The 72,089-nt window shown below is 36.9% G+C and overlaps 2 protein-coding genes, 1 long non-coding RNA gene and 1 pseudogene across 3 annotated transcripts; 3 read left to right on the forward strand and 1 right to left on the reverse strand.

The window, feature by feature from the left end:
• Nucleotides 1-4,755: 4,755 nt before the first annotated feature.
• Nucleotides 4,756-33,465, forward strand: LOC123664421 (paired box pox-neuro protein). Its single transcript, XM_045598965.1, has 4 exons — nt 4,756-4,797; nt 5,855-6,088; nt 27,865-28,066; nt 32,795-33,465. The coding sequence occupies exons 1-4, from the start codon at nt 4,756-4,758 to the stop codon at nt 33,463-33,465; spliced, it is 1,149 nt and encodes a 382-aa protein (XP_045454921.1).
• On the forward strand, nt 8,830-19,624 carry LOC123664734. Its single transcript, XR_006744881.1, has 3 exons — nt 8,830-8,840; nt 12,071-12,077; nt 19,539-19,624. It is a non-coding gene; the product is annotated as an uncharacterized LOC123664734 (long non-coding RNA).
• A 6,386-nt stretch (nt 33,466-39,851) lies between the features above and the next one.
• On the reverse strand, nt 39,852-47,147 carry LOC123664422 (annotated as a pseudogene).
• A 7,721-nt stretch (nt 47,148-54,868) lies between these two features.
• LOC123664423 lies at nt 54,869-56,854 on the forward strand. The gene has a single exon (XM_045598966.1). It carries the CDS (start codon nt 54,869-54,871, stop codon nt 56,852-56,854), a length of 1,986 nt encoding a protein of 661 aa, XP_045454922.1.
• The last annotated feature ends 15,235 nt before the right edge of the window (nt 56,855-72,089 follow it).

Below are 72,089 nucleotides of genomic sequence, written 5' to 3' on the forward strand. Positions count from 1 at the left end.
ATTAACAAAATAATGAATGAACTTATGATGACAGTTCGTCAAATTGTACCTACTGAATCAATAACACTCAACCAAAAATAAAATTAAACATTGCAAATAATGTTTAAAACATGTTATTAACATGTTATTATTGTTTATGTCAACTTGAGGTTTCAAATACAGATAGAGTTTCGTAGATTTTTTTTCTATATTAATATTGTTAAAAATTATTTATAAAACTATTTTCTTTTAAAAGATTACTTTTTCTCCGACTTTTTTTTGAGTAATGAAATAATATTATTTATAGTTTCACTCGTCAAAAATGAATACCATGTACAGATAAAAAAAATCTTCTACGTTACAGTGTTTTATAAAAACTCTAATCTAATTTACTTTTGATTAAAACGGTTTTTTGTTTCTCTGTAGTTGTACATTTTAAAATAAAATTACATATTAATTAATGCATAAAAAACTTTTAAGCTTTCACGCTCTACGTGATAAAACTCAATTCATTTGAGTCAATGCCATAAATAATTTTGTCACTGAACTTAAATATTGGCGCGATAACGCATAAATAATTTTATTTATTTATACATACAAATCTATTTTATTTCCATAAATTAAATACGAATTGGTCAATGAAAGGGGGACGCATCTGTCCATAAATTAATTAAAAATGCCAATGTGTAAAACTAAAAAGAAAACACATTTTTTATTAATAATGCTGCTCTATTGTTCTTTAAAGCCAGTTTTTTTTGACAAGTAAGAGTTACAATACATCCATTAAATTTTTATCTATTTAAACTATAAAGTCCGCCCGACAATATTACGGTCACTCGTTCAATAAAAATAAAGCACCGTTTCGATTATGAAAACCGACAATTATAATACCAATGTATCTACATTAACGAATATTTTAATCGATAGATTTTTATATCTATAATCGGTATCGATCAATCGATTTAATGATTGTTAAATCGACCTTAAATTCTTGGAATCCAAAAATCACCGCTCCCGTTCCCTAACACCGTAGCAATTGACGGAGCTATAAAATTAGTCACAAGTTGTAAAGATCGCAATAACTTGCGCGATATACGAGCGATATTCGTTCGCAAAAAAATAACGTTTAAATAACCTTTTACGACACGATTGTAAAACGGGAAGCGTATTAGCGATGATCGCACGCAATTCGCTTCTTTAAGACCTTTCCTTGAAAGTTATATCGTAAAATCTGAAACTATATCCAAATAGTTCTTATTTATGTATCTGTTAAGATTGTTACGCGCTGAGATGCATGGGATGCAGTCGACAGAAGAGGATAGCTTATACTTTTTACATGTACATGTACTTTTACATGTTACATGCACCTTTTTTTTAAACACTAGCATACAACCTTCTAAGATAAGTTTGAGTAACATTGTTGATAATCGCAGTCTATTGCAGGTTATCTTATATTTTTAAAATATCTCTCGCATTGTAAGTTCATAAACATGATGATAATACCCAATAAACAATGATTGAATTTTATTTTAATATTTACCTACTTACATGTAATGAGTTTCTCGTTTATTGGCTGTTTGTATGTAAGCTATATACATTTTTTATTTAAAATTTATGTTATATAAAAAAAAACTTTTTCAGCAAAAAATTTCAAGATTCATCTCAGTATATATTTTCAGTTTTTTATTTTTTTAATATAAATAATAATGTTGTATAGTATTGTAATTACAAAGTAACTGGAAGCATTTTGAAATTCCGCAATTAACGAATTAAAACGTTACAAAATAAATCGAATACGTATCGTCAGTGGTAATTGGATTTTCTTAAATTCCAATTTTACATCCACCGTGACCTTTTCTCAATCACACAAAAATATACTCTCTTTAATATGCGTTAAAGTATACTTTAGTGTGAACTATTAATGCAAATTCTGTACGAAGAATCGTAATGCGAAGAAAGCAATTTGCAACCGTCAGAAACGCGGCGTATTTGTATGACAATAGCCGTGAAATGCTTTGGTTGCGTTGAAGGACCAATAAACACGAATCGCTTCGAACAAATTTAAACTCTAAATCTTTTGAGTTACAGTCGTAAATCTAGTTCGCGTGTTTTATTACGACAGCAACGGTAGCCGTTAAGAGAATCTTGTCCTAGAGTATCGGTTCGGAAATCGAATTGCTATGAAGTTTAATCGTCCTCTTAATTAAACTTGTTTTATGATCGACGGTAAGATGTCTCATTACATTGACACGGAGAATTTTGGTCTTTCCAAATCATAATTATGTTTGTTAATATGAAGGCTAAATTAATATGGTAGTGAAAGTTGAGTTAGTTCATAATCAAAATCAAAATCAAAAATTACTTCAATCGAATAAGCTTCAAAAACAATTTTAAATCGTTATTTTTACCAATATAGTTAATTTTAACTATATTCAAAAATAAAGCCACCACCGATTCAGAATATAGATTTTGCAGAAAAGAAGCGGCAAGAAACTTTAGTTACACGCTTAAAGTTCCGTTCAGGTGAGAATGAGTAACGAGCATATACCCAAATTTTAAGATTAATATCCCATTTAGATTTTATCAAGATATAACAAGTTATTTTTTAACTATCCCTAACAATGTATATTGTTTGAGTGACTACACTTCTACTGGCTTTCTGCTCCGCATGTTTTGGTTTCGATTCCCGCCCGAGTCTGGGTGTAATATTTGTATTAATATATGTATTATTTCCATGAATAGACAACCGTGTATAAGGTATAGATATTATTAGTTACAATTTAAAAATCGTGTATACAATGCTTTACATCGGTCAACAGATAATAATGTCGTCCAGGTAGGCGCATCGCGTTCGCATTTGGCAATCAAATAAATATTAGTACAAATGAGACAGGTGAACCGCAAAATAACTCAATGGAACCTCCGTTTCCGATTGACAGATAAAATAACGTCTTGATAATGAATCTAAATTATCATTGTTGAGTTTTTATTTCGTTTTTGTATGAATTTGAGTTTGTTTCTTTTTGTGACATTTATTTTTTTCAAGATAGTCCAGTATTATGATTAGGTCAAATAGTTTTTTTGTTTTATTATTTTTTATTTTAGGTTATGTACAGAAGTGTAGATGATAATCTATATCAGGGCTGTCAAAATTTCATACCTTCGCGGGCTAATTTAATTTACTACAAAAGCTGGAGGGCCAGGAAGGGAAATAATACCAAATATTGATTATACGTTTTGACAAAGAATTATATTTTCCAAACTACCTATTTATATTCAAAACTATTTTCTGATTAATTTACACTTAAAAATATGCGTCGCGGGCCGCAAGAAAACAAGCCGCGAGTCGTTGTTTGGATAGCCCTGATCTATACATCATCATCATCATCATCATCATCATCATTACAGCCATACAGTCCACTGCTGGACATAGGTCTCCACAAGTTTACGCCAAAAATAACGTGAACTCATGTGTTTTGCCCATAGTTAACACGCTGGGCAGGTGGGTTGGTGACCGCAGTACTGGCTTTGTTGCACCGAAGACGCTGCCCGTCTTCGTTAGATGGTTATTCCGCCACCGGTCGACTTTTTAAGTTCCAAGGTGGTAGCGGAACTGGTTATCCCTCAGTCGCCTCTTACGACACCCATGGGAAGAGAGGGGGTGGCTATATTCTTTAGTTCCGTAGCCACACAGTACAGTATCTATATATAGCACAAAGTATTACCTAGCTTTATATATAACTAGTACTAGCATTTCTTTTTAAGTAGTAACATAGAATATACTAAAATAATATTAAGTACTTTTATAGTAATAGTAAAGAAAAAATAAATATTTATTATAAATTTATTTTGTTCAAAAATATTTAATAAAGAATACAGTATCCTTCTTACTAAAGTTGGTTAATATAAAGGCATGTCTCTTGAGATTATCTTATGATATTCTATTTAAATAAAGCATTTTGGACAGTATTACTTACTCCCTCTATGAGCCTAAAAAGGTTGAGTAACTTTACCGTGAAAAAGTAAACATCAATCAACCCACCCTCAGGGTATTTAGACAGCTATTATTACTGCATCCGTCGTGGTCAAGAGCTGACCACGGAATGAACATACAATTATACCTACTATTGGTCGCCCAGTAGTCGAAATAATTTATCCACAGACTTTAACAATAACAAAAGAGTATATATGCGTGTGTGTGTTTGTCATATAAATGGTAGTGTGCAATGTTTTTTTAAACCGATTTAATGTATTTTTTATGCATATTAAAATTTTTAGTATTCTGCACTCCTCTATATAAACTATGTGTGCGACATACCCGAGTAGAAATTTTTTCGTCTTCCTTAGAAGGACCGGACCAGGCATGCCAAGACCGGATCAGGACTAGATAAGACATGTAACGCAGTTGGTCTGGACCTGATCAGGATGAGATGAGATTTCCTGAGCGGGTCCAGATTATGAAATCTCATCTTATCCTGATCAAGCGGTTCGGTCCGGTCCTTTTAAAAAACACGAATGTATATTCTTGAAAAAATTGTTTAACAAAAAAAAAAGCGAATTGATAAATATAATAAATATCATAATTATTATGATATTTATTTTAGTTTATTTTTTTCAATGTATTATTAATGTTTTTACTTTAAATATAGATTATTTTTATTTATTTTTATGTTATTAATTAATTATTATTATAAATTAAATTTTATTTATTAACTTCTAATAATTAACTATTAATTAACTATTTCCTATTACTTACGACTGCTCCACCGTGTAGAAATGGATTCCCTGCTAGACTGTCCTGATAACTATCCTGATCCCGTATGTCTTCCGTATGATCCGGTCCCGATACATGATCTAGTTGAGCCTGACCTTTTTTTCTAGTCAGGTACTACTCCGTCCGCGCATTTTTTTGTATAAAGGGGTACAAAGTTTTTGCTTCACATATTAATCTTCTCATTATAGATAGAAGTATATACCTACATAATATGAACGTGATTATAAAATAGGAAAAATAAACAAAAAATCTTTTTAAACTTAGATGAAAGGTTATACTATCTTTTTGTATAGGTACCTAACTTTACGTTTAAGAATGTTTTAGTTAATTCGACGAAATAATTTTAATTTTTTTTTTTTATTTGTAACAGACAACAAATCGTCGCCAGACAGAAGATGGAATAAAAAATATTTTATTATTTATTCAAATAGAAATACTCTACGTGTAGATTTGTTTTATAATTTATTAATGATTTTTTCTTGAAACATTCGGCTGCTATTTAAATTAATATACTTTTTTATTAATTTCGTACCCTGGCGATAAGTTGAATGAATTAATATTTAATTATACAAAGTCAAGTTATATAATATAGAAAAAAAAAAAAAACATTTTATTAAGAATATATTCAACGCTCACATTATTATAACTCAACGCTCACAACTTACAACTGGAACCAACAAATCAAATCAATAACCTTATAGACATATAAGTTAAATATTATTAAAACATATACATACAAATTCCGACCATAATTCCTATAGTAAACTCAAATTAGAGTGATAAGTAATGAAAATCTTTAGATGAATCCTTAGATTTTTTTATATGTAGGTACTTATACATACGTGTCTTACTAACTAACCCGGCGAACTTCGCTGATGTATGATGCGGTATGTATTGGCGTTTCATTTTTAAAGATATACTAGCGCATTCGGCAGACAGCAGCGTGATCTATCAGACCTAAATTGTATTTTCAAACCATCGATGAACCTTTTTAAATTACACACAAAATTTCAACCAAATCAGTCAAGCCGTGTAGGCGAAGTTAGGTGATAAATATACGTACGCAAGAATTATATATATTAAAATTCATTTATTAATAAGATATCCTTTCCAGGGCAGGCAGGCGTTAACCAGCTGGGAGGCGTGTTCGTAAACGGTCGGCCCCTGCCCGACGTTGTTCGAAAGAGGATAGTGGAGCTCGCCATATTGGGAGTACGGCCTTGCGATATCAGTAGGCAGTTACTCGTCTCGCACGGCTGCGTCTCGAAGATTCTAACCAGATTCTACGAGACCGGGTCGATTAGACCCGGGTCTATCGGCGGTAGCAAGACTAAGGTTAGTTTGAAATTAATATAGCGCAGTTAGTAGGTGTATAATAATAACACACAGTATTATACATAACGAAAAATAAGACAAACAAAATAAGATAAGATATACAATATTCGAAATAAAATTCCGTTCTCGATGTCGTAAGTAAGGAGGTTAAGGTAAAATTAAAAACAAACTCGATTTTCATAAAGATATTTAATGCACCAAAAATACTACGTAAAATACTCTAAGTATGAATTTAAAATAAAAAAATTTCAAAAGAAGAATATTGCTAGCCAGTGGACTCATTTCACACTAAATATAATAATATATCTACTATTACAAATAATATGCTATTTAGAAATGATTACTTTTTACCTAATAAATAGTGAATTGACAATCTATAAAAACAAATATTAATATTCTAACACTAAGGATACGTGAAAATTATGATGCAGTCATTTCTTAAAATTAGTCTGTTTATTTTACGGTAAAGAGTTTCCTCTAATACCTAATACAAACAAGAAACAGAAAATCAAAGGTGAGATAACAATAATTATTTCTTAAACAAGATAAAATATCGATTAAAAAGTGAATTTAAAGCCTATTTGAATAAAGCAATTTTTGATTTGATTTAAAAATAACCTAAACTAAAAAAACGCAAAAACGGTTTATAACTGTTAGTATCGCCAAAACGTATCAAAACTAAAAAGCATCAATAACAAAACAATTCTAATCCGTGTTATTACTATTTTAAATTTAAATAAAAATAAATAAAATAAATTTCTTGCGAATTTTAGACGCAAATACCATTTTTAAATTTAAGTATTAAAAAATCCCACAAATATAACATTAAAAACAAGGATAAAAACAAAATAAACATTGCAACCGTGGGGATCGAAACGCGCCGGCGAATCGTTCGGGTCACGGCGGCAATCACATGTAATTATAAACTATAAAATGACCTGCCTTCGGCTTCTTATGGTGGCCTTTCGACACGCTGAGCGGTGAGGCGAGTGTTCCGTAACAATTATCATCATATATAAGTAATAAACGTTATAAAGTAACGCGCTTTAACTTGTAGTAAAAATACTTGATTATCTTCGAACTAATTTATGCATTTGTACTTTTATGTAATGTTTGATGAATAAATATTTAATATATATATATTTAAGTTAAATTTTGTGTCGCTCTATTTGATTACAATCAATGCTGATTAATAATGAAATCGTACATACTATTGTATATTTATCGAAAGTCATACATTTATTTTTATTAAATGTTACCGTGTAACCGAACCCTGGTGTTAACCGGATTAACTTTATTTTTGATTTTGACGCTATGCTAAAGTACTTCGACCGAGTATTTGTAAAAATTAAAATAAAGATTTTCAAAACTAAATAGGCAATTTAAATAATACTACGTTACCGATTCGAACCGGAATTAACCGGATTAAAATGGATAATTTTTCGATACTGTATAAAGTACACTCAAAGCATGTAGATGTAAAAATCGCTCACCGTCCTACCATCGCATCTATCGACCTCACTAAATTCGGTACGCCAATAAAATCTCCATTTTAGTTGTATCACAAACGAACGCCGACGTCAGAAATTGATTACAACAAAATACTTTTGAATCACCGAATACTTTTATTGACGCTGTTATGGGAATGCTTAATTGACTACTAATCAACTATATATTGCATGTATCGAATGATTTCTGAACTCGACAGCACAAAATAGTATTCAGAAACTCCACACATCGGGTTAATTGCTGGCTTCGAATTATTTTTTACGAATATTGTGATGAAAGACTTTAAGAGTCATACAGATAAATATGCTGCCTTACCTAAGTCATAATAAAGACGAGTAATGCTATTAATTGTAATTATGAGCACTTCAAGAGTTTGGTGAATTTTTGTAGTGTTTAATATCATTCAGTCTGCTTTTTTGATGAAAGTCTTTAAGAGTCATACAGATAAATATACTGCCTTACCTAAGTCATAATAAAGACGAGTAATGCTATTAATTGTAATTATGAGCACTTCAAGAGTTTGGTGAATTTTTGTAGTGTTTAATATCATTCAGTCTGCTTTTTATTATTTTTATAACGATTTATTCAATATCTGGCACAAAAAAACATTTTTGTTAAAAAGTAAAAATAAAAAAGTATCTAGTAGTAGTCTATCTCTTACCCTGTTAGAGATTATTTACGAAAAAAAAAACTTAAACTTCTATTTCTATGTGAATTTAATTGAGGATTTAACTGAGGCACAGCAGAAAATTTCCTGCTCAAAATATGGAGCAAATTTTTTTTTAATCGAAAGGTAGTGTGTGCCAATTGGTCCCATTTAAATTTATTTGAGATCTAACAACTACTTTTCGAGCTATATCAAATAATGCGTTTTACTTGACGCTTTTTTCGTCGACCTACGTTGTATTATACCGCATAACTTTCTACTGGATGTACCGATTTTGATAATTCTTTTTTTGTTGGAAAGGGGATATCCTTAGTTTGGTACCATGATAAGGAAACCAAGATCGGATGATGGAATCCCAGAGAAATCGAGGGAAACTCTCGAAAATCCGCAATAACTTTTTACTGGGTGTACCGATTTTGATAATTTTTAATTTAATAAAAACCGGAGTTTATCATGTGATCACATTTAAATTTTATCGAGATCTGATAACTACTTTTTGAGTAATCTTTGATAGCGCGTAGTTGCTTGACGATTTTTTCGTCGATCTGCGTTGTATTACTCGTCGATGTAATTGAAGTCGGTTTTTTTTTCGTTTGCGAGCAAACACAATTATTTAGACTAGTAAGCTTTTTTGTACCATTTAGACAGTCGATTTGAAGGAGTAAACTCCAGTCGTGCGTCGGAGCTGACACACACACTTTTTTATTACTTAATACTACATGGTCCGGCAAATTTTCACTGCCGTATATTTTCGTGAATATGGCGTTTTTTATTAAACTTTTTCTTTATAAAAGCCTTGTCAACCAAAAAAAAAAAATAGTTATAATATGGTACAATAATTTGGAAGTTATTTACATACATACGTTTAAGCAATTCGTTTTTATTTATAAACATATATTTGAAAAAGCTATAAAACAAATCGTAAACGTTTATTATAAACAATTATATAATTGTTAATCGAACCTTTGTTTAATACCTAAGGTTATGATTGAATGCACCTTGAATTAGGAACAGTGATTTCAATGTTTTTAATTACATTTTATTTATTCAAAATATTTGTATTTGGAGAAATAAAATATTTGAAATAATTACGCGTTTATTTTTATCGGTCTTCAAAAAAAACCCTTTTTTTTTCTTTGGTTCTTAATTCTACTGTATTTTATTTATGCATTCCTTTTTATTTTGTTCGAGAACATAGTTACTATATAAATATATATATTAAGTAATCATATTTCTACGAAATAGAAAATTATAAATTTTTTTTTTAATTATATTCTTAACAACTTAAAAACAACAACAACAACTGAACAACTTAAGTCAACAATAACAACAGACATACTAAAGTCGGTAGATACAAATGAACCATGTCAAATATTTTTTCACTATAACATTTCAGGTACTGGCTGGTTATAAATTTATGATATATTTTTTTATTAAGAAAAGAAATCCAAAACGTTACACAACATGATTTATAGTTACACATATTATTTAACACGTTAACAATCTCTCTAAAGCGCAGCAATTATCCGGTAGAAATAATACGCGTTTCAACTAACCCGACCGCGACGAATCCGCACTGTGGGAAAACACGCGATTTACTATATTGTAACAAATATTTACCGTTATGAACATGTGTTACGAATAGCGAAAAACACGTGAAAATACAACTATCCGTTAAGTTATATCGAACACGCTATTTAACTTTAATTGCTTTTAGGAAACTTTAAATTTGAAAACGGTTTAAGGCTTGCTTGGCTTAAACTGTGCGTTTAATTAGCGCAATTTTTGATAGGTTGGACAAATGTAGATAAAAAGTTATATATATGTTTATTTATCTGTGTATGTATTTAGATATATAGCTGAGCCCGTAAACGTTGCTTTGCCATATATGTTATTAACCCGCTTAATCCCCCCCTTATAACTTAGGGGTATGAAAAATAGATGTTGGCCGATTTTCAGGCCTACCCGACATGCCCACAAAATTTTATTAAAATCGGTCGAGCCGTTTCGGAGGAGTTCAATGTTTAACACCATGACACGAGAATTTTATATATTACAAGATGCAATATTACTGTAATATTTGTTTCTTAATTTACTATCGTCTCTTTTTGTTTTTTAATATGCTTTCGTTCAATTTTCTCTTTTCCCACAACTACAAACGTCTTATAACTCTTGTACGTCCTAAGATTAGCTGTTAGAAAATGTTATATAAATACTAGCTGACCCCGCAAAAGTTGTTTTGCCATATATTTTATTAACTTTCTCAACCCCCCTCCCCTCTTATAATTTAGGGGAATGAAAAATAGATGTTGGCCGATTCTCAGACCTACCCGATATGCACACAAAATTTCTTAATATTTTATTAACCCTCTTACCCCCCCCCCCATCTACAACTTAGGGGTATAAAAAAATATGTGTTGTTCGCTTCTCAGACCTACCCAATATGCACACAAAATTTCATGAGAATCGGTCAAGCCGCTTTGGAGGAATTTAACTACAAACACCGCGACTCGAGAATTTTATATGTTAGATTAAGCCTGCACTATATGCAACACTATTTCAATGCTATAAAAATCAAAATAAATGGCATATATTAAACATATAATACAGGAAAGAACAGCGCATTTTAACCTACACATCTGTCCATAGTATCATGCTACATCACCTCCTACACTGTTTTGTTTCTTCACAGCCTACACGTTAGATCTGAAGCCGTAACGATTAGAGCAATATGACACGCTTTTTCTTTAATAATCCGAAGTAATTACAGAAGCGTTTAAGCTCTATATCGGTCGAGCTTCCATTTGTTATAATTCGTAATTGCGCGCGGCCATCAATCGATTACGAATCTCCAATATACTCAAGAGCGTTAATCTCACGAGAACGGTTAATTTTTCGACTTTTATTTTATGATGTTTCCACTTTTTGTTGTTTTGATTGGTATCGCTTTGATGTTCAGAGTTGAGTACAGCATGAAATATATTTTAATTATTTTGAATCGAATCGTTATTAATGTCGAAATGTTATAGATTTCCATGCGCGTAAGGTTAAATTGCATTTGTATTTAGTACATTTATACTGAATGTATTTACGTACACACAATGGAATGCTTAAATTAAAAATTTTGTTTTTATTTTTATTAATCTTAAAATAATCAGTTACCAGAATCTTCAACTTGAAGACTCTGGTAACTTTGTGTCAAGTATCCTCTTAGGAAAATAAACTACAATGTTAAAAATCAGACTGGTAAATAATTACAATGATTAGTTACTTTATTTAAACATACAAGAAAACCTTTTATTCTACAAACATATTCAACTACCCTTGTTGAGACTTTACTTAAATAATACAGTTAAATAATTTTGAGTAAAATTTTAACGGTAGGATTTGTGGTCCGTAGGTGCTACATTTTGCGCATTCAAATCTTGTATTCCGTGTTTTACGACCACGAGTTATGGTCTTTATGATCGATGACCACCATTTATGGTCAAATGACCGTAATTAGAGCCGGCACCGCTTTATGGTCATAAGGGCGGTTCGCTATTGACCACTTTCACACTGAATTTGTGTGCTCATCGAATAGCCGCTGTATAAAGCTGCCGTGTCATTTATCATTATTTTTAACCGATGCGAAACAAAGAAAGTGTATGTGTTTAGGGTGAAATGTTGTTTGTTTGCGCTTGCAAATTTATTTTATCACTTACCTGAAAAACAGTTAGACCTATTTTGACACTTTTGAATTTATGGGACTTATTGTTATTGTTGTCGATTAATTTGAAGCTCCCGATATTTCAGCGACGTTTCAGACGCAAAGTTGTGTGTGACTAAAATAACGGAAGTTTCACAATAACAATTGCATTAATTTTTCATAGTGACCATTAAAGTTTAATAACTACTATGGTACGATTTTTGATTTTGAATCTAATGTGCTAGGCGTCTATTATTAGGGATTTTTTAATAAGTATACTTTTAAATTCGCGTACATTTATCTACTTTTATAAATAAATATAAATCGCTTAATGTGTTGCCAAGCTCTAAACACAAGAACGTATAGTCTCGAAAATGGATCTTATGGAATGAAAAACTAAGACAACTATTTTAAATAAAAACAGCAGTGTTACATATGTCGGTATATCACATAAAGAATTGTGTTATAAATCATGTCTGCGCGGAATAGTGGCAAGAATGCTGGCAGCGTTTCCCTGTTGAATTGCAGTTCTGGACAAAAAATGAGCCAACCTTGTCATTATAAGTTATTATTGATTTAAAAATATATATTATAATCGCCACCATACAATTATTTACATGAATTATTAAGTCATAATTGAATTAATATTATTAATTGTATATATTTATTTATTTTTAATGCTAAACACAATTGATTTTTGCAATGTATCGTCTTATTGATTAATAGTTATGTGTACGATTTTTATTTTTGTGTTACCCACACATTAGGAATTCTAAACATTTTTGAATATCATATCAAAAATTGACCGCTCCAGCGGGATTCGAACCCGCGTCTCCGACTGACCGTGTCGGAATAGTTATGTCTTCCAGACAACCTTACTTATGGTTTGAAAATAAAGTTAATTATACAATAAAATGTGACATTGTATATATTTTAAAATTAAACATAAATGAAATAAACTACCTGACATTTTTTTATACGACCTACTTTAATCCAATTTGATACAGTCGTTTGGAACTTACGTACGTACATGTATTTAATAAATAAATATCTTATAACATTCACACACAGTCGTATGTTCCTAATGTAAGCAACTTAATATGTGTTATAGGTAACAGCCGGCTGATATAGCTAAATAATTTTTTTTTTAAATATATATGGAAATAATTCACATATAAATACAAATATTACACCCAGACTTAGGCAGGAATCGAACCCACAGCTCGCGGATCAGAAAGCACACAACACCCACCACTACAAACACCACTACAAACTGCGCTAACGAGCTAGTCAACGTAGCTAAGCAAAGTAGTTTGACAATTAATTTTTATTTACGAGTGTAAAGGTGAGTGCAACAGAACTTCATTCAGAATTTCATACTTCTAAGCGGCGATAGCGAAGGGATATTTGGGTTTCTTATTTCTCCAATTACAAAATGACATAATACATGAAGCACGCGTGTTTTAATCAAAAAGTTGCGCAGGTCATCCGCCACTACGCTGTGGAGCTGCGTGACTGATTTCATGCCAATCATTCTCCGTAGCGGAATGCTTTTATCCATTTGTGGTCATATTAACTTACTATAACAGTTTAAATCTCTTATAGTTCTTAGAAATCACCACATATTTCGATAAAAATGGAAATAATTCGCGTCTTTCAAATGCTCTACATAGTTAACGAAGAAGCACCAAAGGAGAAGAGACCATTGCTCGCTTCTAGGACATTTATAGACTAATTCAGATACATGTTCAAATCGATAAAAGGATCGATTAAAATTAGATATATATGAAGAAACAATAAAAACATCCCATTCTATAATTAATAGGACGACCAACAGTGAAGACTGTGATGGCACGGACTGTACCACAGCGCCATCTATGTCAATCTTTCCACAAACGTTTAGCTATGCATGTAATAGAATAAACAAGAAGTATATTACGAGCAGTTCTGGAACTAATAATGATGTCACAATGTACAGCAACAATGAGAAACAAATTATTTTTCAACACATTGTATTAACTTTTACGATAAAACACGTAAAACAACACATAAATATCGATAATAGGTAAAATTATTTCCTTTACGGCGGACCGTTACGACCAATTAGCGTGTTGGCGGGTACTCGCGAAATTTATTCGCCATGACATTTACTAAGGTTGGGATTTAATGTTAGATGTTATGTGATATTGTGTATTAAGTATGGTATCTTTATAAATTGTAAGATATTTTATTCTAATAGATCCAGTACCATTCTAGTCGATACCAGAATATTCCTTTATAGCTACTTAGAAATTCAGAAACGTGGTCATATGAAGTCCAAATATAAACCGAATACAGAGGTTTTGTCAAGTTTATTTACTTGGTCCTCATTTAGATTAACAAAACACGTATCGGCGTAATCAAGAATAGGAAGAAGAAGAGATTGCGCTATCATTTTTTTAGTGGAAATGGGAGAAAGTTACTTAGCCTTTTTAGCGATTTCATCGAGGCAAAAAATTTCTTACTTACTTCATTAACATGAGGAATCCAAGAAAGATATTTATCAAAAGTAACTCCCAAATTTTTAACCTTATCACTTATCGGTAAACAAATCCCATCAATTATTAATGGCGGCATTTGCGTCCAGTTGATACGGGTAATTAACTTCTGACTGCCGACGACAATAATTTGCGTTTTTGTAGGAAATATTTGTTTGTTTTGGTATATCTTTATTCAGATGGTAGTTCTCTACCGTCCCTTAGAGAGTACGTAGAGCCGAGTTCAGTTGTTATCATAAAGGCATAGACACCTGATGAAGATCTTTACTCATGTTAGAGAAGTGATCCGATAACCTGCAGTGGATCAAACCTAGTTAATTTCCAACCGTTCTCCCTTATGGAGAGGAAATTTTCACCAAGAGATGCTTAGAGACTATTTCAGGTTAATTCAGTTCACACACACACACACACACACACTTCAGCCTATCGCAGTCCACTGCTGGACATAGGCCTCCCCAAGTTCGCACCAGACAATTAAATTCATTAATTCAGTTCAGATAAAGCCAATCCCGGTTGTTATTATGCACACCTGATGGCGATCTTTACTCATGTAGAGAGCTATCTGTTGCCCCGTGATGGACCAGCAACGGCTAATAATCCTTCCCTGTAGAGGATATATAAGGTATCTTCGCCTAGCAGTTAGATGTTTATAGACTGTATCTTTTTAATTTTAACGTTACTCAAGTGATTTCTATTTCATTTTTTCGGTGATAAATGTTTCTAAGTCTCTAGTTCATGTTCCAGATCAAAAACATCATCTAAAATTAATTCAATACAACTTCATATAAATAAGCATATAATTGATTACAAATAATTCACATTTCATTCACCAAACTAACCGTTCAAACACATATTAACCCTGCCCTCGACAATTATGTACTAATTCAACCTTATTTCCGGACGGACATTATCTAAATAACATGTTGATACATCGTGGCGGGGTTAAGCTTTTACATGTCGAAAATCATTTATCATTTTATCTTCATTTGATCGTTTCTGTTGATAATGATTATATTATATTTAGAAATAATACTAAATTATCTGTATTTTTGAATAGAATGTGGTGGATTAATATCGGATAAATAATTCATTTGCATAATGTTGCGTAATTTTTGTTTTGGAAAATATTGCAGGTGCAGCTTTTGGAACTATTTAAATTGTAGATATGAATCTAAGAATGTAGTAAAATAAATATTTTGTCTCAGCTACTTATAGATTTCATTTGATTTGAGTTATTTGATTATTTTGAGATGTTTAAGCCAGCTTAAGTAATTGACAGTACAAGAGAGTTCTTATTGTTTTACTATATAAAGAAAATATTGTATAGATTTTTTCTGAAACTTATTGAAACTATATATAGCTGAAAATAACAAATATATACATTTTAACAAATATATATCTGTTGTTTTCTAATGTTTACGCGAATTTTACTTATTTAATGAAACACTTTTTTCGGATTTTATCGCGGTTTATTATTAACTTTTGAGACGTCGGGAATCAAAAGTTAATAATAAACCGCGATAAAATCCGAAAAATTGTTTCATTAAATATATATCTGAATAAATTAGTAGAATGTAAATAATAATACAACACAAAATTATAAAATACAATTCCTTCTTCTTCTTCTTCTTCTTTAGGTTAAAATGGCTTTCAATATCAAACACAATTCCTATTTCAAATAGTAAGCTACACGCTACAACGCTACAGATAAACAATCACAACCAACACACCACATTATCTGTTGAATATTTGAACGGCTATTAATCCAACAAAACTCAATTACAACAAAACAAAACTGTCCGCGAATGAAAAATAATACGATTCACGTGAATTTAAAAAATATATCGTATATTATTGAAAACGGCGATAAACATCGACGCAATGACATGCCAAAGTGACATTAACAGTAATGTCAAACAACGTGAAATATTGAACGCTAGTTTTAATTGCACGAGCAACGCCAGGGCGGGGCGCTTGTTTATTTTAACGCTAGTAATACCCATGACTCCTCGCAATCCGTGTTTTATAGGTATATTTTTTTTACTATAAAAATATATTTTTCAGTAGTATACGTATTACGTGGTTATGAGTCCCGCTTGAGGCTAAGCGGATACCGTAGCTTATAGTCGCTGGCAACACCAGAAGCATCGCAAGCGCGTTGCCGACCTTACCCCTCCCCGGGAGCTAGAATAGATTACATATAACCTACAATAGAACAAGGTAGCTTGACATCCCAGAAAATTTATAATCCCCCTGATATAAAGACACAGGCAGAAGCTAGGGCGATTATAATTGAGATAAATAAACACAGCGTAAAACACAATCGCAGTAAACAATAGTTTAAAAATAAATTACACATACAAGTCATGCGTGGCTAATTGTAAAACGTATTGTAATAACGTTTTAATATAATTCCGATTATTTTATTTTTTTAAATGTAGGTATGTAATGTATGCACATTGCTTCAATCACATTTCAAATTGTTAGTACATAAAAACTATTCATAGACGTAATTTATTCTTGACTAGCAGCGCTGTTTTTCCTAAGTTGGCTACTCCTACAATATAAGAGCTTATTCTCTTCCTTATTGAACAGGCTTTTAAATATAACCAATATTTTAAAATTATAAGACAAGGATTAAGAGAGCTTGTTTTATTATCGTGTTAAAACAAACTTCAACTTACAATATAAAACATTATTTGCCATTTACAATTCTAGAGTATGGTTAGTTTTCAAAATTATACTAGTTTTTAATAGATTTTTATAGTTTAAGTTAAGCTACCATTGATTAGAAATGTAAGCTAGTCTTTAGATAAAGACCCGTCGAATTCATTTTGCAACGAAATAATGCCGTTGAATGGTAAAATTTTAAGCTTAGATAGGTTGGGCTAAATTTTTTTTATTCGACGGGTCTTAATCTAGAGACTTACCGAAATGTAGATTCTGCAGAGAAGAATCGGCAAGAAACTCCGGACTTACTCTTTTAAAAAATATAAGTTTATCTCTCGCCGTCTGTATTTTAAAGAACAGATTAAAGTATGATTCAATCTTTAATTAACAAAATCCATATTGCGAATCCCACATAATCACGAAATTTTTAAATGTTATTAAAACATTCAGACATATACAGCTCCATTAGCATTGATAAGTCAATTTATTATACGTTGACATTTTCGGTTTTGATTCTCGAAACTCAAAGTAGTCAGTCTCGTTGGAATGTGACTGCGAATTTTAGCCTTTTGACCCCTTTTAGTCTTGCGAAACCTGTCGACCTTTTCAATGATAAATCAACCCTGTATTATTCTATCCCGAAGTCACGTTATTAATCAAATGATTCAATGGTAATCAAATGATAAGCACGCTTTTATTCGTCCTACAAGAAAAAAAATGGCTTGTAATAGTGCTACCTACGCATATAAACTATAAAAAAGTAATCAGTAAAAAACTGATAAAAAAAATTCAAACGGTCAACCATTGAAAAGGCAAAGATTAGTAACAAATTAAAAAAAAGAGTAATCATCCACACTACTGAAGTAAGACTTTTTTGCAAAAGGCCTGCAGTGTTTTAGATATACAAAACGTAACTGGTTATGAGAGAAAGAGAGAAAGAAAATGTGTGCGTCCACCTTTCTCTTGCTCCGTTTGCCTCGCTCGATCACACTTTTCGTAACGCTCTCGCCACGCATTCACTAGCTTACTCCCCAAGTCAAGCATGCGTAAAGAAGTTTTATTTTAACAAAAAAAAACATTAAAAAATAACACATACACAGATAAAAAAAAAAAAACCAACTATTGAAAAATAGACAACGAATAGAAAAATAAAAAAGAGAGAATAATTAGATATTTTCAGAACACAATCGGAGCATCGGGGTAATTTGTAACAGCGATGGCCATCGAGTCGGGTCATGGGAGCGTCGAGCACCTGTCAACTGTCACCGCTATCTGTTAATGCCTTAATAACAAAATAGGGTTGTAGAAAAAAATATTGAACTGATTGTCGCGATCGTGATAGAAAGAATTAAATAGTGATGTAACTGTACATAAATTACTAAAGATACTTAAATATGTTAATCGCATACCTACCCAATATAATTTTTTTAAGTTTTCATGGTCACTATGAGTGCTTTTGATTCTACTGGACACGGAACGTGGCCATGGCCTCGGTGGAAATTATCTTCAACTGTCTTACTTCTACTGGCACTGGCGACGTTAATTCTAATAAATCAACGAATAGAAAATAGGATAGTTTATACGATTTCATTTATTCTATCTACTTACATACATAAATTAACTGCTAACTTTAACATAAGTTCCGTTTCAACCTACAGATAAAAAACAATATATTGTAAATGTCACAATATGAGTAGGTACTCATAGCACAAATGACGCACTGTAGTGTACACTGGCCGTTAACGTTCCCGTAACTTAAGTCGGATTTGCACCGATAATACACGCTTTATGGTCGGCTCACATGGATTATATTGTCAATATTATTACTCGCCTCTTAATACCGTAAAGCTGCTTCATAAAACATATTGGAAATTATATGCGATATATGTCGCTATCTATACGGTATCTAACCGAGTGGTGTTTATAAGAATATTCCTTAACCTTTACAGTAAATACAAATTAAGCTTAATTGTTTACTGTACTTTTATACACTACGCTACCATGTTGCTTGCAATAGCGATTAATTATCGGAAACTTAGAATGTTCAACTATAATCATGGTATACATCGTGTTTTACGTCTTAATAGTAAAACTAATATACGAGTAATACATTCATCACTAACATACACAGGTAGGGGTGCAAAAGGGATGATTTCAAACAATTTTTTTTTATTACACACAATTAATCGTTTTATTTATGACTTAAAATTTGACCATTCTTCTTTAATAATACTAAATATATGTACATATTTTTAATAATAACAACATCCACGGGCTCTTAGTTGCCCATGCCTTTTATACTACATAAAATATTATTATTATTATTGCGTTTTTGGAGTTTATTGAAGTTTATGCCTTAAGAATCGATTTTCGTATAAGGTAAATAATTGTGCCTGCTCGCAAACGAAAAAAAAACCGACTTCAATGACATCGACGAGTAATACAACGTAGATCGACGAAAAAAATAGTCAAGTAACTACGCGTTATCAAAGATTATTCAAAAAGTAGTTATCAGATCTCGATAAAATTTATATGTAACCACATGATAAACATCAGCTTTCGATTAAATTAAAAAATATCAAAATTGGTACACCCAGTAAAAAGTTATTGCGGATTTTCAAGAGTTTCCCTCGATTTCTCTGGGATTCCATAATCAAATTTTGGTTCCCTTAATATGGTACCAAACTAAGAATATCCCCTTTCCAACACAAAAATAATTATAAAAATCGGTACATCCAGTAGAAAGTTATGTGGTATAATACAACGTAGGTCGACGAAAAAGGCGTCAAGTAAAAACGCATTATTAGATATAACTCGAAAAGTAGTTGTTAGATCTGAAATAAATTTAAATGGGACCAAATGACAAACACCACCTTTCGATAAAAAAAAAATTGTCGATATCGCTCCACCCAGTCAAAAGTTCTGAAGTAACATACATAAAAAAAAATACAGTCGAATTGAAAACCTCCTCCTTTTTTGGAAGTCGGTTAAAAAATATGAGGAGTAAAATCTACTGAACGAGTGACCTTGTTACGTTTTTGTAACGCCATTTATTGGAACCCACTAGGGTTCCGATAGATGACGTTACGACGTTTTCTAATAAAGGACTTTTATATTATAAACAAATCAAATGACGCCGATAGATGGCGTTATTTGATTCGTTTATTTACCATTTGATATATTATATATAATCTTTTTCTTTTATATTTGTTTGTTTGTTTTTTATTACCACAATACTATATATATATATATATATATATATATATATATATATATATATATAAGTAAACTACTACTACGGGCTATGCTATCTGATAGAGATCCTTCGTTTCTCCATTAACCCTGCATCGGTCTTCTACATTCCGAATTCAACAATAATTGCTATTAGTAAATAATATTCATATTAAAAATTTATATATTCCTACGAAAATATAAAGTATTGTAATCTGCTCACTTATTTGGTACAAATATTAAGTTTTTAAATATTCAATCAAAGTCTTACCAATTAATGGTCTCAGTACTTACAATACAAATATAAGTATTTTTAAATATTACGATAGTCGTTCTTAAGGAGTTAACTTCAGCCGCGTGTCAGAGATGACACAGACTTCTTTGTGTTCATTTTTTTTTTATGTCACTAGGTCGACAAACAAGCGTACGGCTCACCTGATGGTAAGCGATTACCGTAGCTTATAGACGCCTGCAACACCAGAAGCATCGCAAGCACGTTCCGACCCAATCCACGAGCTCTGGTCACCTTACTTACCAACAGGAACACAATACTGCTTGAAAACAGTATTATTTAGCTGTGGTCTTCTGTAAGGTCGAGGTACTACCCCAGTCGGGCTGCTCCAGATTTTGAGCAGGAAATTTCTGCTGTGACCTACCCTCAGTCAATTATCAGTTTATATAAAAAAAAAAATTAAATTCATTACCAATAAATATTTTTTCATTTATGTGGTAGACATTGCGTAGGAAATGAAAAGGAGAGTGGAAACATGGTCACTAACATAGCATTGTTATTTATTTTATTCACTGGCAACATCTCACTCGAGAATTATAAAATCATATTTTAACATACATTCATACGTATTTAAGGATTATCATAAAGTAGCCTATACACATCCAAGTGTAACTAGGAAATACGTAAAATGTTCGTCTCATAGAAATGTACTGCAATTGGCATCTTGATATATTTTTCTAAAAAATAAATCTTTCTCGATTTGATGAGATTTTCATTGTTCGTAAGTAAAATATTCGTTTCATAGAAATAAGAGTAGTGTCATTTCATCTTGTTTCATTCGCAAACACGAGTATTTGACTCATGCGTGTGTTCGTGATTTTGTCAAAAAATACTATTAGGTTTTGGTCGTTCGCCTAAATAAAAGCATATGTATTAATTAATTAAACAACATGTGTATTAATTATTTGGTAATTCACTTAGCATAAGAGATAGGAACGTTAGATATTTCTGTGAACAAAGAGTGACAATTGAAATTTATACTTACAACTCCTAGCCATTATACATGTTTTGATGGGTTGATGCAGTGCTTAAGCCAACAAGATTTTGTATAAGTGGTCGCTGGTTGAAGCCCTGATGTTTGTCCTTCTTCGTATTAGGAATATTAAGGTTCTGTTTCATACGTGGTTTTAAATTAGTTACAGATGCGTTATGGCAATGATATTTAACTCTATTTACAGCTGAAAGAACGTTGTTGCTTAAAACTTATTGTGCTAGAATTAATAAAAAATTTAGAGATGTTTTTCTTGCAGAATACCAAGAAATATTAAACTATGATTTTAGAGGCTCGCAACTGTAATCGAAACTATCGGATATCCTAAATAAAAATCTATCTGTAACCTTAACATAAACAGACATAAAAGTTTCGGATGATTTCGCAGGGATACGGGATGCGGGGGCGAGCGGGATTTAAATTGTACATATTGAGCTCAGTTTTTATATTTTCCCGATCAAGTAATTCATACCGTGTGCGTCTTTTATTTTTTAATCAGAATTTGTACAGTCGTCATTTCATCATCATCATTTCAGCTTATTGCAGTCCACTGCTAGACATAGGCCTCCACAAGTTCGCGCCAAAAATGGCGTGAACTCATGTGTGTTGCCCATAGTCATCACGCTAGGCAGGCGGGTTGGTGACCGCAGGGCTGGCTTTGTCCCACCGAAGACGGTGCTGCCCGTTTTCGGCCTGTGTAATTTTCAGAATTTGTAACAGTAACTAATACAAAATGTTAATTTATAACTCTTTGTAGTAATTAACGTAAGTTACTCAATATAGTAAGTAAACTTCTTTGACATTTCCTTTATAATCGAGTAAGTATCTGTAACTGAAATTAAAGAGTAATCCGAAAAAAAATCATATTTGTAACGATATCATATCATACACTCTGGTATAATAGTTCGTGTACCGTGTCGAAGGCGCCTAAACACCGACGCTCGCGGGTGAATAAATATTTTTTCCGGTAGGTATAGTTGTCAGTCCTTGGGTGCCCCGAGCACGTGAAGCTTTCGGTCTCGGTTGTTATCATATACACTTGATAGCGCTCTTTACTTTACTTAGTATGGAATATATCCACCAACCCGCGATAGAACAGCGTTGTGGATTAAGCTCTGATCCTCTTTCTACGTGGCGAAAGAGGCCTATACCAATCCATGGGATATTACTAGTTGAAGCGTAACCATATTATATTTATAAATGTCAATCAAATCAATTTCCATATCCGGAGCTCAGAAAAGAGAAGAAGTCCGTAATATCTCTGATTCAAACCGCGATGCTAATATATTACGAGTAACTATGACAAAGAAAAAGGACATGCAATTAGAACTGAAAAATAATCTTACAAATATTTAACCAAACTATAACTCGACAGATAACGTTAAACTTTTGAAAGAAAAAGCAGATAAGAAGATAATCACTATAAAATTATCTATGTTCAAAACAGAACTATTTAAATTTATCTTAAACTAACTGTGCCCTTCGGTTTCACACGCGTTAATTTGAAAATAAAATATATAGCCTATAGCCTATAGCCTACCTCGATAAATGGACTATCTAACACTGAACAAATTTTTCAAATTGGACCAATAGTTCCTGAGATTAGGGCGTCCAAACAAACAAACATACAAACTCTTCAGCTTTATAATATTAGTATAGATCAGAAAAAAGTAATTACATATAATATGTACTGATTTTTGCGCTTCATTAATGATCAACTTATGTTGGAATAAAAAACAAAAGTTAGGTTACTATGGTTTGATCAATCTGGTCCGGATCCGGCAGGATTAAAACGATACCGGATTGCAATCCCTATCTGCGTTACTGATTCATACTACGGACCTTATAATACCTATATCTTTCTTAAGGTGTATTTAAACTCCAAAAATAAACAGAATTTGATATTTACTATTTATACATAAAGCCTTCGTAGCATTCATAAGCATAACAACCTTTCCAATTGCGGAAATCACGTTATCGAAAGCAAACAAAAAGTCACCTAGACGAGCAGCTGTAGTAAGCGCCATTAAGCCAATAACGGGGAAACATCTTCCTATGAATTAATATCGAATCAATCCGTCATTAAAGCAACGGTCTCACGCCCCGGCAAATTATCTTTCACCCCATCAGGAAGGTAAGTCTAATAGAAATCGGTAATAAGAAACGCTAATCGTGCACGCGCTTGACAGTTATCAGCGCCATTTTGTTGCGTAGCGGATTGAGCGCGGAATAAAGTGGTGCTACACGTATAGAGTTTGTGATAATATTTTTGCTGTTGTAGTGGTATACGTAAAATTTCTCACTTAGCCTTTTTTAACGAATACGTAAAATGTTATACGTATGTAGATTATTTTTATAATTTTTTTTAAGTACCTAATTATAATAAAATATAAGTATTCAACATTATTTCTTTTCTACGTGTTGCTTTTACTTTTTTACTATTGCTAATAGTAATAATAATTTTAAATCTCGCCGTTTGAAAAATAAAGTTGCAGTTATTATAGTTACTAATTTATATTAGTTAAACGTTTAATGTATTAAAGGTATTAGACTATTATGTATTAGACTCACCCTATAGCTTTTCAGTCCGCACCTTTACGAATGCTGCTAGCACAGGACGATAGAATTACATTTAAAAATTAAATATAGTAACATATAAATAAGAATAAGACGACTAGAGTTCCTGGCAGGACCCCGGTAGGGTCGGCAACGCGCTTGCGATGCTTCTGGTGTTGTTGGCGTCTATAGGCTATAGCATTCGCTCACCAACAGGTGAGCTGTATGCGTATTTGTCGACCTGCACTGCATAAAAAAAATAGTACGATAGCATAATAAATCGAAATTCATAGGAAAACTAGTAATCTTTAAAATTTAAATAATTTTCGTATAATAACAAGTTAGCTATAAAACTATGACATTATAGTAGTTCACCAATATGAAGTGTCCACTAGAGTTAAATGCAAGCCTATCGCGCAAAAACCGATATTGGATGTGTCAAGTGATGATTGATGCTCGCGCGCAAAAAGCATCGCGGGCAACGGAACGGCCGTCACGCGGAATCGCTCCTCGCGCGCGTTTCATCATCTCGTCTTTGTTTACCGTAATATTACTATATATTATATATAATTATGAATAGTTTTACGATATGTTTATATTAGACATTTTTTTTTCTGTAATAGAACTATATTATCTGCATAAATAAAAATGAATATTCCTATGAATGAATATGAAACGAATATAACTTCCGAACAACTGCACCAAATTGGATAGTTATTATTTTTTTATTATTGTTACTGTACGTTGCAATAGTATTAGAATATAGGAAGCTTAGATAAATTAACAACAAACATATAATCGAAATAATGCCTGCATGTTATTTTTTTATCTAAATTTTTTTCAGTGTCTATAAAAAAAATCCGACAAAATAAAACTAATAAAAATAGACATTTATTAAAACTGATTTAACACCTAAACATCACAGATTAAAACACGATAGTAGACAGTAGTTATTATTTTAAACATTGCAAAAAATGTTTTTCTTTTCACAAAGTATTCATGAATAACAAATCCCAAAAAAAATTAATTAATCAGAAAATCGATATTTATTAATACCAGTATACCCAAAAAACATCACAGATACGCGATAGTGGACAGTAGTTAATTTGAATCTGATCGATACCACTCCAAGTTGACTAATGAGCAAAGCCGGCGGGCTAAACAAGTCATTATATCACACCTGATATTTCGCACGGACTTTCATTTCCTCATATTAATATATGAAGTGTTGTAGATAATGAATTCCTACACTAATAAAGTTTGGATATCACGTGTTTTTTTTTTATATTTACTTATTAATAGTCTAATAACTGACAGGTAAAATATATAAACCAAAAATGGTAGTTTTAGATAAGTAGACAATCAATTCGATTCGGTTTTCGCTCGGGACAAATATTTTTATTCATGAAAATATTTATTTCTAGTCGGGGTGAAGTATTTATGGGTCCCATCTATAAGGCAATCACCGTGGAAATCTTATAAATTTCTAAGTAATTACAATACATTTTAATTAAAAAATACATACTTTAAATAATTTAAGTTTTTTTTTCAATATATTTATAGCATACATTTAAAGCATTTTAAGACTTCGATCATATAATTTTATTCCGAATGAATCTACATTACAACTCAGAAGGCTTGTATAAAATTTGTTAGTAGGCATACAAGGTGACGTATCTCTTTGTTTAAAAAAAAATAATAAAACTAAAAAACAATGGAAAGTGTATACTAAAGTAAAATTCGCAGCTTATTAAAGTTTTTTTTCCGCGATAGAAGTGCTAAGCTTTCATATAGATACACAAAAATTCACATATTTTTAGGGAGGGTTGGTAAAAATTTTGACGCAGTGTGATAAAGTACTTTACTTTAAATTCAAAAAGAGAACATTAAACGTATTTCATGAATCGAATAGAATAGAATAAAATAAACTTTATTGCACATCGCCCGGATTTTTTTTTACATAAAATAGTTATTTACACATAGAGATAGTAATGTACAAAGGCGGTCTTATCGCTTAGTAGCGATGTCTTCCAGACAACCTTTCATGCTTATTTCTTATCTCTAATAATATTAAAAAAAAAGTTTTATTATGTTTTAATATTAAAAAATCAATTAGGTATATTACCGATTAAAAACTTAACATTTTTAAAATTTCAATAACCGCAGAAGGCCAGAAAATATTTTGACAGCCAAATTTCTGAACGCATCAATATAATTACAGTGTAACCTGTGAAACGTGCCCTTTCAAAACGTATAAAAAACACAGCGGCTCTCAATAGTATCGATTGTGGATCTAATGGCGTAATAACTAGTTTCCCGCCAAAATTAACGCCTTACGATCACAGTAGGTTTAACACACTTCAATCCGAAGGCTACTATTTACACATTAATTTTGACAGGGCGCTTAAAAGTATTATAATTATTTAAAGCGTGCGTGAGGAAGTGATATTTTGAAAAGTATTACATTTATAATGGATTTCTGAACACATGGTTTACTTTTTTTTGTTTTTTTTTATTATTTTTTAGGCGGACGTTGCAGCTGATCTATGCAATTTTATTCAATTAAAAATGTATTATCTATTATGGTCATATTTAATAGATTTTTTCTTTTACCTACTTTTTAATAAAACAATTACGTCATCGAATGTGGTAATAATATAAACGCATGATTAAATATCTTACAAAAACGAAGTTGGACCTTACAGTCAACCTTGCATTGAAATCTTAATTTCAATTTTGACATTAAAAACAAATTACTTTTTACGTCAAGTGAATAAGACGTTTCTCAACAAACAGACGAATGGATTTGCATTATTATTGTACAGTCATTAAATAAAATATACTTTTGTATCCGCAATGTGCATGTGTTAATTGAGATTTTATGACTGAACAAGTATTGCAATACTTAAAATTACCTACAACCGTGAATAATGGACGCTGATTATAGTATACGGCTTTATTAATTTGCAAATTTCATATTATTACTTTAAGAAAATAATCAGTTTTTTACTTGTCGCAAATAAGTTGTTCATCATTATTAATACATAGTAATCAGTAATACAACAGTTCGATTTATAAATAATTGTATTGGCTCGTACCTAATACAGCGAAATAAATAAAAATAAAAAAATAATCAAATAAATACATTATTAAGCATTATTAAATATAAGTCAAAAAGTTCTCGATCAAATTTAAATAGGAAGAAAAATAACAGAAATTAACAGTATCATACCTTGGCTTTTTGATGGTCGTTACGACGAATTCTAACCAGAGGAGCCGACTGACTTCAAAATGGCTGCAGAACCGCAGATTACGTCCCTACTGTACCGTAAATTATACAAAAGACCGAAAACTATAATCAATCACCATGTATGAAATGTGTGAAATACCAGAAAGCCCTTGGCTCTATCGCAAGCAGGACAGTCTTGGCACTGGCTTGTAGCTGTGGCGCTTACGGTCACGGGTTCGATCCCCGTACATGGCATACGTTTGTATTGGCCATACAGATGTTGTGGTCTATGCGTTTGTGGTTGTGTATTGTATGTGTTTCCGGACCCCCGACACAGAAGTGAATCCTAGTGGGAGCTGTTGAGTTTGAGATGTTTATTTATTTATGTTTATTTACCTCTTTCCAGCAAGTGGCGACGCCCACAGTAGTTAAAAAGATACTTCGTCTCAAGCAAGAGAACCCAGGGATGTTCGCGTGGGAGATCCGCGAGAGACTACTGAGTGCAAGAGTGTGCGAGCCACACTCGATACCTTCTGTGTCATCTGTAAACAGGATCCTGAGGAACAGTGGCCTGGCGTGGAATGAAGATGAGGCAAGGGGCGGACATGGTGAGTTAAACAAGTTTATACTACGTTAAGTTTTTAAACGACTTCAAAAGAGGAGGAGGTTCTTAATTCAAGCCTATTTTTTGCTAGCTGGTAACTTTTGACTGCCACCGATTTTATAGGTGTACCTTTTAAATTTGATGGAGCTCTGATATCTCTAAAAAAGCGTATTTTTTTCGACTACTTTCGTTGTTTTCGTTGTATTACTTCTTAATATCGATTGAAGTAGATTTTTTTCGTTTAGAAGCACACACAATTTTTTTATTCCATTATAGTTTCGATATACGTTAAATAAGAGCTTCGACTAAAATATTCATAAATAAAATTATCATTCCATAATACGTCATATATGATATACGAGTTACAGAAAAATAGGTTTTATTGTAAAAATTTTACTCATCATAAAAACATGAATTATAAATAAATAAAAAAAAAAACTGTCACCACACTGACGGCCAGCCAGGTGCATCGATGTAAATTAAAAAGTTTATTTCATCTGTTCACAAATAGAGCAGTACGCGTTTGACTTGAAATATTGACCTACCTATATTTGTTCATTTAGTATATTTGGTATAAATATATACAAAATTCTATAAAATACAAATATTAACTTCGTACAGTATTTTATTATGTCGTAGGAATCGATTGGTCCTTTATTAAAAAAAAAAAAAATAAATCGGCAAAATATACGAATAAAAATCCCCATTAGACATATAAACTTCAGCCTGTAATATTCCACCGCTGGGCATAGGCCTTCCCCGTGTAGGAGAAGGATGAGAGCTTAATCTACCATGCTGCTAAAATGCGGGTTGGCGGATCCCTACTATGAGTAACGATCGTTATGAAGTGTACATGATAACAACTGGGACCGACGGCTTAACGTGCTCTCCGAGGCACGACGTGGAGACCCACAAGAACCCAGACCACGTCAAACATCTGTATCGCCAATACAAATGTTTGTCATGTGCGGCATCAGACACACAAACCAGTGCTGTGACCGTTACGCCAACACGTCGTCATATACTAGTATGTAATCCTATTTCGTACAATGTTTAACTGAGAGAGGGCACAGCAGGAAATTTCCTGCTCAAAATATGGAGCAGCCCGACTGGGGCAGTAGCTCGACCTTACAGAAGAACACAGCTAAATAATACTGTTTAAACTGTAAAAGCATTGTGTTCCTGTTGGTGAGTAAGGTGACCAGAGTTCCTGTGGGAGGATTGAGGATTGTGTCGGCAACGCACTTGCGATGCTTCTGGTGTTATAAGAGGTCTATAAGCTACGGTAATCGCTTACCATCAGGTGTGCCGTACGCTTGTTTGCCGACCTAGTTATATAAAAAAAAGTTATATAACAATGTTTCAATCAAATTTATTATGCCTATTTTTCTATATAATTAATAACCATTTATTTTAATGTATTAATTATTAAAGAATTTCTTTAACAAGTCGACAAAATCAGATAACTCACATGGACGTTTAAAAAAATAGTCATTCGTCATGTAGATAAATTTTTAGTATTTGTTAAATTTTATAATTAAAAAATTATAACTTTTTAATGTAAGTTATAAACTATATAAACAATAGGAACACCTGTTTTATTACTAATACTATTTCTATTTTAGGGTTATGTAATTTTGTTCGTTAGGTGTCCCTTAGGGAAAATATCGCGAGAGTAAATGTAAATTATCAAGTTAAAATTTAAAATATTTTATTAATGGATGTAATAAGCGAGCGGAAATTAAAACGAAATTGATGTATTTGTACCTATATATATATATATATATATATATATATATATATATATATATATATTTTTTTTTGTTATTACACCTAATTAATTTGAATAAACTAAAAATTCATTTGACTATCAAATAAACACAATAAGTATACACAAATTCACAATTACAACCAGCAAAAACAAGGAGGAAAAAGTCTGACAACAGTAAAGCTATAAATTTTTCTTTTGTAAATTTCTTAATGTCTTCCGTATAAAGATTTGAGTTTTTGAGCTAATTCATCGTTAGATATTCTTATTTATATATATTTGCTATGCGACCCGCCTCGGTTTCGCACAAGTAATAGGTATATGACGATCTTAGCGGCAGCGAGGTGCATGGTGCAGTGGTGGTCGCAATTAAGCGAGTCTCGTCATGGATGAGATTTTTAGACATAGAAAAGAGGAGCGTATTAACCATCCAGTGTATTTCTTAATATTTCAAAGCGTTTTCGATGAAAGACCACAGGTGTTTTAATCACATCCGACTTTTTCAAACTTGTCCTGTTTGGAATAGCAGCTACTAAATTTGATTACTGGCATACCGACAGCAGCGCTATCTACCGGGCCCAATTATATTTACACATGAAATTGCAACGAAATCAATCCAGCCATTTAGGAGAAGTTAAGTGACAAACACACGTAAAGAAGAATTATATATATTAATATGCGGTGAAAAGCAAAGAAACCAAATATTTTCTTCCAATTATTTATTTATAGTAGAATTATAGACGGAAACTTGTGTTCTTAGATACCACACACGATGATTATCTAGATGCCGTAGGAGGACTAGGTCAGTCCGTTACGAACCTGCTACACGTGGCTAGATGGGAAATAAGATAGAAATAATTGTGTTAAAATTAGTTAAATGTCTAAATAATTTAAGTTAGATGACGAGATCTTGTTAAAGATAACAAAATAAATTTATTATCGTACAATTAAAAAAGGTCTATTTTAATATAGTCGCAAAATTAGGTAATTGTAGAAAATGAAATATTATTTAAATACAGAATTTAGGTGTTATTTGTATTTTTTATATGTTGTATACAGTTAATATTATTATTGTATGAAAATTATATTTGATTTAAGTATTCATTATAATGAATCATTAACAGGAAATCCTTGCATTTCTGTTTGTAGATATTATTTACATTTTCATTACTTTCAATTTTAGACAAATTATAACCAATCAATTAATTTAAGATATTTTTTATTTACTATGCAGGCATCAGTTTTTTTTTTTTTCGAAGACATAAACAAGTGCTTTATGCATCTGTTGTCAACAGTTGTTGCCTGAAAAACATTGCAAGCACGTTGTCGACCCAAACCCAAACCCTACCAAGGAACTCAGTTAACTTAACTAACTACAACTACGTAACACTTCTTGAGAGCAGTATTATAATATTTAGCTGTGATTTTCTGTAAAGTTGAAGTAGGTACTTCCACACACCCAGGGGAACTTGCTGGATCTCCTACTGGGCGCGTCCCCGGGAGGCAGATGGGGGAATGCCAAGCGCCTGGTTCCTGCGAGTGGTAGAGGTCTTGGGTCCTGGACGGGGCGGGTGGTTCGGTCGGTGGGCGGTGTGGCGCAAAATCGCAGTGTACCGCCTAAGCGCAGTGTTGCGCGAAAGCGCGATGTGGCGCGAAATTTTTGCAATTTGCCTAGCCGGGATGGACAAGGCGGGTGGGTCTGGGGAGTTTTGCTCACCTGCCCTGTAGCGCGAAGGCGCGGTATGCCGACCGGGTTATACTGGCTCCCTGGAGTTTTGCTCGGTTGTTGGTGCAATCCGGCAGACCAGTTGTATAAGGGCCAGGCTGTGCTGGGCCCCTGGAGCTTTTAGCTCGATTGTCAGTGCACTCCGACGGACCCGTGGGATAGTTGCTGGGTCGTGCTCCCTGGAGCTTTGCTCGGTTGCTCGGTGCGATCCGGTCGGGCGGGCCTGACCACGAACGCCATGTAGCCGGGCGTTGGAGGTCAGGCCTACCTGGCTTGGAGGGGAACACTCCTGGACATGTGTCCCCATTCTGCAGACGGTAGACTGGTCCGGTTGAGCGTCCCTTTAGTAGGGTGGTCGGCTGGGGGGTCGGGGGACCTTCGGCTGGCTTTAGACCCTGCACTTCGTCGGGAGGGGTGGTCTTGTGGGTGCCGTCCCTCTCTGGGTGCCGGGGCCCGGATGTTTTTATTCGGGTCGACCGCCGGGGCGATGTGGTGCATGCTAGCGCGATCCCATCTCGCCCCACTTAGACGGAGGTCTGCTCACTCGTGGATGGTTTTTATTCAGTAAGAGTTTACTCCACGGTGCTCCACGCCGGAGGGTGTCCATGAAGATTATCTCCACGTTAAAAAAAAAGATACTTCCCTACACAGACTACTCCAGATTTTGAGCAGGATATATCCTGCTTCCCCCTACCTCAACATAAACATGCACGAATTCCCAGACTGTGGTCTGGTAGTGGTATTACCAACAACCATAAATTAATATAAATATACTCAAAATATCGCGCTATGACTAATTGAAGATAGTTGAACACGTATACAAAAATAGCTTGTGTTTGTGCACGGATTTGACAACTATAATAAAATTTAGTATTTTTTGCATATTTCTCCATCAAATGTCATTATTATAGTTATGGGATCGAGCCTGCATCCGCTAATGCAACAGCCAAAAGCCAGTGCTGTGACCGTTGCGCTAATGTGTCGTCAAATTTGCTATAACATGGAAAAACTAATTATTCAATTTTAAAGTTTTCACACAAAACTATTGGTAAATAACAAAAGAAATCTAACACCCGGTATTTTTCTGTACAGCCGCTTGGGACTGCTAACTACTATTAGTATATGTAAGGTTTACTGTCAGTTTACGACCATATAACTAACATACAAACTACATGGTGACAACTCATACAAGTGATGCAACTCACAGAGCAGTCATTAATTTTTTTATTTCTTTTCAGAACCCTTTCCACCGCCAGAGCTTCCACCAAACGTGGTAGACTACATGGCGATGAAGACGTCACTACCGACACCCATACCTCAACAGACTCCGTACTTCGCTCACACATCTGTAAGACTGCCACAATCCACGGAACCACACGCATATGACAGGAGACTCGCCACATCATGGCTTTTGGCGAACCAAGTCCAGGCTCAAGGACTGCTTAAACCTTATCCAATATCTCCGTGGCAAAGAGTTATGATGCCTTACCCGGATTCGAAGAATTTCTCCCCCTATGCTTTAAACCTACATAGTGATCTTCTTAACAGGATTAACCCTGAAGAAGTGAAATCGGAGAGTTCAGAGCATATATCCGTGGAAGCGAGTGATGACAGCACGGATAGACCCGACATGGACGAACAGGAAGCTAAGAGGCCGAGCGAGAAAGAAAAGAAAAAAAACCCCTACTCTATAGAGGAACTACTAAAAAAACCGGATAAAATTGTCCATTCAAACCCGGTAGGTTTCCAGAACTACCTACGACAGCCAAGCGGTAGTATGATTGAATACGGACAAGACAAAACCTCAAGTGAAAGGAGCTCGCCCGCCAGTTACTGTTCAATTCAAAGTGGAGTTTCGAACAATGATTCTGTCAGTTCAGAAATTAAGCGGGAAATTAAATATATCTAAAGTCTAGTCAAAATTTACTTAAAATGTTTTTATCATCTGCATATTATTAACTAATTAAACGAAATCAAACTATTTAGAAATATGTCGCCATATTCGATGATACGAAATATTACAACTGCTGAAGGTTAAATGTTTCAATAATTTATATCTAAGTACTTTTTTAATTATTTAAAATTATCTAAATTATAATAGATGTATATAAATAGTGTAAATTAAATGTCATATTACAATAATAGGATCTACATAGCACAATGTAACTACTTACAATGCTTTTAAGTAAACACGTTCCGTATTTCATTTCTTTTGTTTTTAGTAACTGGTGATTTGAAAAAAAAAAATGCAAACGGTGTCCGTGTGGAAATAAATTTAAAAATCCTGCGTATTACATGTAAATATTTAGTATAAATGTTGTGTTTGCAAAGAATTCTTAGAACCTATAGGTAAGTAGCTACTGGTGGATCTAAAACACAATTCTAGATATACTTATTTAAAAAAATCTATTTATAATTCGTATAACTAAAAGTAAAATAAAAAAAACATTAATAAAATGTAATGTGATTCTGTGATATTGTACAAGTTAGTTACTCTTAAATAAATTCAGCAAAAATGTAATATTATCGACACACTTTGCATGAATGTTTAAGACTATAAGAAAAAATATAAAGTAATTGTACCAATACTTTAGTAGTGTATGACTAGTTATATGTATTAAGGTTTTTTTCTTTAATAATTACATAAAAATGAACTGTTCAAAATCATATGAAATTATTTTAATATATTAAATCTAAGCCATTCAATAAATATGTAGAACAATTTACGTAAAAAGATATGTCATATGATATAGATCTGCACACAATAGAGTTGTTTCTTTGACCAGCACAATAAACCAAATATTGATAAAACTTGATAAACTGGTTTTTTTTTTATTATCTCATATTTTCTATCTAACAAATAAAAATTAACTACCCACATGTGTATACGACTTCTGAAGACTGCTCTGAATTGGTTAATTCTTTTTTGAATTCGTCATTGTCTATTTGATAGGTTTGTAAAAAAGTGTCAAAATATTCATGAAAAAACATGCCAGTTTAAGTAAAAATCAAAATGAAACAAAACTGGCATTTTCCTTTTTCTAATTTTGTACTCACTCTCCAGTCATGTACCTACAATGAACTACATTGAAAATATACGAGTAGGTGCTGAAAATAATTGCACTTTGACTTGTAATAACATGCGTGATCACAAGAAACGTATGGAAATACGTCAGTAATAGATGTATTATGGAAATGAACGTAAGAGCTTAGCAATTTAATGCAAAAACTGACTCGTATTAATGTCATGGTATTATTGACAGCTTGTAACCTTTTTATTGAACACGAGTTTTTAATTTCAACATTTCACACAGTTATGGTGGCCACACACGTAATACACGGCAATTTCGACTGGTAAAGTTAAAATAATACAGCGTAGACTAATTGTAAGACTCATAAGTATTGTCTAATGTCATTTTCAGTCATTTAATTAAATTAATCGCTGTATCTGGAAACTAACGACCGGCACACGAGCCAAATTTACTCCTATATCTTATTGTACTCTGTAGACCTTGTTAGTGCAAATTTCGGCAGAACTGACCAGTCAAATCATTTATAACATCATCATCATATTTTATCAATCTAAAATTAAACGATTATGTCTAAAAACATAACAACTGAGTTAGGGCACAGCAAGAAATATCTTGCTGAAAATATGGAGCAGCCCGACTAAGTACTTCGATACTTTTTCCAGAGTTTCTGTGGTGGATTCGGGGTAGGGTCGGTAACGCACTTGGGATGCTTCTGGCATTGCAGGCGTCTAAAATCAGATAAACTGTACGCTTGTGTGCTAACCTAGGTCACTAATACAAATAAACTACTACAAATAAATTCTAAGTTGAGATTAGTCAATTTTAAAACTATTTATACAAACTGTATGGTTCGAAAAGCTTCTTCGTGATTAGTTTCTGCTTCAACACTCATGCTGGTACGTCTGTACTAACAAATTATTGATTCCGATCCATTTCGGGTTGCTCGTGTAAGTACCTAATAACTAAATCCGACCGATCATATTGGCGCAAGTAGATCATAGCATCTTGTGCCATTTCGTCACATCACAACATTATTGCGCAGTGGTAAAACAGAACAGAAGTTGTATTCTATTCTGTTCTGTTCTATTTTATTCAGTTCTTTTATATTCTGTTCTTTTATATTCTGTTCTATTCTATTCAGTTCTGTTATATTCTATTCGGTTATAGTCTATTCTGTTCTGTTCTTTTCTGTTCTGTTCTGCTCTGTTCTGTTCTGCTCTGTTCTATTCTATTATATTCTGTTCTGTTCTATTCTATTCTAGTCTATTCTATTCTAGTCTATTCCATTCTGTTACATTTCGTTCCATTCTAATTCTATTCTAATACTATTCTAGTTCTATTCTAATTCTTTTCTAATTCTTTTCTAAGTCTATTCTAATTCTATTCTAATTCTGTTCTAATTATATTCTAATTCTGTTCTAATTCTATTCTAATTCTAAGTATTTTAATTCTATTCTAAATCAATTCTAATTCTATTCTGTTTCGTTATATTCTGTTCTCTCCTGTTCTGTTCTGTTCTGTTCTGAATAGAATATAATATAATACCTACACAACATTTTTAGAACATAATTTTCTTTCCCCTCTTTAGTGATATACCATTTAAGGTTTTCTTTAACTGATCTATTATCATCGACAATGAAAAAAAAAACTGTTTTTTTGTTGAAACTGACTAAAATAATTTGAATAATATAAGGTATGTAGCTAAATCGAAAGTCGGCACGACACGAAAAATATACACTGCTGTTGTGTTGGTACGTAGTACTTACTTTCTGTAATATTACTGAAAGACTACTCTTGATGCCTGTGATATTATGATATCTTCCTGATGATAATTATTTAGATTCACTTTACCTACTTGCAATGTATGTTTAATGCTTACAAGTATTCCCACAACACTAATTCACATTCATTGAGCGCTTGTACAAACTTTCGATGTAAAATACGTTGTTTCGTAGAAAAGTATTAAAATAATTAAAATATAAACCATTTTTTTCCATTTGATTAGCCTGTTGACGCAGTTTGTAGTGACCCTGCTTTCTGCTTCGAGGGATGTGGCTTCGATTCCCACCCCGAGTCTGCGTGTAATATAAATATTTATTTAAATATTTATACGAGTATATGTATTATTTATAAGTATGTTTATCGAAAAAAAAATGATGAAATATGTAGCTGGTATACCAGTCGGTTGTTACCTATAACACAAGCATTAAGTTGTTTACTTTAGGAAAAGACGACCGTGTGTGTATTGTATAAAGGATAATTTCATATTAGTTGTTTCATACTTGCATGTTTCGAACTGTTATTAAAATTAATTAACTCGTTGATGTTACTTTGAGCAGAGCTAGAAGTATCTTTATCGCGTATATCAATAGCTGAAACAAAAACTTTTTACCCGTTTTACGAAAATTGTGCAGACAGAGGAGTATGAAATTTCTCACACTTGTAGTTTATATAGAGAAGAAGTGCAGAATGCTAATATTTTATTTATTTATTTATGCTTAAAATATATTATATCAATAAAAGGAACATTACACACACTACCATGTTTTTGACACACACGTATGTATACTCTTTTCTATATTATTATAGAAGATTCTTTGACAACAGAACAAATGTTCATAATAAGAAATAATATTCAAAATTATACTTTAAATTAATTATGATAGAATTTCGACCACTGGGTGACCACTAGTATTGATTTAAATTCATGTTGACCGTCACTAATTTGATCAGATTTTAAAGCGCCTTTCAAAATATTATTGCAATTCCTAGTAAATAATATGATTGATATTAAATAAATTAAGTGATCGTCCAAATCGAAATTTAAGCTTAAGCCTACTGAAGATAATCTCACTAAATACAAAAAGCTACGGAACCGATGCAATAGAATCTGTACAGATAAACAACGCAATTTCAGAAATAATTCCTTAGACAACAAAAGTACTTCTGATATTTGGAAGTTTCAGAATACTTTAGGGATCGGAAAGCAACGTCATAATATTTGTAAAACAAATGATCTTCACACACTCAACTACTACTTCACCACTGTTTGACTCCTAGTGTTAGAGACAATACAATAGCTGAAATTTCTCTTCGGTCTAAAATAAATAATACTCCATTCCGATTTAAGCTGGTCTACTTGGTGCATACATATCGTGGAGTAGAGAAAGAAGCGAATTGAAAAACTTTCAAGGGGATCCCAGACAAATTTGGCCGTTTTCATGTGCTATAAAGTATACGTTAAAGTTACGTTTAAAATATCAAATAAATATATATTGTAACTCGGATTCAGTTTATTAATGTGACTGTAAGATAATTTTATAAAACTCTCTAAATAAAGAGAAATAATTGTTTACTTGGACCTCCTTTCGCGTACAAAAATCGTATAGTATTTCTAATTTTACTACTTACAATAGTGAATATTTTTTTTATTAATTAAGAATCCTGTACTTAATAATTCTACAGAAGGGTTTTATATTAAGTGTTGTATTTTATTAGAAAATCCTAAAAATATAATTTCTGTTTTTTGCCGGGCGACGGGCGGCTCGCGACAGACGACCAGAAGCCTTTGTACTGTGAACTTGTGTCGCTCGCCATCGCACGCCGCTCTTGCTTACGCGCAAATCTATTTACTTTTTTTAATCCAAGATAGGCATGAAAATGTAACAGACAGACAGACTTATTGTTGAATTTAGCAATTGTATTTACTTCAAATAAAAAAATAATTTAAATTGTCTGTCTGTATGTCTGTTTGTTCCGCCTAATCTCTGAAACGGCTAGACCGATTCTGACGGGACTTTCACTGGCAGATAGCTGATATAGTAAGGAGTAACTTAGGCTACTTTTATTTTAGAAATTTATTTATTTTATAACTGCGAACTGAACAACAAGTAACAACTAGTAATTAATATAATTTTATAGCCTAAATTATCGACACGACAAGAAGAAAATTAAATAATAATTATGGATGATCACAACTTGTACGAAAGCTCTTGGTCTAGGACACGGATCAATCGCATGTCCTAGTAGTACAAGCTAGAGCCGGTAGATGGCCGAGTTTAATAACCTTTACGTAACACTGATCAGGTGAAGTGCGGGTACCCACCCGGTGTATGGCAAAGCCTAATGGCTCAAGGTCATTGAGAAGGGGGAGCCTCTTAAGATCAGTCTTCAGATTCAGCCTCAAATACCATAGACCAATCTGTTTTTAGTGCGGCTTCCAAAAGCCGTCCTGTATCCATTCCCCCAAAATTGCACTGCATTATAATTTTACGTTTTAATTTATGAGGTTTTAATTAATACGATGGAAAGATGAGATTAAGTAATGAGTCAAGTAAATAAATTGACTATTTATTTCTACCCACGTTGTATTACTTGTCGATGTAAAAAAAGTCGGTTTCTTTTCGTTTGCGAGCAAACACAATTATTTTGAACATGGTTAAAAAGTGGTGATATTACATGGTAACTCTTAATAACAATAAAATTAAATTAATATACGCTTCCACCTGTAATATCCCACTGTTGGGCAAAAGCCTCTTTCCCCATGTAGGAAAAGTATCAGAGCTTAATCCACCACGCTGTTCCAATGCGGGTTGGCGGATGTATTCTCATATGTATCTGTGCGTGTATGCCATTCTATATAAATATTTGATGAATGTTAAAAAAAGAAGAGTAATGTATAATCGCTCGGTTGTTTTAATACTCGCATCTATACAATACCTAGCTTTTAATTATATAGTGCGGTAAAAATAGACATTTCAAATAACAAAAATTGTTTTATTATTTAATGACTATTTTTACGTCTGATTTAATTAGTCTAATGCATAATAAATAAATGTTGCTAAATAAATGTTAAATGTATTCATTTTACTTGCCATAATTTTATGCTATGTCTAGTTTCTATTTCTACGACAGTCTTCACATAGAAATATTAAAGTAACTCTAATTGACATGTAAACTAATTTATTGCATGAATTAAGTGAAGGTTTATTTTTTACACATACACAACGTAAAAACATTAAGTCACAGTTTGTTTTTTTTTTGTACCAACTAGTTGTACTGCTCGTTACTTTCATTATGATGAAGATACGTCCTGCCATTTTTAGGTTTTTATTTTACTAAAAATTACATGACTTTTACAGTTGAATATAAAAAAATACTTTTTTGGAATATTTAGTATTTATATTTCATTGATAAGTATTTTTGATGTTGTCATCAACGTAATTGGGGATTATTATCGAAAATAAAATAACGAGTTTTTTTATATATTTGTACTTTATTATATATTTATACGTTGACGCTGGGTGACATAATTACATTCTGACTACATTGGCATTTCAATAATCACAGTAACAAAAATATTTCGATACTTTCTCGTTGTATTTATGATGAGGGATTATCACTTAGTCACAAAACAAAAACAAGTCATGAAATACCACAATTTACAAAATACACACTACATTAAAAGTCAGACTTAATTTGCGAATACTTCGAGAATTATCACATTATTTTAGTCTAAAAAGTATACATTAATATTTACAAAAACACTACAAAATTTTTATTAAATTTTTTTATTTTATATACACCTGTATTAGTATTTAATAAAAAATGTTATCCACCTCGTCTTTTTTTTAATAACCCAGCTTGCTGTATGACTTGCCGTGTTGCATTGTTTATAGGACGAAATCTGTCGGAACCTAATTGAATACCACCGTACCTAAAACCAATAAAGAAGAACATTAGATGAAAACTACAACAGACACCGAGCAGCACTTTTAAAAATAAAACTAATCCTACCTATTATCGACTATGTCGACGCAAGTTATCTTAATTTTACCGAAGACCAAAATAATAGACTTAAGGGGCTACCCTACCTCAGCTCGAATTCAGATTTCACCCGTACTAAATACACATGAGAATTGAGAGCGCTTTGTTGTTCATCGCGCGAATTATATGTATTTTCTCCCCACAAACATTATCAATAGTTATTTTTTAAAAAACGCAACATATAAAATGTTCTTCATACTTATTTCAATTACCATGCTTAATCTCAAGTCCATGACTTCTATATTTACTGAGATAAGGTTTAATACAAAAATAGAGGTAACTTTGCGATTTTTTTGTATCGAGAAAATTTTATGGAATCGTGTTTTCGAAACATATGAAAGATAGTTTATGCCCTGAACTTTACCATACATAAATTTCAAACTTATATATTCAATAGTTTGGAAGATATGGACATCCTGCCGAGTGGAAAATAAGCAATTTGAGGTAGCATACACTCTTAAGAGGAAAGGGTACCGGAGAGACTTTTCAAAAATAGGTATTTGAATAAAATGTTTCTGTCGCGCTGCATGCCGCTACCGCGCCCCGCGCCATCTCCGCTCCGTTTTTTCTATGTGTGACTGTCGTCTTGTTAGTGTGCGTGCGCCAGCTATTCAGCTATTAATTGTTGACGATATTTTAGAATTCGCATCTTTCGTTTGTGATTGACTACGAATACATATAGCGCTTAGTGCTATTTTTCTGAATTTGGCTTGTTTTATTGAAATTATTCTGCATCGTATTGCTGTGACTCGGCTTACTATTATGGGATTTCGTAAACTACTTATTATTATGTTTTATTATTTTGACTTGGATACTCTTTGTGACTTGATACATTACTATATTTTTGTGGGTAATTATCGAAATACTTAGGTACTTTATTTATGAATTAGGTATGTAATTACTTGGTTGAGGTGTGTGTAAGAATGGGTATTGAGATACATACATAATTATAGTGTATACATGTAGTATATAGTATAAGTGTCAGTATAGTATATATATGTAATGTAGTACATACATAGTATAAAACGTTTGTCTTAGTACCTATATCATTTGTAATGTCTCATGTTTGTCGCAGTTATTAATACATAGATTATTTAGATAGATACCTATAGGTTATATGTATTAATTAACATATAATTGCGGCGATATAACAATGGTTAAAAATAATATTATAATTAAAAAAAAAAAAAAAAAACAAGAAAAGCCGCCTGCGTGAAGAACAACTAGGTATTATAAAGTCAACTGAATAGGCTGGAACAAGATAAAAATTCAATAATTACACAAAGATAGCTAAATAAATCACAACAATTTCACACATTATATACTGTACACTTACAAAAATCATGAAGGCGGCTTTTGCAATTATTATTTTATTTATGTTTTTTTAGTTAGGCAAATTACGTAATCGATTCAATTTTTTTTCAAGATTGATTTTTAACCGACTTCCAAAAAAGGAGGAGGTTCTTAATTCGACTGTATTTTTTTTGTACATGTGTTACTTCAGAACTTTTGACTGGGTGGACCGATTTCGACTTGCTCGCAAACGAAAAAAAACCGACTTCAATTACATCGACATGTAAATACGAAAAAGGTAGACGAAAATATAGTCAAGTAAATACGCGTTTTTAAACATAACTCAAAAAGTTGTTATCAAATGTCGATGAAATTAAACACGATAAACACGAACTTTCGATTAAATTAAAAATCATCAAAATCGGTACACCCAGTAAAAAGTTATGCGGTATAATACAACGTAGGTCGACAAAAAAATTTCAAATTTAAAAATTTCAGTTGAATTGAGAACTTCCTCCTTTTTTAGAAGTCGGTAAAAAAATAGAAACCAATTTTACACGTCTATAGAATTCCTAAGTCGAGAAGCTTGAACAGAGAAATATTTAGCATAAAAGAAAGAGGAGTGAGAGGGAAATTCAAGAAGTAAGCTTTCCTCATAACGAAGACTGCGTTCATGGGAATCATTAAGAAATTTAAATGGTCGCTTTAGATAAGCAGGTACAACAGGGTTAAAAAGAATAGAGTAAAGTAAATTGAGAATATGTGTATTCCTGCAGAAGGGAATTGTGTGCCACTCAGGGCGTAACTACTGCCGTATCAGCAATACAGATGATACGGCAGCAATACAGCAATACAGAGATAGGTGGATACAATTAGTACCACTAGACTTCTTGACGTCGAAAGAATGCAGAACAAGACAAACGACACTGCTCATAGTGCACATTACGCATCGCGTGCTCGCACCGTGGAATGCTCGATGGTGCTTTCCCCTCATCGTCAAGAGTTGAATTCGACGCGAGAAGAGTGCAAGAATTTTCGCTTATTTTTTCGCATAATGTGCCAGAGAGCCTTCAGGTTCGCGCAATGATGGAAGTGTAGACTAAAAATAGTTACCTTCGACAGCTTTTGTAAGAGACAAAAGGCACGGGTTCCGTTTGGAAAGCCCAAAAGTTTCTCGCCAATTCTACTAGTGTTTGAACTTTGCCCTAGCGATTTACTACCTGTAAGACCTGGAGGCAGCTTTGAATCTCTTCTTCAGGCTATGCGCCTGTGTATCCCCCGCATATAGATGCGGGAGATTCATAGGGAATTCACTAATAGTATTAGCCTTACAGGCTGAAGCGAACGATCCCCCGCATCTATTGTTGCAGGTCAAGGCTGATAACTCTCCAGCTTGGAACTACAAGCTCTTTAAATTAGCTTAAAATCTGAAATTTAAAACATTCATTCCATTGAGAAACTCATGGAATTATTGCTGATAAAAGATAAAAAATAGCCTTACATCCAGTTTTCCGGTGGTTTAACTTGATGTTTTTCAAAACTAAAAGTGATAAAAAATTACCTAAGGACTTCGATGGAACAAGAACAGCTACAGCAGACTACACTCACTATTGTCTATTTTAGGAGGAAGTAATAACTTATAATCAATAAAATATTTATTTTAATTCAATGCAAGCATTTTTTTGTGAGAAATCTTTACCCATCATTTGCCTGCCCCCCCCCCCCCACTAATTTTGATACAGGGCCCCAAAGTTCCCGGGGTTCCAAGGAATGCTACGCCAGTGGCGCCACTTGAGTTTTTTACGCAATTCAGATATATGATTCTATTTGCGAAGTCCAAATACAAATCGCATAGGTACATAGATTCGACCAAATTTAATAATCTGCTCCTCAGTAATGTCAAGAAAACAACTAAGCAATTTTTTACCGATGAAAAAAAACAGAGGAGGTTCTAAAGTCGCCACCTACCTATATTTATTTATGTTTGACCATGCATAACTTTTTACAGAGTATTCCGAAATTGATAAAATAAAATATATTGGAAAGAGTAAACCCCGAAGTTGTTTTTCGCCTAGGAGGCGAGGAAGAAGCGCGGCTCGCAGCTTGCTTGGCATAGGCATGGGAAAGAGTCCTAATTTTTTAAACTTTCTTATCGTATTTTTTATTAGTATTACGGTAATAATAATCATAATATACTTTTTGAAATCCTTGTATTGAGCCCTTTAATTTGATACCAAAAACAAACAACACAGTTATTTAATAATATCTTCATAATTATCATTGTTATTTGTTAGCGAATCCCTTTGTTAGCCCAGGTTTGCACAGTGTTACAATAAAAAACGCATATACAAATACGGTTCTATTGTAGTTATGAGAAGAGAAATGATTTAATTTTGTTAATACGAATTTTAGAAAATATCGACTAAAAATTACATCACTAGTGTATCGATATAATTATCGACTATGAGGCATCACTTCGCTGGCGTATATACGTATTGCTTTGACCCTTCCCTCCCCCAGACCTATCCCCCAAAAAGCAAGAAAGGGACAACTGCAGCTCAGACCGTTTTAGGTAGATAATTTTTGACCAAAACAGTGTTTCGTAGTCGACTGTTTTCTCCTCAGAACATAGCAATTTTTTTTTAATTTTTTTTTTATAAAATAAAAGAAGACTTCGGCTATGCCCCTATGTTCTCATTTTTTTGAAAATATGCATATATATTTTTTAATGAGTGTTTGAAAATGTACAAAAAAATATGCAAAATTTCGAGTTTTTGAAGTCTCCTAATTTCTAAGATAATAAGAATATGAAAAAAATCAAAACATAGGGGCATGGTCATGGCAGCAAAGAGTTCTATGTCACAAAAATATTTGATCTAGTGTCATTATCCAGGGAGAAAACAGTCGACTACGTTTGTATGGAGAAAGAGCCGGTACCCTTTCCTCTTAAGCGTCTCCAAAACGGGGCTGTTATAATTATACGTTTCATATTTAGTTTGCGTAAATATGATCATATCTCAGAATATCCTTCAAGGTTCAAGTGGTCTCCTACTTTTGCCGAAATCATGTTCTATCGCTGCTGTACCGTGAAACCGTGACGTAACCATGTGACATGTGAAAACACAAAGTACCTATGAACTGAAACAGCCTTTAAATGCCTCAAAGATGTTCAGGAGGAGTTAGGAGTTGGCACGGACATTACCTACTGGGAGCGATTAATATCAAACGTTTATGACGAAATAGCTTGCTACTAAAACCTTTTTACTACTACCCTAGAACGTGCGGAGATCCATATTCCGTGGAAAGTTCATAATGAGAAATATACCTTATTTGTTTATAGGTCTTTCACTACTCTCGTATCAAATCTCGCCCCCATAGTTTCATAATTTAATTATTAGTAAGATGAAGGCTTCACTCACCGCCTAGTGACAACCACCAAGATATTCGTTTGCTCCATCATCTGCATCAAATGTAGCATTCTTGAACCTCCTTGCCGCTCCCCGTCGTCGTTACACCTGTGTAGCTTTGCCCGTTTTTCTTATGAATCTATAGGCGTACATGTTGTGCTTTGCTTGTTGTAGTATTTTAATTGTTCTTAATTTCGCTAACACGTCACTGTAAACAAAATTAAATGTTATAATTATGAGAAGAACGTAGAAACCTTATTTACACTTGTATACATTTATATCGAATCACGTAGGTACTTAACACTTGACTGCATCAACATTAAATATGATGAACTATTATTGTTTTATTATTTTTACCTACATACTTTTTACCTACATTATTTTTACCCTATCCTGAAAAATACTTTCTAAAAAAATGAAAATGAAAGTTAAATATAAATAGAATCAAACAACTACATACTTGTCATCTATGTTATGAACTTTGGCGGCGTGACCCTGGAATAAACTCTTCCTGTCCACGATGACCTCTCCGTGTGTGATTTCTGGGCATTTTGTTTCTAACTGAAAACAAAAACGAGTAGATTTTTAATTAAATCTGTCATATATTTAAACAACCAGGAAACATACGACGAGGAATGAACGTTTAAAGCTATGAAGATTACTTATATAAAGCCAACTATTTAAATATGAAACGGGTTATCTAGTATATTTGTTGTTGGTCGTTTTGAGGTCACTACCCTATCGCAATACGTTTACACATAAATAATAGTGTTGATGACGAAAAACTTAAAAAAAAATTTGATTTTAATGTACAGTTATAGGGATTGAAATCCGGAAAAACGGTTCTGGTAATCCGGTAGTTCGCTTATCAGTTACGAGTTACGGATACAAACTTACCGGATCCGGTCACTGGATCCAGTGATTGCTTATCTCGGCAAAATACCAGTAGCTTGCGAAATAGGCCTTTGACGCGAATGGATATTAAAATCATGACATTTAGTAAGAATGTCTAGTAATATGAAATACGACAAACTTGTGTCGACGTAGACTCAGTTTTCATCTTGTCTTTCTTCTTGGCAGTTTGGTCTTTGGCAACTATTACTTGCAAAACTTCCTTTATTTTCCCAATCCACTGGAAAATGACGGTTTGTCCTATATTTTCTCTGAAATTTAATAAGTATTACTGATAAAATCATTCATTACAGCCTGTACAGTCCACTGCTGGACATAGGCCTCCACAAGTTTACGCCATAAAATAACGTGAACTCATGTGTTTTGCCCATAGTCACCACGCTGGGCAGGCGGGTTGGTGACCGCAGGTCTGGCTTTGTCGCACCGAAGACGCTGCTGCCCGTCTTCGGCCTGTGTATTTCAAAGCCAGCAGTTGGATGGTTATCCCGCCATCGGTCGGCTTCTTAAGTTCCAAGGTGGTTGTGGAACCTTGTTATCCCTTAGTCGCCTCTTACGACATCCACGGGAAGAGAGGGGGTGGCTAAATTCTTTAGTGCCGTAGCCACACAGCACACTGATAAAAAAACTGATAAAATCAATATTTTATTAATTATTCTTCGTCGCTTTTTAATACTTATTTGTCACTATACATATTAAATACATAGGGAATCTTGTTTTTCATTTGTACTTTTAAGAGTAGCTTAAAAGTATGTTTTATCGTGACGAAGGGGAAGTAAGGTGTTAAAAAGGCAAAATACCACGTGACGTATTTTATGGGCGGCCCTACGTTCCTATAACAACGTTTAAATATGTAAAATTTTAACAATAGAACATGTGTCGACAGAAATTGTAACAATTGTAACATTGTGCAAAACCATAAAAGTAAAAAAAAAAACAAAAAGTCTTATTTAATCAACTTATGGCGAAAACGACCTCCTTAGAAATATAAAAAAAAATAAACATCACTATATATGAAAATATTTGAGAATAATTTATTATACTTACAAATAAATTTCATTTAAGCGATAATAAAGATCCTGTTTTGCCTTTCTGTTCATCCATGGAGCTGACAATTCGTACATCGCACAGAGGGGTATTTCATAAGAAAAGCTGGTCAAAAATAATGTAATATATTTTGTGTCTTATTTTGATGCAATTTGGTAAAATATTTACCAAAATTTTGATTAAGCTCCCAGGGGATGTCTTTCCGAACCAATACGATTTGGGAACCTTCAAGAAACGAGCATATTCCTTCCTCAAAGGCCGGCAACGCCACTGTGGATCTTCTGTTTCTGCAGATGGTTATGGACAGCGGTGATACTTACCATCAGGTGCGCCTTTTGCTCGTTTGCCCACCTTTACTATAAAAAAAATATATTTAGTCACCATATTGTAATTATTAATTAGTAAAAGGCATATTCATACAAAAAATATAGTTTATTTTCTCAAATCAAACAAAAAAGTAATCAGTCTGAAGAACCATCCCATGCTTCTTCATCAGAAGTTTCATCACTTTGATCTATGTGCAGCTGCATATTAGACAATTGATCATCATCATCATTTTGGTCATATCTCCAAGCAACTAGCATTTCCAGAGCAGCTGGCGTAAAAGGTTTGGATTTTTTTGGTGGCTTAGGTCTTATGCTACTGAGATATGGATCAGAAGTCAAAAGTAGGCGGTTTAAAACATCCCTATTACATTGTTTTCTAGAAAATGTTCTAGAATAACATTGTCGAAACATTCGGAAATGTTTGTTCCAAGCTTCCGATGCTTCCTCTGGTAAACTGCCAATAGGAAGTAAAGCATCCTTTATAATAATGGGACTGTGTGCTAATATCTTATGGACAGTTGGGGTCATCGGATGCCACGGATACAAATTAACATAAAGTTGAGCAGTTTCATTACAATATACTGAGAACTTATCAATATTGATGTTGTATCCACTTGATATTCCTTCCAAAATTGTTGCAAATCTTTGAATTAAGTTTTGGTCAATTCCAGTAATACGTGAGGAAATTTCAATATTGCTGAAAAACCTTCTGCTGGTATTTTCGTCATTTGTAGATCCATACCGTGGTTTTGGAACATCTACAATCAGACCAAGCTCATTCTTGAATTGTTCTTGAATTTTTTGTTTTGTTGCTTTTACTATGTCCTTTTCAGCTCGCTCTCTTAGCTGCCATTTTTTGACCGGTATTTTATACGAAAGATGAAGAAGTGCCTCGAAAAATCTTATCCTTGCGTGTAATATAGACAGACCGAACTCCAAATTGGCTGGTTCTGCTGAACTTACTTTGGATAAATCATTAAAGTCTTTCGAAGTACACTTACATATATAGCATCGCATAGTAGAAGCAGTTTGAGTGGCTGCATTACACACTTTGCCGTCCACCATAGTAAAAAGCATCTTATGAGTGATAGATATATTAAGATCTCCTTTTTTACAATAGTGCATTGCAAATGTTTAATTTTGTCTTTAAAATAATTAATCTCTTCATTAGTCACATCATTTGATTCGTGTATAAACCTAGAATAGAATATAATAGAATATTAATTATTACACACACATAAACTACACAAATAAAATAAAGAAACGATTAAATATACCTAATCCTCATTGGTCTACAAAAACGTGAAGAAGAAGGTGTAGGATTTTGCCATATAATTTTTCCATTCATGCACAGCCGAAGACGAACTAGGGATGACTGAAATATATTTGAGTCAGAGTCTGTACTATTTTCAAATTTCTGCTTGTACTGTGTTTGTTGGGAACCATCACAGCCCCATTTGTGAATCAACTCCATATTGAAAGGGCCGAGGTCTGATTCTCTAAGGGCATTCACAACCTCGTCCAGGTATAACAACAATCTCTCGCCTGTGTGGTTAAGCAAAGCCTGAAGTTCAACCTCTGCACAATTTTCAGTCACTCGAAACGAATCTGAACACGGGTAGTATTCCTTTTTAGCTTTCTGTAATATAGTATAACAAGGATACAATTTCCGGTCGCTGGTTCTTACAATTTCGTATTGTCTTTTCGTCAATGCTGCCTCCACAAAATTGATAAAGCTTGAGTAGTAGTAGCCGATGCATCGGCGGGTTCTCACTGGGATAACCATCACTCATTGTAACGTATAGAATCACTTCATGATTCTCTTCTGATATTTTGATACTGTGAGATCTCGACTTTTTGCTCACAATAAACCAATATTTATCATAAATCGAATAAAGGGCTTGTAGCTCCTTCAGCTAGAGAGAAAAAATGTTAAATGTTTAAATTAGTTAATGAATAAAATATTGTGATATTGCATGGTAATTACACATTTTAACAACGTTATTTTAAGATCAATTTGTCAATGTTGAGATGTTGCATGGTATACGCTTTTAATAGCCCGTTGGCGCAGCTTGTAGTGACCCTGCTTGCTGCTCCGGGGGTTGTGGGTTCGATTCCCACCCAGAGTCTGGGTGTAATATAAATATTTATTTATGTATGTATCATTTAATATAATTACTAATAATATATGATTATTTTTTTTTTAAATTCATTGTGCATATTTGTAAAACAAGGCAAATACATAATAAATTCTCAGTACCTAATTGAACTGACTTCGTCGCGGGCGGTAGGTTGGTTCAGCACGTGCTTCGGTGACAGCCTCGTCGACGTTGACGTCATTTGTTTTTATTTTATGTATGCCATCGTCTCTTTTTTTTTTTTTTTATAGCCTGTAAATGCAGGGTTGTGTAAGATAAATTAGGCACGGGAACGATTTTAAAGAAATATGATCTTACCTTAATAAATAGCCTCATTCGTAGCCTTGCTCCTTTTATATATTATACGAGTATAATGGAAGCGTGCGTCGTCGGGCTTACGTCTTCCCATGTCCGGCGCGCGCGGTGGTCTGAGCTTACCTGCATTCCGTGCACCCGACGACGTAACATCACATAATTTCACTACTATTTATTTATTTATTTATTTATGCAAAATATATCTTCTCTGTTGTTACTTATTTATTTATTTTGCTCCATTTTACATGTTTATTTATAATATTTGTTATATACATGTACGGATATGTATATGTGTGTATGTGTATTATATGTTTATGTGTGTGTGTATGTGTATGTATGTGTGTGTGGTGTATGTATGCGTATATAATTATATTGCTAGAAGAAAGGAATGATACTTGTCGCGCTAGTCAAAACAGGGGTATCACTGAAAATCAGCGTTGGTTTTTGTTTTTTATGAAAGCCAACACCAAGCTGAGTGATATACCTTTTTGGGGCACAGCACTTAGCCGCAGGCGGTATTATTTGGTCATATAATCACACATTTTCACATTTCTTGTTTATTCGTCTTTTTTTTTCATAACTTCTTTGGAATTTTTTATGTACATTTTTTTTTTACTTTTTTTTTTTTTTGATGTTATAGTTTTTTGTAGTCTATATTACTGGTCATGTAAATTTCTTTTTTCTATATGTAGTTATTGATTAATTATTATTATGTCTATTTAAGTGTGTCTTTTTTTGTGTAAAAACTGTCTGCGTTTTTGAGTGATGCTCCGAATAAACGTGTTTCTTTCTTTCTTTCTTTCTATTTATAAGTATGTTTATTGAAAAAAAATATATGTAGCTATACCAGTCGGCTGTTCCCTGTAATATAATGCTTGTGCATTAAGTTGCTTACTTTAGGCACAGACGACCGTGTCCGTGTTGTGTAGATATTTATTATTATATATATTTATTATTAGTACAAAATATCATATTAAAATCAGTTAACGAATAAAGCGCAGTGATATTGTAAGGTAAATTATTCATTTAAAAAACGCCATATTAAAATTAATTAGTGAATAAAATGTATAGGTATTGCAACATATTTGTTTCCTGAAAAACATTATATTTAAATCATTACACACCTGGCTTTTTATATTAGCAGTATTCATTTTTCAGTTTGTAGATGAAATCTTAACAGTAAATAACTGACACTCAGTCGTATGATGTCCACTGTTTAACAACACTTGATCAAAGAATACGTAAGTATAAAAAATTTAGTGATAGCTACACATAGGGTGGCGTCCACTGCTCAAGAACACTCGACGTTAAATGATTATTATTTGACCGGAGTGCGGAGTGAGCGTTTCACTGTTTAAATGACGTATGGCAATAATGGGCGTACCCATGATTAGTGGGGACAAGGTGGGGCTTTGGCGCCACACTGGCTCGAAGCTAATAACTGATATGTATTTTAGATTTAAATGAGGAGATTTTAGGTAGATTTATCCAAAACAACCACAAGCTATTATCTAAGTAGTGTAGGAATAGGAATAAGAATCCTATTACCATAGGAAGTAAATGAAAAGAAGTAGTAAATAAAAAAATAATTTTCTCCTACTTATCCCACCTATACAAGTCTGAGTAAGCTCATAGCGACAATAATAAAAGTCATGATGGGTTATCAGCCGTTATACCGGGTGATTTTGAAAGCGTTTTGGAAACGAAAATTTTGAATTATTTATCAATAACAGAAGCTATATATAACATTAATTTAATAATATATTTAATTTTTTTTTTCATCAAAGTCGATATTCGTATCGTTTACAGACAAAAAGTGAGAACCAGTAGTAGCGCTACACGGTAGGTACATTCTAAAAATAGAAATACTATACGTTTTAATACCGAGTCACAAAATCGTATTAGCCAATAAAAACAAAGCTACCGAGTTGCGCCGGAGTCGACCAATGACGGCATTGCTCACCTGTAATCGTCGGCGTCCCGCGTCCCTGGCTTTCAGTCGGTCAGTAATACCATAGCGGTACATGCGTAAACAAGGTCAAGGACGTTTAAATTATTACTCGCCGGAGTTTGAAGATGTTCTTGAGTACTTCGAGCGCGATCCCCGGCGGAGGACAAGGATGGCAGCAAGAGAATTCGATGTTAGCCAAAACTTCGTATGGAAGATATTACGTACACAAGGATTACACCCGTATCATTTTCGTAAGGCTCACGTAATAAACAACGCACCGGCAAGAATCGCCTTTCGCCAGTGGTTGTTAAATAATACAAACGACAACATACTCTGGACGGACGAGTCACTATTTACTCCAGTGGGACTATACAATGTGCACAATGAACATTACTGGGCTCTAATTAACCCCCATTTGATACGAGAAAACCATCACTAGGTTCGTTTCAGGGTGAACGTGTAGGCCGGTATTATTAATGACCAATTAATAGGGCCTATTTTTATTGAAGGTCATCTAACCTGCAACGAGTACTTAGAGATATTAAGGAGAGTAATATCTGAGTTAGTAGACGATGTGCCGTTAGCTTACTCGAGAGGTATGTACTACCAAGACGACGGCTGTCCCGCTCATTACGCGAGTGTAGTGCGTGCGTACCTGGACAATGAGTTTAGTGATAGGTGGATAGGTCGAGCAGGGCCTGTGTCTTGGCCACCTGCAAGTCCGGACTTAACGCCCGTGGATTTTTTCTTGTGATCGGAAATAAAAAGTTATACACGTCAATATGAAAGCTGTGATGATTTACGCATTGCGATAGTGGACGCTTTTGATAAAGTGAAAAGTGGTAAAGACACATTAAGGAAATTAAAAGACAATTGTATTAAACGTGTACGTTTGTGTATTGAACGCAGTGGACTCCATTTTGAGCAGTTGCTTCGATACAGAGAAGTGTAAATAGTGTAAAAAACTGTTAATCGGTATGTAAGTTAATTATTCTGTAGATAGCTCCGATTTTTTAAATACGCCTGAAATATTTATACCTACAGTCCGTTTATAAATTGATTTGTTGTGAAAAGAACAATCGTGGTTAATAATCGAAAAGAATTTTAAATAAAATAGGTATTTCTGACGGTCCTAAGCCTGTGTAAAGTATGAAGGACAAACGAGTCTATCTACGTAAGTACTCGCTAGCTTGCGCCTATAGGTATACTTTTATCAACCGAAACGCGCACGGACGTGTTTCATTCACATAAAATAATGAATGAATGACCAGTGCCTTACTACTTTCCAAGTCGATCGAGTGAAAATGAATATTAAAATTGAAACTTTTTTTTAGTCAACATTACAATTGATTTATCAATTTTTATAGGTACTATAGATGATTCCATAGTAAAACATTTCGTTTCCAAAACGGTTATAAAATCACCGTGTATATACCTACCGTTGACTTTTTATTTTCATCCATGATACTTGAAAATCTCGCACAAATGGCTAGCAAACCTCGTACATTCATTAGTGTTTTAAAATAACTGACTTTGGCAAAAATTGCTTTAAAATATTACATTTTTCCAAAACAAAATTTTAAAATTTAACTATCAGTAATTCGGTATAAAAATTAACGAAAACAATAAAATAATTTGTGAGATTTTCCCCAAGTCTTATCGGAGCATTGCAAATACAAGTAAATACCTAAGATATTGTATCTAGCATTTTTTTTGAAATATTTATAATAATACACTTTATTGTGTACCAATAATTGTCACCAATGTAATTGTTACCAATTTCGCAAACGAAAAAAAACCGACTTCAATTACATCGACTAGTAATACAACGTAGATCGACGAAAAAATACTCAAGTAACTGCGCGTTATCAAAGATTACTCAAAAAGTAGTTATCAGATCTCAATGAAATTTATATGTGACCACATGATAAACACCAGCTTTCGATTAAATCAAAAATTATCAAAATCGGTACACCCAGTAAAAAGTTATTGCGGATTTTCGAAAGTTTCCCTCGATTTCTCTGGGATTCCATCATCAGATCCTGGTTTCCTTATCATGGTATTAAACTAGGGATATCTTCTTTCCAACAAAAAAAGAATTATCAAAATCGGTACACCCAGTAAAAAGTTATTGCGGAATTTCGAGAGTTTCCCTCGATTTCTCTGGGATCTCATCATCAGATCCTGGTTTCCTTATCATGGTACTATACTAGGGATATCTCCTTTCCAACAAAAAAAGAATTATTAAAATCGGTACATCCAGTAGAAAGTTATGCGGTATAATACAACGTAGGTCGACGAAAAAAGCGTATAGCTCGAAAAGTAGTTGTTAGATCTCAAATAAATTAAAATGGGACCAATTGGCACACACCACCTTTCGATTAAAAGAAAATTTGTCGAAATCGCTCCACCCAATCAAAAGTTCTGATGTAACATACATTAAAAAAAAAAAATACAGTCGAATTGAGAACCTCCTCCTTTTTTTGGAAGTCGGTTAAAAACAGAAACAATACATAGGGTAGACCGAGGCGAATCGGATCACAGGGCGAATCGGATCAAAATAAGAAATCTATTGATAATTCAAATATCACATTCGCATAAAACGCACTCAACCAGCGGTTTGCGCCTCTCCTCTCACCCCGCACCTCCCGACATAGACAGTATTTCGATCGCGCTTGTGAATCAGTAGCGACGCCGTTCATCAGCGACTCGGTCGTTTGTGCGTGTCGCAATTTTTGCGCTCATCTAAGGTACGTACTTACGATTTCTTTGTGTCATATTACGATTTGTGTTAAAACTCAACTACATTGGTTTATATTGTTAATCAAGGTGTCTATATTAGAGAACCAATTCGCTTTTAAGTATGATCTTAGAGGTTAACGTCTAAAATATTTATTTCAAAAGTCTTGATTATGGGGTTAATCGGATCATATCGTCAGGGGCGAATTGGATCACACTTTTAAATTGATTTATTACATGTTTGAGGTTATTGATTCATATTTTTTCCATTCTAGATGGTTCGCACGTATAAAAAAAAGACTAACGCCGGAGAGTGGTCTCAAGAAAAAATGACAGAGGCTGTAAATAAGGTCCAGAATAAGGTGTTGACCTTACGTAAGGCTGCGGAGATTTTCGAAGTGCCGTACACGAGCTTACAAAGAAGAGTTAATTTATCCAGAGGCGTTATTAAACGTCGAGGTGGACAGCCAGTTTTAGATGAGGAAGCAGAACAGAAGATAGCTGACCGGCTATTGCACTTGGCAAGTCGTGGCTTTGGAATCACACCCAAAGCGGTACGTAAGTACGCGTTTGAATTCGCAGAAAAGCAAAATATACAACACAAATTTAACAGAAGCGCTGGAATGGCTGGCCAGGACTGGTTTCATCGCTTCATGCGAAGAAATAAAAAATTAACTATTCGGAAGCCGGAGGGTTTATCTAGAGCAAGGATTGATGGTATGAAGAAAGAAAAAGTGGCAGAATTCTTTAATACTTTGGAAACAATAGTAGATAACAACAATTTAAGAGGAAGATCTGAATGTATATACAATGTTGATGAAACAGGGATGCCGCTTAGTAATCGTCCACCCAACATTATAGCCCAAAAAGGTGCTAAAGAAGTTGTTAGCATGACCACTGTTGAACGAGGTGAAAATGTAACCGTTCTAGCCTGTATGAATGCAGCAGGACAGTACATACCTCCATTTGTTTTATTCAAAGGTGTGCGTAAACGTGACGATTTTCTCCTAGGTATGCCACCTGGCACTGAAGTTGCCATGACAGAAAAGGGCTGGGTCACCGAAGAAGCTTTTAAGTTGTGGCTGCAACATTTCAATCGCTACAGGACCCCAGGAAAAGTAATTCTAATTTTGGATGGGCACGCGTCTCACACCAGCTACTCAGTGGTAGACTTGTGTGATTCTTTCGAAATTGAACTTGTACTTCTTCCTCCACACACATCACATGCCCTGCAACCGCTCGATTTATCGTTTTTCAAACCGCTCAAAACCTACTATCACCAACAAGCTACAGCATGGCAACATTCACATCCGAATCGAGGAATCACAAAAGTCGCTTTCGGAGCACTTTTCCAACGAGCTTGGAATCAGGCTGCCACTGTTGGGAATGCTACAAAAGGCTTCGAAAAGACCGGAATATTTCCACTAAACGCCAATGCAATACCTGACCACAAGTTCATCGGTGATCAAAAGTCGGACATTGTAGAGTCCCTAGTCCAGACCCCAGATACACAACCAGTAGTTGATCCAGTGTCATCGGCAAGTTCACGACAGTCTGACAAAGCCCAGTCTTCCACCTGTGCAGATGAAGAAAGAAAAAAGATGAAGAATAAAGCAACACCTGGGATAAAAATTAAGAGTTCCTCAACAAAACAGAGAGAGTGTCAAGTGCCCCAAGTCCAATCCAAGAGTTTTCAACAGGTGCAGCCACAAGACCAATCCTCAAGTGTAGAACAAGTGCAGTCAAAAATAATGGTACAAGTCCAAGCCACAAATACAAAACCACTTGATAATATAGTGCCATTCACAAGTTCGCAACAAGCTCACGAAGCCCAGCCTCCCACCTGTGCAGAAATAATTAAAGAAATTCTTCCATCACCGTTAAAGTCGCCAATTCCCTCTAAAAAAATTCGTAAAGTTTCAAAACCGGTCTTGCATTTAGCATCACCTCAGAGTAAGACTGCTCTTCTTGAAAAAGAAACAAAGAAGAAATTTAAGGTAGACAATAAAATCAAGGAAAATAAGGAAAAGGCTGTAGGCAAAGAAAATACTTTAAAGAAGATGAAGAATAAAGCAAAGCCTGCGATAAAAATTAAGAGTCCATCTGCAAAACAGAGAGAGTGGCACTGCATTTACTGTTCCGAAATATTCTTTCATCCACCAACAGAGGATTGGATTCAGTGCAATGCCTGCGAAGAATGGTGCCACGAAAAATGTGCTGATATGGGGGGGAAAGGGGACCATATATATGTGAATTATGTGCCCATAATTAAAATTGATCTCATCATTAAGTTTTCAGCGATTCCAAAGCTATAGTGTTAAGAAACTTAAAATTTTGTTACATTTTGTGTACGATCCGATTCACCCCGAAAATTGGGGCGATTCGGATATTTTTCTTTTTTTAGTTTTTAATAGCTAATTAAGAGAATATATGTATGATTTCAGTTTTCAAATGTTTATTTCATAGCTGATTGTTACTTCTTACGTTTTTATCAATAAAAATAATATTATATAACACTTTAATATGATTTGCTCAACCTCAAAGAAAAAGTGATCCGATTCGCCTCGGTCTACCCTACATAGCAAAGAACAAAGGATTCCCACAAAGTATGATTAGGTACAAAGGGCGGGTTCACGTATAATTTAAAAAGAACACTATTTATGCATTCATCGTATAACTTCGTAAGACTCTTGTATATAATATTTGAAGACATTTTAAATACAAAAGGATTGTTGAGTACACAAAAATTCAAAAGAAATAAAATCCCAAAAATAGCTTGGAGGTACTTAAATTAGGTGTAAAAGTGACCCAGGCCTTTGGGGCCTGGGTCTCGGACTTAGGTCTGGGACCTAGGCTCCAAGGGGAGGAGTTGCTGGACTTCTACTGGGCGCGTCCCCACGGTGACGGATAGGGGAACGCCACTCGCACTGAGCGGGTGGTAGGGGTTTTCGGACCCCCGCGGACCAAAACCAGTAGGTGTGGGCGCACCTTTAGCGGCTTGTCAGCCGCGCGGCCTAGGGGAGTAAACCCCGATTAAAAATCTAAGCTGTGATACAGCCTTAACTAATCATGGACACAAAGATAAAACGGAAACTACCCCAGGAGGGTACCGACGCCTCCGGCGTCGGAGAATCCCTTCGCGCTTCGGCGCGCTGCCCGTTCGATTTTGGGGAGGGCAACCTTTGTGATTGTGATTCGCCCACTATGGGCGTTGACGTAGTGCCCGAGAAGGGCGGTGACACGACTATGGCTAGGAACACGGACTCCGATAACAGTCTTCGGAGCGGCGGCTATAACGAGCCCTCGCGCCCGAGGGCTGGTCTCCTCTCGCGAGATCGCAAGGGGAGATTCCTCGCGAAAGGGAAGACAGCAAACCGCTTTGCGGCTCTGGGCGCAGACGAAAGCGGAACTGATATGGAGACGGCTATGGGGTCCTCGGACCGGGAACCTCTGCCAACGGGACGGCGGAAGCGGCCCTCATCCTCGACCTTCGCGTCTGGGCGTGACGGTTCAGACACGGAGGCAGAGGGCGCGGGCCTCGCTAAAATAAACACAGCGAGAAGGGGAAAGGAGAGATGAACCACGGCGGGTCCTTCCCGCGAAAAGTTTCTCAAGCCAGCACCTGTCCGGCCGGAATCGGCCAACATATTCACCGACAACGAGTCCGACGTCGGCTCGTTGATCTTAGACGACGTTGTTGCACTCAACGCGCAAGAGCTCAGGGCGCGCGCGGGCGAGGGACTCGCCGTAATACTAGAGGTTGCCCGGAAATCCGGGAACCTCAAAGGCGAGTTCGTCTCCAAGCTGAAGAGGTCCGCGACGGACCTAAGCGAGGTGGTCGACGCCCTTGCCTCAAGGACTGAGGCCGACGAGGTGAGGCGGCTCCGAGCGGAGAACCGCCGCTTCAAGATGGAGGTGGAGGCGATGAAAGCGGAGCTAAAGGCGATGAGGCGCGGCTTCGCCGAGGCGAAGTCGGAAGCGGCTGCTAACGCCGCTGCCGCCGCCGCCGCCGCCGCCGCCGCCGCCAACGCCAACGCCTCAGTCGCCGGTCCACCTGCGACACTTCCGGTGGCGGACATGCTAGAGGAGTTCAAGCACTCCTTGACCTGCTCGCTGGGCGATATGATGAACGTCCGGCTAGCGCAGATCGAGGAGAGGCTGCCGCCGGCTCCGTCGGTCCGTCCCCAACTAGGAGCTGGTGGACCTCGACGCCCCGAGACGGCGGCCACTACGTCGGCGGCCCCCTCCACGGTTGCCCGGGAGGAAACCTGGGCAACAGTGGTTAAAAGAGGGAAGGGCAAGAGGAAGGGGAAAGGGAAGTCCTCCGCCCCTCCATCTACACCTGCAGGCGAAGGTCGAACTGCCGCCCCTGCGGCGAAGCCGGCTGGCAAGCTGGCCACGGCGTCGTCCGCGCGACAGGCCGCCAAGCCGACCGCCAAGCCGTCCAAGCCGTCCGGAAGGCCGGCAACAAAGGCGACCGTTAAGGCCAAATTCAAGGCCCCGAAGACTGCGGCAGTCGTCGTCCAGCTGCAGCCAGCGGCTATAGAGAAGGGTCAAACGTACGACTCCATCTTCCGGTCGACTGAAGACACCGTCAAATTGGAGGAATTGGGGATCGAGCGCATCCTCTTCCGTCATACGGCGACGGAGCGATCAGCTGGAGCTCGGTGCGAGTGTCGGCCCTGGAGGCGCACCACATGCGCTGCTTTAAGTGCATGGGGTTGGACCCCACGCGCCCGAAGTGTCCGGCGTCAGTCGACAGGGGCGACCTCTGCTTCAAATGTGGGAGCTCGGGGCATAAAGTCACCACCTGCCCGGAGAAGACCCCGCGCTGCGTGGTGTGCGCCGAGGGAGGCAAGCCCTAAAAAAAGCATTAAAAAAAAAGTGTGAAAGTGACTCATTGGAAATTTCCAAATTTTTTGTATGAAAAAGATAATATACTCCACATAATTTCTTTTAGACTGTGTGGCTACGGCAATTAAAAACTATTGCCACGCCCTCTCTTCCCGTGGGTATCGTAAGAGGCGACTAAGGGATAACACAGTTCCACTACCACCTTAAAATTTACAAAGCCGACCGATGGCAGGATAACCATTCATCTGCTTACTTTAAAATATACAGGCCGAAGACGGGCAGTAGCGTCTTCGATGAGACAAAGCCAGCCCAGCAGTCACCAACCTGCCTGCCCAGCGTGGTGACCACGGGCAACACACATGAGTTTATGCCATTTTTTGGCGCGAACTTGTGGAGGCCTATGTCCAACAATGGACTGTGATAGGCTGAATTGATGAATCGTTTCTAGTAAAAGTTCTCAAATATAATATTCCAACAAAAGAAAACAATAGTTTTTTTTTTAGGTCAAAGTGAATTAAATAAGCATTGGTTGCACTTTCTAAACATTTAAAAAAAGTTAAAAAAAAGTTTTTAGTAATAACAGTCTAATCGTTTGTTGAAACAATAATGAAAATAACATCAATGTTATTATATGCTTAAGGAATTTCTAAACTTCTGACGGTTACACTTTCTAAACGTTTGCAAAAAGTAAAAAAAAATTAGTAATAATAGTTTATTGCTACAATAATAAAAAACAGGTCAAGTGCGAGTTCGACTCGCGCACGAAGGGTTCCGTGCCATTGACTAGGTAAAATATTTACATGGGGTGCTTGTCGGTGACCTCCTCGTGGTGCACCCTGGGCAACGGGGCGGGCAGCAGTATCACAATCGCGGCACTGCTGCCCGTCGCGGCTGACGACCGACGCGTGTGGGGATGCATTCCGGCGCTCTACATTAGAGTTGTCCCGTGAGCACATCAAGTGACACAGCGCTGGCGCATTGTGTCACCACGGGGGGGTGGATGGGTTAGGCGTGCGCTTACCCCGCCGTCGGACAGAGTGGGCAGGAGTCCTGTTCGCTCACCGTCCTTTTCTCGTAATCCCGTTTCGTGGTGTCGTGGTCATGTCTCGCGGCCACGTACGGGACCGAGGGTCTTGCCTTAACCGCCCGGACCGCGAGGAAGAAAACCTCTATAAAAAATGTTTCCCCCATACTCGTGGGAACAGAAATGGATCTTGAAAACTCAAATTTTTTAAACGATGATGGTGTGGAGGTTGACGAGAGGCCCGAGAAGGGCGGAGTAGACGAGAGGCCCGAGAAGGGCGAGGTAGATGAGCGACCCGAGACGGGCGGTGTTACGGCAGGTGACGAAGGCTCCAACGCAGACATGCGGTCCAGGTCGTCTCACGACTCGGACGTCGGAGGACGTGGAAGCGCAAGCGTCGGGAGAACTATGACTGCGCATCAGACGAAAGCGACTATGTGTCGGGCAAGGTGCACACAGCGCGAAGAGGTCGTGGTAGACCGCCCACAACCGGGAAATACGTCGGCCTCGCCAAGGCTAAGGCCGAATATATTAAACAATGCGAGCGAGAGCTCGAGCTCGAAGCGGAGAGCGAGGCGGTCGAAATCACGCGCCAGGTAAGGGCGACGCGATCCGTGACGAGCTTAGCAGGAGCGTGCCCAGCTGAAGGGTGCTCGACACTGGACCTGCACAGGAGGGCCCAGGAGTGTGTCGAGGCCATAATCAAGCTCACCAAGGGGTCGAAAAATCTGAAGGGTACCTTTAAAAAGGCCTATAATGAGTCCGCTGAGGCCATTAGTGAAGTGCTAGGAACCCTTTATACCCGGACGACGACTGATGAGATCCGTCTGCTGCAGAAGGCGAATGATCGGCTTTAAGCCGAAAACGCCCAGCTGCGCTCGAAGATTTCGGAGCTGAGGCAGGGCGTTGCCGACCTGAGGCGCGACTTGTGCACGACGCCTGCACCAGTCCTCTCTTCCTCCAGGAAAGAAATCGATGACGACTCATTCGTCTCCAAAATTATGGACGGGGTCGGGAAAATGCTCGACGCCCGATTCAAAAACTTGGAAGCGTCCGGCAGGCTCCTGCCCGAAGCGCGGGTGCGAGCAGTCGAGGCACCGGCTTCTCAGCCGGCGGAGACCAGTGTTACTACGCTGGCTCCGCCGGCGAACCCGGCCCCGAGGCCTGCAAAGGCAGGCAAAAAGAAGAAAAAGAAAAAGAAGAACGGGGCGGCTGATCAAGCTGCTGCGCCGTGTGAACCTCGCCCCCTACCGCCTGCTCCGGCCGCTCTGACGGAGGGGTGGAATGTGGTGGCGAGGAAAGGAAGGTGGGGCCGCCCAAAAACCAGCCCCAGAACCAAGGTGGACCGGCCAAAAAACCGAAGAAGCCGAAGCTGCGACTGCCGAGGTCGGCGGCGGTGCAGCTGACGCTGCTGCCGGGCATCACGAGGACCTACGCGGAGGTCCTCGGGGCCATAAAGGCTGACGGCCTTATAGCGAGCATGGGCGTCGAGACTCGCTATAGGGTCTCTCAGACCGGCGCGCGTAGGTTCGAGCTGCCCGGCACCGGCAATAAGGAGAAGGCCGAGGAGCTTGAACGGCGCATCAAGGCGGTCGTCGGCGAGGACGTGGCGGTCACCCGCCCGGAGAAGTGCGCCGACCTGCGGGTGGCCGGGTTGGACGACTCGGTCACTCCCCAGGAGCTGGCCGGCGTGATCGCCAAGGCGGTAGGATGCGCCGAGGAATCTATAAAAGTAGGCGAAATACGCCAAAACTTCGCCGGCGTCGGGACAGCGTGGGTCCGCCTCCCAGTTGAGGCGGCGAAGAAAGTGGTGGACGGGCGCCGCCTACTCGTCGGATTCGTGTCGGCGAGTGTAACCCTTCTGAAGACGAGATCGCAGCAATGTTATCGCTGCCACGAGGTTGGGCACGTGGCAGTGAAGTGCGACAAGGGGGTGGACCGCAGCGGCCAGTGCTACCGCTGCGACAAGGAGGGGCACATTCGCCGGCAGTGTACTGCCGAGGCCTGCTGTCCTATATGTCAGGCGGAAAACAAACCGGCTGGGCACAGCCTAGTTGCGTGCCCGCGCAACAAAGCGGGTAAAAGGAGAAAAAAGGCGGTACCCAGGGACAAAACCCGCGCACCGCCCGCCAACCGAGCCGGGGAGGTGACTATGAAGACCTGACTGTAACATGGCACTTAAGGTCCTCCAAGCCAACCTGAACCACTGTGCCAGGGCCCAGGACCTCCTTGTCCAGAGCCTGGTACAGTGGTCCGTGCGGGCGGCGGTGGTGGCCGAGCCGTACTCGGTCCCGCCGATGGATAATTGGATCGGCGAAACGGAGGCGTGGTGGCCATCGTGACCCAGGTCGCCGCGGGCGCCCCGCCTTTTACGAACATTGTGAAGGGCTCGGGTTGCGTCGCGGCACTGCTTGGAGATATGGCCATCATCGGGGCGTATTTTTCCCCGAACAAGTCGGTCGCCGAGTTCGAGGCGTTCCTCGACGGGACCGAGTCGATCTTGAGAAGATTTTATCCGGCGGAGGTGCTCGTGATGGGCGATTTGAACGCCAAATCGCAGCTGTGGGGGTGTCCTGCCACAGATGTGCGGGGGGCGATTCTGGAGGAGTGGCTCTTTGCCACCGGCCTGACCGTCCTCAATCGCGGGACGGCCAACACGTGCGTGCGCAGGTCGGGCGGCTCGATCGTGGACGTGTCGTTTGCGAGCCCCGGCCTCGCGCGCCGCGTTCGGGACTGGCGAGTGCTGGACGACGTGGAGACTCTCTCGGATCACCGCTACATCCGCCTCGAGATCTCCGCTCGTCCGGCGGTGCCGCCAAGCTCCAGACGCGCCCCGGCGGAGGAGGGTCCTCGGTGGCAGCTGAAGCGTGTCGACCGGGAGCGACTCGACGAAGCGGCGATAGTGGCATCGTGTCAGCCGCGCGTCGACGGTTCACCGGACAGGGTGGCAGACTGGCTGGTGGCCAGAATGACCGACGCGTGCGACGCGGCCATGCCGCGGTCGAGGGGTCGCCCCAGGCGGGCTCAGGTGTACTGGTGGTCGGAGGCGATTGCGCAGCTGCGCAGGGAGTGCGTGGCCGCCCGACGCCAGTACACGCGCTGCAGGAGGCGCATCTTCAGGACGCCCCCCGCTTCGCAGGACAGGACACGGCACGAGAAGGAGGGCGAGCGGCTGTACGCCCTTTACACGGTAGCCAAAGCCAGCCTCCGTCGTGCCATCGGCGAGTCGCAGGCCGTGGCTAGGGAGGAAATGTTGGACGGACTGAACAGCGACCCGTGGGGGATGCCCTACAAGCGGGTACGCAGCAAGGTCCGTCCCTGGGCTCCTCCACTCACGGAGACCCTGGACGCCGAAGTGGTCCGTGAGGTGGTCGCGGCCCTGTTCCCGACGGCGCCGGCCGAGCACGAGCCGCCGTCGATGGCACCGCGAGAAAAGGATCGAGACGTCGGAGAGGAGACACCGGAGGTCGGAGAGTCCGAATTCGAGGAAGCAGTCGCGCAGCTGCGACGGAAGAACATCGCTCCAGGCCCGGATGGGATTGCGGGGAGGGCGTGGGCGGTGGCGCTGAACCACCTGGCGCCGCGAATTCGAGGACTATTCTCTGCCTGTCTGGCTCAAGCCATAATTCCACAGCGGTGGAAGACAGGCAGGTTAGTCCTTCTCAGGAAGGAAGGCCGGCCGGCGGAGTCACCGTCGGCGTACCGCCCCATCGTCCTCCTCGACGAGCTCGCCAAGCTGTTCGAGCGCGTCGTGACCGCGCGTCTGGTGGCGCACCTCGGGCGTCAAGGACCCGACCTCTCGGACGTGCAGTTCGGCTTCCGCAGTGGCCGTTCTACCGTGGATGCTGTGCTGTGCGTCCGTGCCCAGGTGCAGGAAGCGGTGGCCCGGGGCGACGTTGTCGTGGCGGTGTCTATTGACATCGCCAACGCCTTCAACACGTTGCCCTGAGGCTGCATCAGGGAGGCGCTCCGCTACCACGGGGTGCCGACCTACTTGCGTCGCGTGGTCGGTGCCAACCTCCGGTTGTAAGAAAGGAAGTTGTATGCGGTGTTCCGCAGGGGTTGGTGCTTGGACCACTCCTGTGGAACATCGGGTACGATTGGGTGTTGCGTGGCTCGCTATTGCGCGGCGTCAGCGTCGTCTGCTACGCCGACGACACGCTGGTGCTGGCCCGCCGACCGACGTATCGGGAGGCGGCAGTGCTGGCGACCGCTGGCGTCGCGCAGGTCGTGGCGCGAATCCGGCGTCTCGGCCTCGTCGTCGCGCTGGACAAGGCGCAAGGCATCGTGTTTCAAGGCCCGAGGAGGGCGCCTCCCCACGACGCCCATCTGATCGTGGGAGGCACTCGCATCGGCCTGTCGGTCACGATGACGTACCTGGGTCTCGTGCTCGACGGCTGGTGGAAGTTTCGGGCGCACTTCGCGCGGCTCGTCCCGCGCTTGCTGAAGGTGGGAGCCTCGCTCTCATGGCTTTTGCCGAATATCGGCGGTCCCGGTGTGAGCTGCCGCCGGCTCTACAGCGGCGTCGTGAAAGCGATGGCGATGTACGGTGCCCCCGTCTGGTCCGACGCCCTGGACCGCGAAAACATCGCCCTTCTGCGGCGCGCGCAGAGGGTGATGGCGATCAGGGTCGTACGCGGGTACCGTACGATCTCGGGAGAGGCAGCGTGCGTGCTGGCTGGAGTCCTGCCCTAGGACCTAGACGCGGTCTCTCTGGCGTCGTCATACCGGCGGCGTCGGAGTCTGGCTCGAGCGTCCGAGTGCGGGGCACCGGACGATCGACGCGGTTCGGCCGGTTCTTCGGCAGTGGTTGGATAGACGACATGGCATCCTAACCTTCAGCGCCACGCAGGTCCTCTCGGGAGCCCTCTCCTCGTTGCCACCACTGCCGGGATTGTCCCGACGAGTCGGCGCAACACGCATTGGAGGAGTGTCCGGCGTGGGCGGAGGAGCGCGAAGAGCTTCCAAGCTTTTTTTCTCTGCGTGGAGAAGCGCCTACGAAAATTAATTTCGTTTTAGGACAATTACTACTAATATTATAAATGTGAATGTGTTTGTTTGTTACTCTTTCACGCAAAAACTACTTAACTGATCATCATTAAACTTTGTACATATATTCTTGGAGGTATCAGAGCAACACTTTATATAAAAAAAATATGTATATATTTTACGAAAAATAACATCTCTCTACTTATTTAATGGCTCCAAAGCGAGCGAAACCGCGGGTAAAAGCTAATATATAAATAACTAAACTAAAAGAAGATAATTGTATTTGCTCGCAAACGAAAAAAAAACGGACTTCAATTACATCGACAAGTAATACAACGTAGGTAGACAAAAAAATAGTCAAGTAAATACGCGTGATCAAAGATAACTCTAAAAGTTGTTATTAGGTCTCAACGAAATTTAAATATAACCACGTGATAAACATCAGCTTTCGATTAAATTACAAATCATCAAAATCGGTACACGCAGTAAAAAGTTATGCGGTATAATACAACGTAAGTCGACAAAAAAGTAGTCAAGTAAAAACGCATTATTATATCAAATAAATTTAAGTGGGACCAAATGACAGGCAACACCTTACAGGCAAAATTGTCGAAATCGGTCTACCCAGTCAAAAGTTCTGAAGTTCTTGAATACATATAAAAAAAAATAGTCGAATTGAGAACCTCCTTCTTTTTTGGAAGTCGGTTAAAAAATAATGTAGTGTAAATAAAGTTCAGTAGATTAAGTTTATTATGTTCTAGTTTAAATAATTGACGAGAAAAAATAAAAGAATAAAAATTTCCTTAAAAAAAACGAAGCGTTAAGAAACATAAGTCTGTCTGTCTTTCTACTTTCACTAACTTATGTGTCCCTCTCAACTTCCGTTTCCCTCGCCTGATCACAGTTTTCGTAACACTCTCAGTACATATTTACCAGCTTACTTCCCAGGTTAAGCGTGCGTAAAGAAGTTTTACTTCAAAATATCGAGTGTCGATATTAAAATTTCAATATCGAACTATCGATATATCGTCCAAAAAAGTATTAGTATCTAATAAATATTGATATTTCGATATTTTATCAACAGTCCTAGTTTGGCGCGACGCGCCGGGATGGATTTACGTGGCGCGTCGTCAGTTAAAACTCTGGAGCGATGGTTCTACACTCACGATTAAATTTTGGATAGCGCGCAAAAATGATCAGTTAAACTGATCGTCAATGGCCCCCTTAACACCTTCATTCCCCTTCGTTACGATAAAACACACTTTTAAGCTAAAGCATACTTGAGATAGTAATATGTACAAATAAATACACGTACATATATGCATGTACGCACCACTCTACCTCACATTTCTAATCCATATTAAACTCAAGGGAATGTTTGATAAAATATATTAAGCTATACCAATTTGAAACGTTAATTTTTAAATATACATATTCTTACGTATACCCATAAAGGTACAAATAAAAAACAAGATTCCTTATGTATATAATATGTATAGTGACAAATAAGTATTAAAAAGCGACAAAGAACAATAAAAGCATTTACAAAGTTAACGACTTAAGATATCACAAAAAAATAATCTTGATTTTATCAGTAATATTAAATTTCAGAGAAAACATAGGACAAACCGTCATTTTCCAGTGGATTGGGAAAATAAAGGAAGTTTTGCAAGTAATAGTTGCCAAAGACCAAACTGCTAAGAAGAAAGACAAGATGAAAACTGGGTCTACGTCGACACAGGTTTGTCGTATTTTATATTACTAGACATTCTTACTAAATGACATGATTTTAAAATCCATTCGCGTCAAAGGCCTATTTCGCAAGCTACTGGTATTTTGCCACGATAAGCAATCACTGGATCCAGTGACCGGAGCCAGTAAGTTTGTATCCGTAACTCGTAACCGGAACCGGTATTTCGGATTTCAATACCTATAACTGTACATTAGTTAATTTTTTTAGGTTATTCGTGATCCAAACTTTTAATTATGTGTAAAGCGGGTGGCAATAGTGTTGGGACCTCAAAACAACCAACAACAAATATACTAGATAACCCGTTTTATATTTAAATAATTGGCTTTATAAAAGTAATCTTCATAGCTTTAAATGTTCATTCCTCGTCGTATGTTTCCTGGTTGTATAAATATATGACAGATTTAATTGACAATTTACTCTTTTTTGTTTTCAGTTAGAAACAAAATGTCCAGAAATCACACACGGAGAGGTCATCGTGGAAAGGAAGAGTTTATTCCAGGGTCACGCCGCCAAAGTTCATAACATAGATGACGTTAAGTATGTAGTTGTTTGTGATTCTATTTATATTTAACTTTAATTTTCATTTTTTAGAAAGTATTTTTCAAAATAAAAGTATGTAGGTAAAAATAATAAAACAATTATATTAGGCACTGATTATATTTAATGTTGATGCAGTCAAGTGTAAAGTACCTACGTGATTCGATATAAATGTATACAAGTGTAAATGAGGTTTCCACGTTCTAGTCATAATTATAACATTTAATTTTGTTTACAGTGCCGTGTTAGCGAAATTAAGAACAATTAAAAAAAACTACAACAAGCAAAACACAACATGTACGCCTATAGATTCGTAAGAAAAACGGGCAAAGCTACACAGATGTTTCAAGAGAATAACGATGACGGGGAGCGGCAAGGAGGTTCAAGAATGCTACATTTGATGCAGATGATGGAGCAAACGAATATCTTGGTGGTTGTCACTAGGCGGTGAGTGAAGCCTTCATCTTACTAATAATTTAATTATGAAACTATGGGGGCGAGATTTGATACGAGAGTAGCGAAAGACCTATAAACAAATAAGGTATATTTCTCATTATGAACTTTCCACGGAATATGGATCTCTGCACGTCCTAGGGTAGTAGTAAAAAGGTTTCAGTAGCAAGCTATTTCATCATAAACGTTTGATATTAATCGCTCCCAGTAGGTATGGTATGGTATGGTAAACACGGGCTGGTTTTCGCAACTCGACGACTGCGTGTATGGGAATAATCTATTTATTCACTCCTGCCACCCAAGCTCCTCCAGAAACTTCAGAAGTCTTTTTGGCTTCTTGTACATCTCCGGAAGTGTCTTCAGGGTGCCAAGATGTTTTTTCCGGTAAGCCGCTACACCTGGACAGTAGAGAAGTACATGCGTAGCCGTTTCTTCTGTTCCCATGCAAGCTCTGCACTGACTGTCGGTAATGCCTATATTAAACAGATGTTTGTTATACGGACCGTGTCCAGTCAGTGCCGCAGTTATTTATTTCAGTTGACGCCTGTCCAGATTTATTAGAATTCTTGCCAATTTGGCATCAATTACTGGCAGCGCCAACTTGGCTTACCTACAGTACTCAACTTCGGACCATAGTGTGATGTGTTTGCGTTTCATGCGTTGTCGAATTTGGCCTTTAAGCCACCAAGAAGGTAACGGTATAATCGGTTCAGCTGCTATGGCCGTCATACTTGACCCCTTTCTTGCTAGCTCATCAGCCCTGTCGTTACCGCGTGTGTTGTTGTGACCTTTGATCCATTGCAGTGTGATGTCGTTATTTTCACTTACCTGCATCAGGGTGTTATGGCATTCATAGATTATAGCTGAAGTGGTTGAGTTACCTACTATCTAGTGCCTGTAATACTGACATGTTGTCTGATAATATACGGATGTGGCAATTCGTTGACGTTCCTTCTCCCGATTGTTCTGGCTACCTCAAGATATCCTTAGAAACATTTTATGACTATACATTATACGAACCAAAAAATATTGTCTTTTTCATACAAAAAAAGACAAAATTTTTGATAAGTTACTTTCGTACCTAATTAGGGTTCTGCACCCAAAGAGCAAAAACGGCAGACAGTTACTAAGACTTCGCTGTCTGTCCGTCCGTCCGTCTGACATCAGGTTGTATCTCAAGAACTGCGGTAGCTAGACAGTTGAAAATTTCACAAATTATGTATTTCTATTGCCGCTATAACAACAAATACTAAAAACAAAATAAAATGAACATTTAAGGGGGCTCGCATACAACAAACGCGATTTTTCCAACCTTTTTTAGCCCGGTATCAATAAAGGTAACAAGTAGGCACTTGAAATATTCACAAAATACTCAGTTGTATTTTTACTTTTATCAATACATATAATAAAAATGTAACGGATCGCTATCTGTACATTTGGGGGCGTTCATAAAATACGTGAGATATTTAAGGGGGGGAGGGGGTCGAGTTAAATCTCATCTAGTCTTACGTTGGAGAGAGCGGAGATCAGAGCTTAATCCACGACGCTGCTCCAATGCGGTTGGCGGATATATTCCCTACTATGAGTAACGATCGCTATCAGGTGTACATGATAACAACCGGGACTGACGGCTTAAAGTGCTCTCAAAGGCACGGTAGGGTGACTCACAAGGACTGCTAAAAACACCCAGATCACGGCACACATTTGTATGGCCAATGTTTGTCATGTGAGGGGATCGAACCCGTAACCACCAGTGCAACAACCACAAACTAGTGCTGTGACCGTTGCGGCATTATATTATTATAAAATAAGGAATAAAAGCACATGCACCTGTTTTATTATGTTGTTAGTATGTAGTGGTATATTATACCTGGCTTTTAATTATATAGTGCGGTAAAAATAGACATTTCAATTAACAAAAATTGTTTTGTTATTTAATCACTGACGCCGCGTTGGCGCATCGGTCACAGCTATGGATTGTGCCGGTTGCGCTGGCGGTTGCGGGTTCGATCCCCGCACATGACATACATTTGTATTGGCCATACAGGTATTTGCCATGGTCTGGGTGTTTGTGCAGTCCTTGTGGATCTCCCCACCGTGCCTCGGAGAGCACGTTAAGCCGTCGGTCCCGTTGTTATCATGTACACCTGATAGCGATCGTTACTCATAGTAGAGAATATATCCGCCACCCCGCATTGGAGCAACGTGGTGGATTAAGCTCTGATCCTTCTCCTACATGGGGAAAGAGGCCTATGCCCAACAGTGGGATATTACAGGCTGAAGCGAAATTTAATTACTATTTTTGTCTGATTTAATTAGTCTAAAACATAATAAATAAATCAGTCAGTCAGTCAGTTCAGCCTATTGCAGTTCACTGCTGGACATAAGCCTCCTCAAGTTCGCGCCAGACATACAAACATACAATGAGTGATGGTTATCCCAGTGAGAACCCCCCGATGTACGAATTGTCAGCTCCGTGGATGAACAGAAAGGCAAAACAGGATCTTCATTATCGCTTAAATGATATTTATTTGTAAGTATAAGAAATTTTTATCAAATATTTTCATAACGAAATATTTTACTTTGGAATCATCTATAGTACATATAAAAATGGATAAATCAATTGTAATGTTGACTAAAAAAAGTTTCAATTTTAATATTCATTTTTATTCGATCGACTTGGAAAGTAGTAAGGCACTGATCATTCATTTATTATTTTATATGAATGAAACACGTCCTTGCGCGTTTCGGTTGATAAAAGTATACCTATAGGCGCGAGCTAGCGAGTACTTACGTAGATAGACTCGTTTGTCCTTCATACTTTACACGGGCTTAGGACCGTCAGAAATACCTATTTTATTTAAACTTCTTTTCGATTATTAACCACGATTGTTCTTTTCACAACAAATCAATTTATAAACGGACTGTAGGTATAAACTTCAGGCGTATTTAAAAAATCGGAGTGTTCTACAGAATAATTAACTTACATACCTATTAACAGTTTATTTACACTATTTACACTTCTCTGTATCGAAGCAACTGCTCAAAATGGAGTCCGCTGCGTTCAATACACAAACGTACGCGTTTAATACAATTGTCTTTTAATTTTCTTAATGTGTCTTGATCACTTTTCACTTTATCAAAAGCGTCCACTATCGCAATGCGTAAATCATCAGAGCTTTCATATTGACTGACGTGTATAACTTTTTATTTCCGATCACAAGAAAAAATCCAGGGGCGTTAAGTCAGGACTTCCAGGTGGCCAAGACACAGGCCCTCCTCGACCTATCCACCTATCACTAAACTCACTGTCCAGGTACATCGTCTACTAACTCAGATATTACTCTCCTTAACATCTCTAAGTACGAATTGCCGGTTAGATGACCTTCAATAAAAATAGGCCCTATTAGTTGGTCGTTAATAATATCGGCCTACACGTTCACACTGAAACAAACCTGGTGATGGTTTTCTCGTATCAAGTGGGGCTTAATTAGAGCCCAGTAATGCTCACTGTGCACATTGTATAGTCCCACTCGAGTAAACAGTGACTCGTCCGTCCAGAGTATGTTGTCGTTTGTATTATTTAACAACCACTGGCAAAAGGCGATTCTTTCCGGTGCGTTGTTTATTACGTGAGCCTTACGAAAATGATACGGGTGTAATCCTTGTGTACGTAATATCTTCCATACGAAGTTTTAGCTAACATCGAATTCTCTTGATGCCATCCTTGTCCTCCGCCAGGGATCGCGCTCGAAGTACTCAAGAACATCTTCAAACTCCGGCGAATAATAATTTAAACGTCCTTGACCTTGTTTACGAATGTACCGCTATGGTATTACTGACCGACTGAAAGCCAGGGACGCGGGACGCCGACGATTACAAGGACAAGTGAGCAACGCCGTCATTGGTCGACTCCGGCGCAACTCGGTAGCTTTGTTTT

The sequence above is a fragment of the Melitaea cinxia genome, chromosome 22, assembly GCF_905220565.1.
Source record: "Melitaea cinxia chromosome 22, ilMelCinx1.1, whole genome shotgun sequence".
NCBI lineage: Eukaryota > Metazoa > Arthropoda > Insecta > Lepidoptera > Nymphalidae > Melitaea > Melitaea cinxia.

Bases quoted from the DNA above. Each gene is read 5' to 3' on its own strand.
- LOC123664423 (XM_045598966.1), top strand. From the start codon at position 54,869: ATGACAGAGGCTGTAAATAAGGTCCAGAATAAGGTGTTGACCTTACGT.
- LOC123664421 (XM_045598965.1), top strand. From the start codon at position 4,756: ATGGATTCCCTGCTAGACTGTCCTGATAACTATCCTGATCCC. The intron at 4,798-5,854 runs GTATGTCTTCCG...TTTATTAATAAG, and splicing joins CTGATAACTATCCTGATCCC to ATATCCTTTCCAGGGCAGGC. The intron at 6,089-27,864 runs GTTAGTTTGAAA...ACCTCTTTCCAG, and splicing joins TCGGCGGTAGCAAGACTAAG to CAAGTGGCGACGCCCACAGT.